Source organism: Perna viridis, chromosome 9, assembly GCF_037379345.1.
Source record: "Perna viridis isolate PV_CMFRI_1.1 ecotype Kerala chromosome 9, ASM3737934v1, whole genome shotgun sequence".
Lineage (NCBI taxonomy): Eukaryota > Metazoa > Mollusca > Bivalvia > Mytilida > Mytilidae > Perna > Perna viridis.
In genome coordinates, this window is record NC_142453.1 from 19807957 (window position 1) to 19880045 (window position 72089).

The 72089-nt window shown below is 34.7% G+C and overlaps 2 protein-coding genes across 2 annotated transcripts; both read right to left on the bottom strand.

Annotated features, from left to right (window-relative positions):
• Positions 1–4832: 4832 nt before the first annotated feature.
• Positions 4833–10837, bottom strand: LOC148607238 (uncharacterized). The gene is made up of 7 exons (XM_088546722.1): positions 10740–10837; positions 8382–8445; positions 7337–7447; positions 6485–6598; positions 5941–6054; positions 5434–5547; positions 4833–4989 (listed from the first exon to the last, which is right to left on the bottom strand). The coding sequence occupies exons 1-7, from the start codon at positions 10743–10745 to the stop codon at positions 4871–4873; spliced, it is 642 nt and encodes a 213-aa protein (XP_088402848.1). The 5' UTR covers positions 10746–10837; the 3' UTR covers positions 4833–4870.
• Positions 10838–25289: 14452 nt separating this feature from the next.
• Positions 25290–36309, bottom strand: LOC148607239 (uncharacterized). Its single transcript, XM_088546721.1, has 12 exons — positions 36241–36309; positions 35670–35733; positions 33572–33682; positions 32589–32702; positions 32216–32329; positions 31293–31406; positions 29724–29837; positions 28829–28942; positions 28319–28432; positions 27775–27888; positions 27171–27284; positions 25290–25627 (listed from the first exon to the last, which is right to left on the bottom strand). Exons 1-12 carry the CDS (start codon positions 36244–36246, stop codon positions 25548–25550), a joined length of 1173 nt encoding a protein of 390 aa, XP_088402847.1. The 5' UTR covers positions 36247–36309; the 3' UTR covers positions 25290–25547.
• Positions 36310–72089: the final 35780 nt, after the last annotated feature.

Sequence of the window (72089 nt, forward strand, 5' to 3'; positions counted from 1 at the left end):
AATCCAAAAGGTCCAAAAAAATGTAAGCAGGCATTTTAAGGATCCGATTGATTAACTGGTTGATAAGATTAACGAATTCGTTATATCTAATATGTCTTAACATCTATTGTTTACAGTTCCATTAACATTGCGTTGAATATCGTTCATAACGAAACCGATGAAATATAGCAGCTGATATCTATTAGTTAAATCAGTTTAATATCGGTCAAGAATATGACGAGAATGGGAATTACGACTACTTCAGAGACAACAATCCAAACAGGATGAAAAATGTCAGCTCAAGGCTACCCATGGGTCTTCAGTGACTAGGAAACAAACTTTACACCACAGGACAGACCGCAGCTGGGCCCAAAACAAAATTATACACAGGTGCAGCGACAAAGTTGTCCCTATATCTCCCCGAAGTCTGCCAATTTTAGGCTATTAAAGTCAAAGAAAGATAAGGACGTTTAAGAGATTTTTTTATTATCTTCCAATAGCCTATAAGTAATTACGTTAGCAATGGTTTCTGTGGACTACATCTGTAATGAGTTTTTGACCTGCATGTTTCTAAATTTTTCCCCATTTTGCCTCATTATATTCTTGGAAATACTTACACTTAATTAAGAAATTGAAGGACTTGGATGATCAAATTCATATCGATACAATCAATTGTAAAATTATATTAAATTGAATACAAGAATTTATCAAAGACTCAAAGACTCTCGATGCTTTATGAAAGAGATTATTTTCTTTGTAACAGTTGGACAAGGGACAGTAACCTAAATATTACATTATTATTGTTAATATGACATTATTATTATTATTTGATTCATTTAATTATTTCAGAAGAGTGAGTATTGTTTTTTTTTCTGGTTTAAATCATTTTCTATTTTTATTATTTCATTGTTTTATTTTTATACCACTACATGTTCAACTCAGAGTTGACTATTAATACTAAGATCTAAAAAAAACCACTTAAATAACATTAATCGACAATTTAAATACTTGATTTATTCGAATATTTATTTATTTTATTATTATCATTATTTTAAGCTGCTACAGGCACTCCATATAATATTTCTTATAACAAGAGAAAAACATGTCTTGACTGCAAAGTACAAACGACAAATATTACCCCTCGTTGTATATCCTTCGTAGCGTATGGGAATAATTGAATGATGTGTGGACAGACGTGATCAACGGGTTGACATCGGTATATTGTAAATAATACATGAGACGGAAGTAAAAAATTTAAACGAAGACTGAATATGAATCCCTTTTCATCAGTCCTAATGCAATTTACATGTTTGTAATTACGTTAAATGTTTTTTAAAAAAAATAATTAATTCAAAATACTCATAAATTAGTAATTTTTTTATATATAAAAAGTTTATTGTACACACACAAAAAAAAACAATTAATTTCTATGTTGTACTTTAACTCATAATTTGATTAACTTTATGGAGTTGAATGAGATCTGGACAATCAGCTCCACCCTGAGAGTAGGTCTTGTAAACACGGTATATGGTTCCTATAGCATTTGGTATTGTCCATTGACTCCACTGGACCACTATACAAGACAGTGGAATTGAGAAGAAAACAAATAAAACTAAACAATTTCGATGGAACTAGCTCACGAAGTTATTCCGATTTGTTTATCATAATGCTACTTTTGTTTACATTTTTTTTTTTAATCGATCAACTGAAGTATAATGAAGAATCTAGACTTGATACATGTACAAAAATTTAATTGTATGAGCAGTACATGGTGCTTTTTACTATATTTGTTTTTATCTACTATCAATTCCAGGAATCTAGAATTTTATACAAATAGACATTTCAACCCAAATAAAAGAAGTAAATTCTCAAGTGATACCCCGCTCCTCTACCCTTAATCCATATGAATTTCCAGAAGTGATATCAGTCATTTAAACATTAAACAAACAAAAAAAGAGCAGTTGCAATGGCACCCTGTAATAACAAATAAGTGAAAGTTTCATAAAATCCATTTCAGAATTGTTGAGGATCAGAAGATGCCACCCTCTGTTGTCCAATGACTAAGTCCATGATTTACATCAGGAACCTAACAAATCAATCAGGTAAAAAACAAAATAGAATGTACACAAAGGCATTATGTCTTAAAATATTATCTGAACATTTCATCAGTTTTCAATCAGGGGGTTCAGAATGGACGGATGATTGGGTAGACGAACACCATGGTCAATTTTACCCCTCCCCGGTTTTCTCTTTTCTGATTCCTGTTTGAGATACAAAATTTTAGTTCATGAATATACACACAATCGATGTTACATAATGCATCATCTACGAGCATAACATGTTTGTCAAATTATTTAAAATAGTGATTAAACAATGTATTTAAAAAAGTCGTTGAACAAGGCATGTAATTGTGATACACATACCAACTATAAACAATGTCAGTTTTCTAAAAGTCTTGTATTGTTTATTTTTTAGAAATTTTTTCAGAGTTTGTTTTAATAAGAAATCGTGACAAAAGCAATCAAATGTTTTTTTTTTTTTCTAAATGAGTTCCTGCATAACGGCCTTGTTATTCCCCTGTGCAGATCCGGGTGTCAAAAGAATAGCCCTGCAGCAGCGCTAAGCTTGTCGTAAAAGGCGACTAAATAGTGCACAGAACTGGGGCACACATTCCAGTTGCTCTGAGGGCAGAGCGCCCTAGACCCCGGCTAGGGTTCTGAGCACTATTTAGTCGCCTTTTACGACAAGCTTAGCGCTGCTGCACGTCTATTCTTTTGACACCCGGACCTGCACGGGGCTAATGACTTAAGAAATGATAAGATATGTTGTTTGTACGAAAATGCATATATAACATTAGGAAATATGGACCCAAGACTTTTGTTTTTTTCAATTTTCAAAATTGAATTTTAATGGCCGAATAATGAACGCAAAATGTAGGCCAAAAATCAAAAACACAATGGGCGATTTTAAAATTCAGTTCAACAGGATATTTTTAGTGTTCACTAAAACACAGCCATACCACAAGTCCTGAAGTCAAAGATTAACACATTTACTGTCGTTTGGGGTATATTTTATCAAAATTGGTTATAACTTTCATGTTTCCAGTGTAAATGTTCAACGCGCTGCCTCATTTCAGGAACAAAACGCTTAAGTTTGTACTGTATAAATTGGAATCTCTACTATTGTTCACCGAGAGCGGTCCCCAATACGGTTATTAATGTTTCGTCCGATAAAGCCCCACAAATGTGGAATCGGATTCATGTCCCGTGACATGGTTGGCCATGGTAGTGTTTCAATGGTTTCTGACACAATAAATTTCATCACAACACGGAGTCGATGGGGATGTGCATTGACGTCTTGGAAAATTGGTCAGTCCGCAAGAGCATGATTATCAAAATATGGCCTTACAAAGTCATCCAAAATGTCGTTGCGGTATTTTGAACCATTCAATATACTCTCAATGATCTGTAAAGGAAGCTTACAGTCATTTGAAAAGTATTCCAATACGGTTACGCCACCAGTACCGAAAGCAGTTGTTTCTACATGATTTTCCTTTCCCGCCAAACACGTATACGACCGTCAGTAGTCTTCATCAGACCAATGAATACGCCTCCCTAAAGCGCCTTAAATGCCAATGACGATGATGTCTGCCAACTGCAGACTCTACATGGTAGTGCCTCCTCGTCATTTCTGATACAATATTTTTTTTTATACCCCAACAATCAATCAATCATGAATGACTGCATTCAATGCTGTATTTTAATGCGTCTGTCAATCATGTTTATGTTCGTTTTTGTATTTAAAAATTCACTTTGACTTATAAGTGTAATATATTTTTTTGTGCAGATTAAGCATGTAGCTATAGTTAAATGTACGCAGTCAGTCCAGACATAAATTGTACCCGAATTAGCAGAAACCTTTGTATTACATATAATGTAAGAAATATTGTGCGTTTTGCATGTGTATTTATTTTAAATTTATTGCTTTTGCTTTGTGTATTGTCTATTTTAAAAGTTTAGATCATTTTGTCGTGTATTGCTAGTATTATGTAGTATTATTTGTGTCACTTCCTTAAGTACAGTTCTTGAATGGTATAAACTTCCCACTTGCACCTTTTATCTTCCCAACTGTCCCAATCCCCATTTATTTTATTCCCCACAGAAAAATCCCTTTCACTGTAAATCCTTTTTGTATATTTTCTATCAAATATTTACATTATCAAATTAAATTGTATTATTTACTTCAACACTTAAACTGCTTTTTATATTTAATTTAATACATTTTTATCAATAAATATTTGATAAACTATTCCCCATCTCTCCATTCAGTTGCATATGGGGTGGTCAGGCCATAATGCAGAAAACCTGACCGCAAATCATAGTAGTGCAACGCGTTGGGAAAGATGCCACGTTCCTCGCACGTTAGAGAACCCTTCTGTGGTATTCTCTGTTGTCAAAGGGGTGACTATATAGTGCTCAGAACCTTTGCCTGGGGCTAGGGGGCCCTGCTCACAGAGCAACTGGGTTGTGTGCCGCAGGTGGTTGTATGGGGTACTCCATGCTCGGGTTGTCAGACCATAATACGAAAAACCTGACTGCAGACCGAGTTGGGAAAGATGCCGCGTTCACTTCGAGTAGGAACCTTTTAGCTCAGGAGTTTAAATTGCCCGACACTACACAACTTCTCACTATTTCCAGTGGATATTAAACATTGTCGACCCTATTATCCTAGTGTCCCATTCCATTTTTTATTTCATCACCATTTCATATTCATCGCCTGAATGTAGCTGAAATATTGCTGCTCTGGTGGTAAACAGTAATAAAAACCTCACTAGAAAGAATATTTTTACGGTTTTTTTATGGAGATATTTTAATATTTTAATAGAAGATATCTATTGAATGTTTCCTTTAATTGGATCTGTTCTGTAATAGCTTCTTGGCCACCACTTTTTTTTTCTTAGATAGTAGTTAACTTTCCGGTGAATGACTGGATTTCGGCAATTTCGGACTTCTTTAAAACAAAATACGTAAGGCATTATATTACAATGTGTAATAATGTGAAATATGCAATACCGTTCGTATTATTCATTGTACATAGAAAAGGAATAACATTAGGTAATAAGTATTTTACAAGCGCGTGGACATTTAAATGCATTAAAGGAAAATCGTATCATTGAAAATTGAGAAAAATAACAAGCAGAAGAAAAAAGAAACGCGTAAGGAAAAAAATAAAGTAGTTAAAATGTTACAAAACAAAATACATTTTTTATGACTCCGCCTGCATTCTGGTTAACCATATGTCATACGCAAGTGGGTTACTCAATATGCATTTGCCCTTTAAACAGCAGACGGAGCGATCTCATTATGAGTTACGTCGACTGTTCTAAATTTAACTGACTAATATTTGGGTATAGTTGCTCCGTAGACCGATTCTAGCTTTAAAAATTCTAATTACCAGTTTCACAGTTTTTTCCTGTAAAACCGCTCGTACATTCACAGGTATACCCATTTACCATGTCATGACATGTTCCATAATTCATACAGGGGTTGTCAACACAGTCATTGATATCTGGAGAGAGAGAAAAAATAGCTGAAATATTGCTGCTCGGGGGTTAAATCCCAATAATCAATCGATCAATCAATCATGTGAAGCCTGCTCTACAATTACTAATGAAATTATTCATTTGATCAGTTCATGTTCCGCTATTTAGGAATGACCTTTCATTGCAATTACAAATATTTTCACAATCTCACATACATTTTCGGCGATAAAAAGCCTTCAATGTTACAATGAGCAGGCACTTTGTCTACAGTCATTGAAATTTAAAGCAATTACTACCAATTCTGGAAAACATGCTGGTTTACGGATTACTAACTTTCATTCAATTAATTAAGGTTGATACGGTTACTTTTGATACAGGGTATGTAAAACAGCTTTAAACAAGTATTTTATCATATTTACCCGTCGCACATGTATCATCTGTAAAGCCAACAGCACAATTGCAGCTGAAACCATTCACCTTGTCTACACAAGATCCATCATTGAGGCATGGATTATCAGCGCAGTCATCAATATCTTAAATATGACAAATCACGTTTAACTAACAATTTGTTAACACTTTTTAATTACATTTACGCCAGCCGAAATAACCCATTAATATGTAGGTACTTTAAATGCTACTTTTATTCTGACATCATTTGTTGAATTTATTCCGTAAGTGCAAAAGAAATTATATAACATGACTAGAAATAAGAATATTATTAATAATTATTAATAATTATTAAAATTATTAAGAATATTATTGTCTGGAACTTGATCTGAATCAATAGGAGATAAATAATTATACTATTTAGTAACACAATTAGCATACAGACATACTCCCGAAAATGACCATTTTAGGTTGAATTATTCAGGAATCCGGCTTCGAGATTGCCAAGAAGTCTAATTTAAACCAAAAACATAAATTATATTGAATGCATGTTTGCAATATATGTATTATATTTACCAGTCGCACATGTACCACCTGTGAAACCAGCCGTACAATAGCAACTGAAACCATTCACCTTGTCTATACAAGATCCACCATTCAGGCATCTATTACTAGCGCAGTCATCAATATCTTAATATAACGAATTTCAGTAATCATTTTTGTTAGTAAAATACGTAGATATTGTTCATTTCACTGCTAAATGAAAAAAAACCATCTAATTTTAACTTAGTAGATACGATTTTTCGAGTTGATAGCATTACTTTCAATATATTTCTTTCGGTCTTTAATATTATCTTTACCTTTTTAAAAACAAACACTATCTAAACGGTGCCTGTTATGCTGCAATATATTCATAGATAATTAATCACAAGTAAGCGTACATATTTCCTTCGTTTTCTATCATAATCATCACTGTTGTACTTCATACTACATGTATCATACGTGTAAAATAGAAAATCTAATGGATGGGTTAAGGACGTAAATGCATATTATCAATTATTGACTAACATTCGAATATTAATCTAAATATGATCAGAACTGCCGATACAATACAAAATACAACAGTGCGCCAATACGGAATTTAGCCCTCCAATACGGCTTTTACTGACCAATGTGTCATATTGGCCTGTTTAAATTCCATATTGGCCGAGGCAAATATGACGTATTGGACTAGTTGGTCAATAAAATTAATTGTGTAGCTTTCCATATTAGCTTAGTTATTGGTCCGGGACTAGCCATATTGGACTTCCTCTACGCCTCAGTCCAGAAAACCTTACACAATTACACTATAGTATTAGACACATTAAAGGGAATATTAGGCTTATCTTATAGCATCAAAATATTTCATGGATGGTGTTAAGTATGTACCTGTTTCACAATTTAGTCCCGTGTATCCGTCAAAACAAGTACATTCGTAACCCCCCACTATGTTTGTACACGTTCCATTAGCGCATGGCTCCATTGTGAGACATATGTTAACTAAAAATAATAGTATATAGTTAATTTGCTACATGTAATGATTAGATAATTGAAGCAGTGTCATATATAGTTTCAAAACAGAATTTCTCAGTAAATGAATTGCATAGTTAAAGGTGGGTTAACATTCCCATGTATTGGAATACACAACGTTTATAAAACTTGATTGATGTTCATGTGCATGCAAATGGGGAAATATGATATTGAAATGGAGAATAGGAATTTAATTAACGAACACCTTTACATATATGTACATATCCTATTGAATAAATACACAACGTGTACATGTATAATGATTTATAATGGCAACCTACATGTATATCCCATGGCATATGAATATGTCGTTAAAGTAGTAAGGAAGTTACATTATGGAATAAAAAGAGGTAATTCATTAAGTACATGCAACTACATGTTTAATCATGTCAGGGTTTTGAGTTTAGTTGAATTTTGAACATAATTATCCGAGTAAAGTAATATGAATCGAAGAAACATTATGATCAAAATGATAATGTCTTGTATTTTTGTCTGACCGATTTACTTGTACAATTAATTTGAACTGAATTCATTCCGTTTCAAAGGAAAGCTTGAAAGGCTTTTGTGAAATTGAATAAGATACAGACACATCATTGATTTCAAGAGTTATGTCCCTTACCAAAGGTCTAGCTCTTTAATTGTTTTTAAATTAAACTTATTCTTCAGGACAACACATTAAACACTTAATGCATATAAATGTTGTATCCAAAGAGTTTTGTACCAAGTTTTGCCTTATGTTGAGCTTGTCAATGCATATTAATGCATTATATATAAGGAATTCTCCCTATTACTATAAGCGAACTATAAAAAGTCGTCCAACTCGATGTTCAGTATCCAAAATACACTAATCAGGGTTGCAAGTTGGACTTAAGGAGATATTACTGATTGTAAAAAAAATAATTACCAGTTTTGCCGTACGTAGGTAATGGCGAAACAAGTAAGATGATAGCAAAAATCATTCGGGCAACCTGAAATAGATGTACAACGATATACTATTCAGCAGTAAGAGCAATATCAATCGCATTCACAGATACTAAGGCATTATTTGTAAAAAAAAATTTAAACAGATGCCATCTATAAAGAACGACATTTAAGTCTCAAACTCACTGCTTTGCGTTAGTATATGAATACAAATAGTGTCCAATGTTTGCATGTACAAAACTGTGTATATATGATTCTAAGCAAAATAATTATACCTTTAGGTCCGAGTGAGATATGTCTTTATACTATGAGTCAAATACGAGTCTTCCTTTTTATTCACTATTTACAAGAAATGTAACTTTTAGTTATAAAACTGACTTTTGTTGACATGAAGGGGAACAGGTATAATATGTTTAATGTTATTCCTGGCGCGCCATACATATACACTGTAAATGTGGAATATGAATGTGTGAATTAGAAGTTGTACACGAATCTAACCTTTCACATGTTACATATATAAATGAATGCACTGTTGATTTTGTGTAACATTTGAAAGCTATCAATAGATAACAGTGATTTTATTTCATTTCATATTTGTTTACAGGAATTTTACACGCTCAATTATTTAAGATATGTTTCAGATAAAAAGTAAGATGTTTAACGTCGTAATCGTTTAAATTCATTAGTACTCAACGAAAATATTATTTGCGTGTAAAGTACATATACAGAATTGTACCCTAGGGGAATATAAGAGTTTTTTGGTATTTTTTTAGCATTATTCAACCAGAAAGTGTTGTCATGGATGGTGTAGAAACTGCGTTCTATATGTTTATTCAACAAAAAGCTGTGGAAAAAATACCGTTAACGGTATGATCCGGTGAATGTCGCATTCACGTTTTCCCGTCAAGAATCTAAAACTGGTGAAATCAGTAGGTGAAATTCTTTACAGTTTATTTTCAATATTCGCATGCATATTCATGTATTATCTTTATGCAAATTATAAAGAAGCACTTTGTGTTGACTATACTTTCCAACAAAATTGTTCACTGCAGCAAAATAAAGTTAATTGCCAAAATCAAAGTGGAATATAGACGATTTTTTGAGTGTTTCAATAAATGACTAGGATTAGCCACGTACAGGTCCTGGTGTAAAAAAAAATAGGCCTATAGCAGCGCGTACCTTGTCGTTAAAGGCGACTAAATAGTGCTCAGAAATTTGGCTAGGGGCTAGGCGTTCTGCCCACGGAGCAACTGGGATGGAGTACCCCTGGCGTGTTACATACTGGGTTTGTCAGTCTATAATACGGAAAACCTGACCGCAAACTATAGTGGTGCACAGTGTTGGGTGCCACGTTCCTCGCACGTTAAAGACCCTGCTGTGGTATTCGATACGAGTATGAACCTTTGTGCTCCGCCACAGGAGGCTAAATTGCCCGACACTAAATCTTTATTGGAATCTCCAGCAAATGAAAAGTATAATACTTCTAAATAGAACTTGTCTTGATATCAGAAATTAATACAGTTATACTACAGCTAAAACAGTTCTAGATCATCTAATGTGCTGTAATATGGTATGTAAGTCTCGCAATGTGACCCCGTGATTTCACGAGAATGGGTCCTAGTCTACCATTCAAAAGCCGGGAGATTTGTCATGTAGAGAGCATCGAGTTCAGTGTTAAGGGCAAAGATCTTTTTTGTGTAAAAATACCAATATCTATTTCTACATGAAAGTATTAAGAAAAACATGAAAGAAGATTTTGCATTATTATACAGCGTTTCGAGTACCCGGAAATAAACAATAAAATGCAGATCGGTCTTCAGTTTTCAATACGTTCTACATCAGAATTCCCGATAAAGAAAATGAAACTAGAACAAGATTTACATACCTTATTCATGTTTGTGTCAAAACTAACACTACCTCTGAGGTTATGTGAACTATTGAATCTTCTGGATCGCGCTTTACTGATTATAAAAAGTGGATGCAGCATTGTGATTTTATTTGACATTTTAGAATGAGGCCTTAAATTAATAGAAAATTATGCCTACTTAATACAGGCTGTAGTCTTTATATATTTTTAAGATGACCATTGATAGTGATATCTACGTAAAGAGAAATACTAATACCAGGCCAATTTGAGAACAATCAATATTTCCCTACTAGGTTTCCAACCTAAAATTTACAGACACTATTTATCTTTTGTGAAGTAAAGGAGAAGCAAGTAAACGATGATACAAATGATAAAAAAAACAGGCAAAACGATACATATTCATAAATGCATCATATGTTTGATTAACACGAACCCTGTAAATAATATATCAACAATTAAAATGTAAGTATTTACCTTCATAGTTCGACGCAACTTTCGATATTCAAAAATAAAACAACGAGGTGTAGTTACAGTTGGAAAATGAGACGATATATATGCAATGAGTTGCTGTATCCAGATTGTCCTATGATTATTTTTTACTTATCTTTTTGTTTTTCATTGGCTGTGACATATTGAATGAATTGATTTCTTTGTTCTTAGATGTGGTTTATTGTTCAGAACGATCAGATGTTGTTTTGTTCAAATGCGTCTGACTACGAAGCAACATCTAACTACATTTACAACTTTTTTTTAAAGGACGGGGTTTTAATGAGCGTAGGTGAAATCTTGTTTACCAACTCGTCCAATTCAATAACTAAGAGATTGGTAAAATTTCGGTCGTTTACTGACACATGGTTAAAGAATCATAATTCAATTTCAAATTACACTTCAGAAATAACAGTTTAGTAGATACATTTAATACTTTTTAACCCCGTGCAGGTCTAGGTGTTAAAAGAATAGGCCTACAGCAGCGCTTAGCTTGTCGTAAAAGGCGACTAAATAGTGCTCAGAACCCTAGCCGGGGGATAGGGCGCTCTGCCCTCAGAGCAACTGGGATGTGTGCCCCAGGCGGTGGAATGGGGTACCCCTGGCGTGTTACATGCTGGGGTTGTCAGGATATAATACGAAAAACCTGACCGCAAACCATAGTGGTGCACCGTGTTGGGAAAGATGCCACGTTCCTTGCACGTTAAAGACCCCTACTGTGGTATTCTCCCGGAGTACGAACCATAGGGCTCCGCCACAGGAGGCTAAATTGCCCGACCCTACCCACCTCTCCCTATTTCCAGTGGCAATCAAAATTTGTCGACCCCCATTGTCCTTGTGTCCCATCCCTATTTCATTTCATCATCATTTCATGTTCATTTTATCATCAATTTCATGTTCATCGTCTGAATATAGCTGTAATATTGCTGCTCGGACGTTAAACCCCAACAAACAACAAACAAATATTTTTTTTTTATTTCCGCTAGAGTCTTTATCCCCTTGATTACTCTAGAAATTGTAGGATAAAACTTTAATCAAAAATAAAAAAAAATTGATGGCCAAAATGAAAAAAAAAGAAAAACATATGGTGGCATGTATAAGTCCATGCATTATAAATTTTGTTAACTTAAAACTATTATAATATTGATCCTGATGGTGAATTTCGTGTAAATTTAGCGAGAAAAAATGTTCATAATTGAAATTTCGTGCAATGAAAAGGGTAATACTTTTAAATCGAATAAAAACTAAAATTCAGAAGTTTTACGCATTTAACTACAGCTGCAAAAGTTCTAGAGTATCTCATGATTGATTTTTTGTTTTAAAACTTGTACTATCTCTCAGGTATGTGAATATATATACAACGAGTTGATGTTTTCAGATTTTTCTATGATTTTTTTTCTGTTATCTTTTTGTTTGTCATGGGCTGAATTAAATTAAAATAGTACATGTAATAAGAATGAGGATGTTTGTATCAGTTTAACAAAAAAAAAAAAAAAAAAGAATTGTGACATATTGTATGAATTGATTTCTTTGTACTTATGCCTGGTTTATTGTTTTATTCAAATACATCTGATTGCTAAACTAAAAGGTCATATTTAAACAAAAAGGACAGAGTTTTAACGAAAGTATGTGAAATCCTGTTTACCAACTCGCACAATGCAATAACTAAGAGGTCGGTAAAATTTCAGTCATTTATTGACACAAGGTTATAGACTCATTAATTTAATTTCAAATTACAGTACAGTAATAATAGTTTAGTAGATACATTTCAAAATTTTATTGACAAGTTTCTTAGTGAAGAAATGCGGTAAAAATATATTTAGATGAAGTATTGCCGTATTATTGATAAGTTCCCAACCTTTCACATAATCGACCACAATTTACAAGGTTAATGCATTCAAGCAATAAATTTCGGTAAATTCCTTCGTTTTCCTTTCTTGTATTCACATTATGTAAATCCCCGTGCAGGTCCGGCTGTTAAAAGAATAGGCCTGCAGCAGCGCTAAGTCGTAAAAGGCGACTAAATAGTGCTCAGAACCCTAGCCGGGGGCTAGGGCGCTCTGCTCACAGAGCAACTGGGATGTGTGCCCCAGGTGGTGGAATGGGGTACCCCTGGCGTGTTATATGCTGGGGTTGTCAGGCTATAATACGGAAAACCTGACCGCAAACATAGTGGTGCACCGTGTTGGGAAAGATGCCACGTTCCTCGCACGTTAAAGAACCCTACTGTGGTATTCTTCCGGAGTAGGAACCATAGGGCTCCGCCACAGAAGGCTAAATTGCCGACCCTACGCACCTCTCCCTATTTCCGGTGGCAATGAAATTTTTCCAATCCATTGTCCCTGTGTCCCATCCCTTTTTCATTTCATCATCATTTCATGTTCATTTTATCATCAATTTCATGTTCATAGTCTGAATATAGCTGAAATATTGCTGCTCGGACGTTAAACCCCAACAAACAAACAAACAAAACATATTATGTAAAACTTAATTTATAGAAAAAAATAATAATCAAATGACAATAACAAAGTCCATATGTTATGCTCATCATTAAAATAATACTGGAAAGGGAGGATATGGGCTATATATACTATTTCACCATGTCCACAGTATCATTTTCCATCGGATTGCCCTTTCTCAATCAAACATGTCTTCTAGATTATGTAAATTTTGCCAGCATAAGGCAAAAGTATTTTAATTGTGACAATTATTTAATTTGTTTTATTTTTTACATTTCTTTTTACATGTAAATAGCTTTTTTTTTTAATGAATTGTTTTATGGTGAGACTTTGATTTTATTCTCTTTATAAATGCTTCATGATTGAAAAATTCTCTTGCCATGATATGGCACTAGTTGCCAAAACGTCATTTAACGACAATCAATCAATCAATCAATCAATTACTTTTACAAATTGATTTTGATCTTTGTCATGCTGTGTTTGACGTAAAGAAAACTGGTTTTACATTTAACAAAAGCGACTACATGTATTTACTCTTTTAATATATCGTTTAAAGTTAAAAGAAGATTGTCCATATAATAAGTTCTATCTAAACAAAGTATATAATCGTCTAATGAAATTTACAATATATAAAACTGGTTTTTTTTTCGTGTATTTAAATGCCGTTCCACGATTAAAAATTATACACATTATATAAATATCTTAAATACCCCGGCTGTAAATCACAACATGAATTGCTTTATTGCTTTTAATGTGGCATTTCTGGACAAAGAACTACATTACTGTAGCTTCAAACTGAAAAATATAGCTCATGTGGCACCTATCAGATTATGTAAAAAAGAAGGTATTTTTGCTTCAATCTAGAAGTTAATCACTTAATCAATGTGGTTATGTGTTTATTTTCAAATAAGATAAAGGCACATTTTTTGTCTACTTCTCATACATATCTTTGATGTTGTAGTAATGATAAAAGTAGGTCAATTTTCATTTGTTATAAATTCAGATTCACGAACTCAGCTGTGTTATATGCATTTCGAACTAATTTGCTTTCAAACTAAAGTATTTCTGACCATGGACAAATATTAAATTATTAAAGATATTGTAACATTTATAAAATATATTGAATCATTTGAAATCAAATCAGTGCAAATCACAAGGGAGACTGTCCCATTGTTTGTTATAAGGCAGTAGTTCATTACGAGAGTTACATCATTACTCTTTAAGGTTTGTTTGAGCTGTTTCCGGGTATCAAAAGAATAGGCCTACAGCAGCGCTATGATTGTTGTAAAAAGCGACTAAATAGTGCTCAGAACGCTAGCCGGGGCTAGGGCGCTCTGCCCACAGAGCAACTGGGTTGTGTGCCCCAGGTGGTGGAATGGGGTACCCCTGACCTGTTATATGCTGGGGTTATAAGACTATAATACGGAAAACCTGACCGCAAATCACAGAGGTGCACCGTGTTGGGAAAGATGCTACATTCCTCGCACGTTAAAAATCCCTACTGTGGTATTCTTCCGGAGTAGGAACCATAGGGCTCCGCCAAAGTAGGGTAAATTACCCGACCCTACCCACCTCTCCCTATTTAAATGGTAATCAAAATTTGTCGACCCCATTTTCCTTGTGTCCCATCCTTTTTTGCATTTCATCATCATTTCATGTTCATTTTATCATCCACTTCATGTTCATCGCCTGCTGCTCGGGCGTTAAACCCCAATAATCAATCATTGAGCTGTTTTGAAATTGTATCGAGTATGATTGAACCTTACAGTATTAATGATGTCATTTTGGTAAAAAAAAAGGAATCTTCACAGCGCAATATACCGCGAAATAAAATTCTTGTTAATCAAATGGTGATCACATGTGAATCGTTCGTTAAGCTCCTCCAAACATTATTCCTGCCAAGTTTTAGTAAAATCTTTTTAGAACTTTTTCATGTTATTGGGCTAAAAGTATTGTTTGTTTGTTTGTTGTTTGTTGGGGTTTAACGTCCGAGCAGCAATATTTCAGCTATATTCAGACGATGAACATGTAATGGATGACAAAATGAACATGAAATGAAAAAAAAAGGATGGGACACAAGGATAATAGGGTCGACAAACTTCGATTGCCACTGGAACAAAGTGGGGGTGGGTGGGTAAGGTCGGGCAATTTAGCCTCCTGTGGCGGAGCGCAAAGGTTCCTACTCCTATCGAATACCACAGCAGGGTTCTTTAACATGCGAGGAACGTGGCATCTTTCCCAATACGGTGTACCACTATGGTTTGCGGTCAGGTTTTCCGTATTATAGCCTGACAACCCCAGCATGTAACATGCCAGGGGTACCCCATTCCACCACCTGGGGCACACATCCCAGTTGATCTGTGGGCAGAGCGCCTAGCCCCCGGCTATGTTTCTGAGCATTATTTAGTCGCCTTATACGACAAGCTTAGCGCTGCTGCAGGCCTATTCTTTTAAACACCCGGACCTGCACGGGGAGGCTAAAAGTAAAAAGTAAAAAAAGCGGATGACGGACGCACAGTGAAAGCAAAACCGTGGTAAAAAACAATTCAATTAGCACATTCAAGTAAAAAAGTTAGCGGATGACGGACGCACAGTGAAAGCAAAACCGTGGTAAAAAAAATTCAATTAGCACATTCAAGTACAATAAGTTGACTAACAATTAGATTTTATCATGCAGTAGTTGCCTGACGTATGTGGACATTTTTTTGTAATAAACAGATGCTGCTACAAATGTAATTTTTCTAGAAGCACTGAAATGTGAAAAATTATATATGCAGGTAAGTCATGCATAAAAAAGAACAATGCATATACTGTAATTGTATTTATTTTTGCGTGATATCTTGATTTCACGAATTTTGCAAACATGTACTATCCGCGAAAAAAACGTACAAGCCAGAGCAAATTTCTACCTTATTCTTTACGCAAAAACTATGACTTTCTAAGAAAATAATTTCCCGCGAATATATTTAAAAATAAAACGTAAAAATAAAACTTATTGATGTCTTATAACAAATGTAGTACAATGGGTTTTTTATATTATGTGTACATGATTATTGTTTCTATTATTTTTTTTATTGACTTGTTTTACTGATTTGTTTTTATTCTTCAGATGATCATAGAACAGTACTTAGTATTTCAGTATTTTAATTAAAATGTAGAAATACGTGTAAGTTTTGATTTTACAGTACATGTGTTTTACTAATTTATAGTATGCTAATTAGAGTGAACCAAGGTCAATCATGACACTGACCTTATGTAGTTGAGTTTTGGAGGGAAATCTCCATTGTGTTGGTTAGTGAGCTCTGTTTAGTCGGTAGCCATATTTCTTATCTCAAAATTTGTGGAAGGTTGTAATGACGAAGTTTTCAGAGGTCATTTTTCTTATGTTAACATTTATTTACTAACATTCTATACCTTAATTTTAGACGACTGAGACTTTTTGTGTGAATGTGTAAAATTATAGTAAACTTTATAATGTAGATAAAATCATATAAAACTATTTCCATATTTAAATAGAAGGTAAAACTGATATTAATAAATTGAACTAGATGAATGTGATATTTTATAAACTCATATTATAATTAAAGTGTAAAATTAGATATTTGACAGTTTTACCTATTTATATTACATTGTTTAATTGATATAAACATTTGAGGTAAATATGTTGCAGTCATGGGAGAAAAATGACTTATGATTGTTGTTTTATTGTACAGGTGGACGTACATTTGTCAGAGATGTGAAGTAGTTTCATGTACTTTTGTTATTTGATGATTCCTTTGCACCTCATGCGAGGTATGGTATTTAGTTTAAATATTGATGTTATGATATTATGAATTTTAATATTATTGATCAATTACTTGTTTCATGCCTTGGTATTCTTCTCAATCTATTATACTTTTTTGTAGAGATACAGAAGTGTTACATATCACAGATATGTGCATACAATCTAATATTTCACACTTCAGCCTTGTTTTCTTAGGCATTTATTTTTATACCATAAATTGATGAGTATAAATAGGATAATGACGAAGTTAGATATTTGGTGCAATAAATTGTCGTTTAAAGATTATGGAGTTATCTTTCTTTGTACTTGAGTTATAATGTTATTTTTGTTTTAGGTAATTTCATCTGGATATAGATCTTGAATAGATAGTATTAGAACAAACACATACTCAATACTTTCAACGCCCTGTAAGAGCTAGTCAGGCGTTTCAGTGGCGACCAACGTTGATTTCGAGATGTAAATACCTTTATGGGACGAAACAGTTAGTGACGAGTCGACTGTGTGTTTACCTTTGAACTTTATAAGTGCACTTCCGTTTTCTTGAAAGCACTTATTTTGGATTTGACAGTTAGATTTCGGAGAATGCTGAACCAGATCTGGCTTTGATGTATGTATATGACATTTAAGATTTGTATGTTTGTATATGTTTCCATACATATTTGGAAATTGTTATCTGAATTTTTCCTTTACACTTTTAACTTTAACAATACTAGACGTATTTCGTTAATATGCACTATTCATGCATATTTCAATTCATTATACTAATTGAGTGTAAATAAATGGTTTATTGTTAAATGAAATTATATTTTTGTTGATATTTATTTTTACTTGTGACAGTTTTTTTTCTCGGAGGAATACATGACACTGATAATCAACCCCACCCCATCCCCATTGTGTCATGGTCAACTTAACCGGAAGTGAAGCCACAGCCTTTAGAAAATGAACATTGATATTTTCAGCTTCATTCTCGAGTTTTATTTGAATTAGACATTGCATTTACTTTACTTAAGGATCTTCAGATTGTTTCCGTCTATTTATTTTCTTTGTTTTTTTTGTTTTTTTTTTTTTTTTTGGAAAGTGGACTTTGTATAATTATTGTTTTTCCTTTTTCGAAATTTGCATTCACCTTTTAAAGATTTAAGTATACATTAAAAATTACATCATACTTGGTCTATTTTTAGTATCGTGTCATGTATGAGTTGATGGTTTGTATTTGTATTTATTTATTTATACGTTTGTGCGTTATTGAATTTGAGTCAGTTTATACATATGATTGATTTATCTTGTGTTTACATGTACCTGTAGTTTGTATATTTTTTCTCTCTCTTAATTTAATATAGATAGGCATATAAAGAAATTAAAATTTTTTACTAAAGTTAAGCTTAAATATTCCTTCTTGCTTGTATGTGTCAGTATGCATTTTCTGCGCATGTTTAGTCATCACTAACATCACTTAGTAGTACATCGCAGCCTTGAATTCATATTTATTTTACTTCTGTGAGTTGTTCCAGTAGTAGGGCAGTTTGTATCTTTAGTCTGACTGATTAATGTGTTCCGTTTTCTAGTTGGGTCGTTGGTTTATGGTAAGGTGTAGTAGTTGATTGTGTACTAAGGGACATTGGATTGTAAGGGGTTGTCAGGCCATAATACGGAAAACCTGACCGCAAACCATAGTGGTGCACCGTGTTGGGAAAGATGCCACGTTCCTCGCACGTTAGAAAAACCCTACTGTGCTATTCTCCCGAAGTAGGAACCATAGGGCTTTGCCATAGGAGGCTAAATTGCCCGACCCTACCCAACTCTCCCTATTTCCAGTGGCATTCAAAATTTGTAGACCGCATTGGCCTTGTGTCCCGTCCCTTTTTTCATTTCATCATCATTTCATGTTCATTGTCTGAGCATAGGTGAAATATTGCTGTTCGGACGTTAAACCCCAACTAACAAAACAAACATTACCTCTTTCAGTGTCTTTGTTACCAGGTCGGATCAGCTTATACCAGCTTCATTTTTGGTGATTAGTTTAATAGTATGAAGGGTTGTAAGTTTGTTTGTTTTTTAACGTCCGAGCAGCAATATTTCAGCTATATTCAGACAATAAACATGAAATGAATGATAAAATGAACATGAAATGATGATGAAATGAAAAAAGGGATGGGACACAAGGCCAATGCGGTCTACAAATTTTGAATGCCACTGGAAATAGGGAGAGTTGGGTAGGGTCGGGCAATTTAGCCTCCTATGGTAGAGCCCTATGGATCCATCACTCGCTTTTTCCAGTGGCAATCAATATTTGTGGATCCTACTACCCTTGTGCCCCGTTCCATTTCATTTCATTTCCGGCTAGGTTTCTGAGCACTATTTATTCGTCTTTTACGACAAGCTTAGCACTGCTGCAGGCCTATTCTTTTGACACCCGCACCTGCACGGGTCGCCAGTGCGCTTGTTTAAATGTCGCGGCTATATGAAAAAAAAATATATGGTTTAGAAAATGCAACAGTGCCGTGACATGTGCTATGTCAATTTACTTGATTTATACTATATTAAATAGTTTGTTTTTGTTTGTTGGGGTTTAACGTCCGAGCAGCAATATTTCAGCTATATTCAGACAATGAACATGAAATGATAAAAAAAAGGATGGGTCACAAGGACAGCAATTTGTAAATCTATGCTGTTGCTTTTTGACCTGCCTGAATCTAACCATGGTTTCGTAGTTCTAAGAACATATACTATAGTTCCACTTTTCCTATTGCATTAAAAATGTTTTGTATAATCTGTATGTTGCCAATGGAAGTATTAACACACTATCAAACTTAATTTAATCAGTCACGTCGTCATATCTGACAAGCTGTTTTTGTCTATAGTTGGGCTTGAAATTTAAATTAAATAACATAACGACGTTCTTTTAAATCCCAATAACGAAAGGTCGGTTGATTGAATATGGAAGGAAATCAAAGTTCAGCATTGTATGACGCACGGAAAGACAGAAGGGTAAAACACACAACTCACAACTTGTTGCATTTGGAGAAATAACACTTTTCAAAAAGTAGATGATGAAAGAATGATTAGTAATAGGATAATTAATTGGAAAGAGTGAATGACCAAAATATTATCACAAGTGCCGAAGAACGAACGCCTAGATTTAATGAGTGTGCGGAAATGGTTCCGCGCACGAGTTAAAAGCGTTCTTGGCAGCATGAGTGATCATGTTTTGATTATTCACGATTAACACTTGATTATTATTATATGTTTTATATAGATTTTATAAAGTTGTGATGTTTTGGTGGGAGAATGTCCGAGACTGAAATTACCGAATTTATTTCACGGTGTGCATTATCGAAGTTTTACACTGGGAACATTCGATAAAACACTGCTATCTATACAATAAAAGAGTATTTGTAGTACTTTTCGTGGAATGGCAAAACAAAGAAATTTGGTTCCAAATGAAAATGGAATTTTCTCTTATGTGTATACTGAAAACCTCAAAACCATGATTTCAAGATCAACGAACTTGTGTTTTTCCCTATTCCAAGAAAATTTGCATCCACGAAGTACTTTCATAATATAAGACTGATGATGAACCGATTCGAGCAGTACCCAGATTTATATATTCCTGTGTTAAAGACAAGACAGGGAGAAAGAGACATAAATTTTAAAGGAAAAACATAATTTAAAAAAGGAAATAATGAACATGCTAAATAAATGAACACGTACAAAAGGAACAGAAGTAAATTAACAACCAAGACATTATTATAAACTTGAAACATGGGTAAGGTATATCTGCAGAAAGAACGTCCTCTGCTATTCTTTAATAATTGACTGGTTGTTAGGGTTTAAGGGTTTAACGCCCGAGCGGCATTATTTTAGCTATATCCAGGCGATGAACATGAAATGTGTGGTAAAATAGACATAAATGATGATGTAATGAAAAAAAGAGATGGGACCCAAGGATAATAGGGTAAATAAATCTTGATTGCCAATGGAAATAAGGAGAGGTGGGTAGGGTCAGGCAATTTAGCGTCCAGTGACAGTGTCCAATGGTTTCTTCTCCGATAGAATACCACAGAATGGTTCGTTAACGTGAGATGAACGCGGCATCTTTCGTAACACGTTTGCGGTCAGATTTGCGGTATTATGGCCTGATGACCCAAGCATATAAGATGCCAGGGGTATCCGATTCCACCACCTGGGCCCACAACCAAGTTTCTCTGTGGGCAAAGCACCCAAGGCAAGGGTTCTGATCACTCTTTAGTTTCCTCTTACTACAAACTTAGTGCTGCTGCGTGCCTATTCACTCGGACCCGCAGGTAACCAAGAGAACCAAGATTCAAAAACATGTAGCCCAGGACAAAGACGAGACACGAAAAACAGACACATATCGGTTGTAAATCACAAGCGGGACTATCGTGGGAGGAACGTGCCATCTTTCCCACGTGCCAACTATTAAACGGCTAGGGTTCTGAGCACTATTTAGTCACCTTTTACGACAAGCTTAGCGCTGCTGCAGGCCTATTCTTTTAACACCCGGACCTGCACGGGGCTAAAACCAGACGATGAACATGAAACGATGATGCAATGAAAAATGGGATGAGACACAAGCACAATGGTTCCTACTCCGGTAGAATAACACAGAAGGATTATTTAACGTGAGAGGAACGTGGCATCTTTCCAAACACGTATCATAACCTGAGCATATAAGATGCAAGGGGTACCCCATCCCACCACCTGGGGCACACAACTCAGTTGCTCTGTGGGTAAAGCGCCGAACGAGGTTGCGTTAAGGGGAAATGTCATAAATTGTCATTTTTTCATCAACGAAAACGATCTATATTTCAAGTCATCTTAATACGTGCAATTTCGTCGATGTTCATATTTCAAGTATAAAACTTCCAAAACACAAAAAGGTCAACAATAAGTCAAAATGTGCCATAAAATTGAGTCTCGTGATCGGTTAATTAAGCCTTGGTGGACCAAATAAATGTCAAAACTAAGTGGGAAGATGACAAAATGGTACATCCAAATTTTAATGGTATGTCAATGAATATTTATATTTTTCAAAAAACAAAACTGTGGGAAGTTAAAAAATGGCTCGTAACTTGCTTATGAGGATATATTTTTGCGTTTTTTTCTATTTCAGTAAATATTAAAACAAAATGCTACCGATAGATAACTTCCCGCAGCATTTTTCGGGTAAAAAATATATTTAATCTATTTAATGAATCCCCGTGCAGGTACGGATGTTTAAAAGAATAGGCCTGCAGCAGCGCTAAGCTTGTCGTAAAAGGCGACTAAATAGTGCTCAGAAACCTAGCCGGGGGCTAGGCGCTCTGCCCACAGAGCAACTGGGATGTGTGTCCCAGGTGGTGGAATGGGGTACCCCTGGCATGTTACATGCTGGGGTTGTCAGGCTATAATACGGAAAACCTGACCGCAAACCATAGTGGTGCACCGTGTTGGGAAAGATGCCACGATCCTCGCACGTTAAAGAACCCTACTATGGTATTCTCCCGAAGTGAAGTAGGAACCATAGGGCTCCGCCACAGGAGGTTAAATTGTCCGACCCGACCCACCTCTCCCTATTTCCAGTGGCAATCAAAATTTGTTGACCCCATTGTCCTTGTGTGCCATCCCTTTTTCATTTCATCATCATTTCATGTTCATTTTATCATCAATTTCATGTTCATCGTCTGAATATAGCTGAAATATTGCTGCTCGGACGTTAAACCCCAACAAACAAACAAACAATCTATCCAAAAATCAATGTTATTTTTAACTGTAATATCTGACTGGCCAAATTCATATTCAAAATAGTTGTTTGTCAATTTAATGTCATTAACATAATCATTACTACTAAGATACCCATTTTTTAAAAGATTACTGTGACTTGTTCTGTGCGACGGCTGGTTTACTACTGTCGATGTATGGACAACTCGTTCTGTAGTGGGTGTACGAATCACAGGAGTAGCACTGTCCCCTTTGGATCTTACCAGCGTTAAATCCTTGAACGGGGGCATTGTAGAACCAAGGTTGCTGGGGCCAACGAAAGGACGGCTGAATAAAGCTATGTGCATTTCCTAGGGGTGACTGATTACTAGCACTAAGTTTTGAAGTAGAACTTTTTTCTTTAGCTTTAGCCTTCTTACGAACTGCCCTGTTATCTGCGCGGATGATTTTGGCTTCATCATCGGAATCACTAGCTATGGGGTTTGTATCATACTATTTTGCTGTGTCCCACCCGCCTTTCGAAGTGTCAACAATCTTTATGAGCTTGTTGCAGTGTTTTATTTTATCAATGGTTGCGGAAATTAGATCACGAGCATAATCAGTTTTCCCATTGTCAATAGCCCACAGAGTCTGAACTAATTCTTCAAGGTTCTCAGTATTAAATTTAAATTGGACCTTGTTACCTTCATACTTCCATTTGTAAGTAGCGTCAGTTTTCAACTTTTTGACCTGTGACTTAACTAGTTGGTTTGCACCTTGTAGTTCTTCCCTAATTCCTGCGATTTTCTCAGTGACTTTTGCATTAAGTATCGCTTCGACATCTTTGGCCTGTTGATTAACGGCATTTAACACAGTTCTTAATGAAATACTATCATCACCTTCAGTGTCCATGTTGAAAGCAAGACGAAAAACACGGAACAAAAATTTACTAGACTAATCGTAAGGACCCTGTTGCGCTGAATGAATTAACCGCCAAAACCTCCCAATCATGCGCAGAACATATAACGCCCCATATGGACTGACAATTCAGAAGAAATTAATTTCAGTCTAATTCACATATTCAAACGACTGAAATTATATGAATGTTTAGAATTTAATACTACCATAACCAATGTTCAAATGTACATTTACTACAAGAGAACTATATGAATATCTTTTGATATCCTGTATAACAATTTTTACCACCATATTGTAAAAAGAGCAGCTAGCTAAATTGTTTTTTCTCTCTGTCCTTATGTAAGGAAAATAAGAAAAAAACTGTCGAATCTTGTAGATAGAATCTCAATACTTGTATATTGTTCACAGTTGTTTTTGTTTACACTGGGGAAGTAAACATTCCACGTAGTAATTACTCATTTGTTTGTCGGACGTATTGTTTGATTAATATTGGTGATTTCATTTTTAATGTTTTATGTACAAAATTGACATCAATTGCGCTAACCGGATTATACAGTTTCATGTATAAATGGATGATAAAAAAATGTTTTTAGTAGCTATGTTTGTTTTTAATTTATGAATACAGCTTCGTAAAGTCAATGTAATATTTTTTGTAAAGGTGTGGTAACATAAAGAATGATACAGGTTACAGGTTTTTTTTATACTTATAACGCCGTCTCAAGCTCCGTTGCTAGCTTCCGGGTGTCAAAAGAATAGGCCTGCAGCAGCGCTAAGCTTGTCGTAAAAAGCCACTAAATAGTGCTCCGAACCCTAGCCGGGGGCTAAGGCGCTATGCCCACAGAGCAACTGGGATGTGTGCCCCAGGTGGTGGAATGGGGTACCCCTGGTGTGTTACATGCTGGGGTTGACAGGCTATAATACGGAAAACCTGACCGCAAACCATAGTGGTGCACCGTGTTGGGAATGATGCCTCGTTCCTCGCACGTTAAAGAACCCTACTGTGGTATTCTCCCGGAGTAGGAACCATAGGGCTCCGCCACAGGAGGCTAAATTGCCCGACCCTACCCACCTCTCCCTATTTCCAGTGGCAATCAAAATTTGTCGACCCCTTTGTCCTTGTGTCCATCCCATTTTTCATTTCATCATCATTTCATGTTCATTTTATCATCCACCTTATGTTCATTGCCTGAATATAGTTGAAATATTGCTGCTCGTGCGTTAAACCCCAACAAACAAACAATACAAATGTACTAGGTTGATACTTTTAAATCAAAGTAAGGAGAAAGATGAAATGTGGTGTAATAAACTGAACATTATCATTCATTAGATATTCATACATCTCCAACATGCGCTTCTTACACAGGATGTGGCCCTTACCATTGTAGTATTAAAGTAAATGTATCCAATTTATAATGACATTCAGAATCAATTGGTAGTTTTTGTTGACACAGTTTGTTGTTTCTGATAAGTTCTTGTAATTCTTAAACAAAACTACCATAAAGTACCATTGGCTTTCTAAATGAATTATGAAACATAACCATGTATTTAACTGTTTATTCAATCTCTTCTCAAGAGTTGTTTAATCTTTATTTATTTATTTATTTTAATTTATTTACTTTCAGCATTAGCTGTTATCAATGATTATCTGTTTAATTGAAAATTGTTTGAAGATTGCTGAAAGAGTAATCAAGGGAACCAAGGTTATAGCTTGAAAAGAGTGGTGTTTTTACGCCTTGCAAAAATTTCATAGTCGAGATACAGATTAAACTAGACAATAGTGAATAAGTTCGTTAAACATGTTAAAAATATTGCTATGTAATCAAGTGGCATGTACATTTGTAAACAATTTATTAAAAATGAAATATTTGTATTGTCACATGGAATTGTATTTCTTCCGAAACGCTCTCACAGTCCATCTTTTAAAACCTACTCCGTTTATGCATTTTTTTTATCGTGCCCCTTTCCTGGGTTTGTTTTCGACCCACACCTCACTGGATTCCGGACATACGGTACAGCTGAACAAAAACAACAAAAATAAATGTTAATTATCATGTACAAAGCCAGACATATGACTCACGAGCAAAGAAAAATAAATTTGCATAACTCCGTTAAGTTAAATTCACTCACCTATCATATGTCTAAATTTATATCAAACATTTTTTTCAAGATCTCTCTCTCTCTCTGTTCACTAAACAAAGAACGCAAAGTAACCAAAATCATACATACAAAGCAACATAAGCAAAAGAGTAATCAATGGAACCAAGGTTATAGCGGTAATCAAAAGAATGTAATCCAGGGACAAAGACCAGCCATGGAAAACAGACATACACAAAGAAAATAAAGTAACTAAAATCATATATACAAAGTAACAAAAGCAAATGAGCAACTCGGACTCAATTAAAAACTGGGAGCATGGACCAGGTGCATTGGTAGGGTACGCGTCCTCTGCTTTTCTAGAAACACCCGCCGAGTTGCTCATAAAAAGTCAAGTCCGGGATAGACAAACGAGGACAGGAAAAAACTAATACCCGTTGAATAAATCAGTTTTCATGGTGGAGATGGATACACTATAACGATCCACGAGTTCATGATGACGACCATAAAAATTATGTAGTGATGACTTGTAGCAACATAATCCTGTTCCAGAAGCCTACTTGTAAGAAGCCTAGAGCTATACAAAAAGTCTGCATGGTTTAGGCAAGTTACTCTTGCCTAACGTATGAGTTGTGATATGAACACTTCATACGCAGGTATTGAAGGGATGTTGCCACAGATGAAACGAAAATTGACAATTATGAATGAAAAGCCACGTTTGTCGAAAAGTTTGGTAAAACATTAACATTATATATGTTTATGTAGAAATTGTTTTAAAATCAGTTAAATACGGATATTATGTGGATTTTATTACACCACTGTTCTATTAAACTATGGGAAATTCTTTTGGAAATTTTCTACTTGCTAGCAAGGGAAAGTTAGTTATGAATACCTCCAGTAAACTATTGAATAAGTATTTGGATTCTTTTTTCTATCTTGTATTCTAATCATGTATTTATTTTTGTTTCAGGGCATTTGCTCAAACTGACTGTATGAATCGTGTCTTGACTCACAAAAATTGCTTTGTAGTGCATGTACATAAAATTAATACTGTAATCTGTAACCAGTAGCAGTAAATATAGTTTAAAATGTATTATTTGTTACCGAAATTCGAGAAGAATCAAAATAATATATTTCAAAAATACAGACCAAACAGGGAAAACAGACGCTCACAAGAAGAACATGTAAATTAAAAAAATTAAAAAAAGAACAATTTTGCATATGTGACTATCTCAAAACTTGGAGCACGGACCAGGTGCGCCGATAAGGTAAGTGTCCCCTGTTCATTTGATATGAAACGATGATGTAAAATTGGCAAACACGTGGCATAACATATCTTTATTGTTGGGACTGCTTCATGGATATCTATTATTTATATAAACTGATATTTCGATGACCCAAATACATCTCACCATTGCATAAATTCTAAATATATGTTCCAACTTTAAGAGTAAGCATATTTACCCTTTTTGCATCTTTCACCGTAATAGCATTGAGGGCATTTACACGTGAAGCCGTTTACCATGTCTTGGCACGTTCCACCATTTAGACAAGGGTTCCCTGCACACTCATCAATATCTAAATAAATTCACTAAATTATCAAAAAATTTGGAAATCTCCTATTATTGTTAGCCGTGGACAAATATTTATAAAAATATTGTAATATGAGAATTCAAACGTTCATTTTACAATACTGTTTACTGCTAAATTGTCAGCAATGACACCTCTGGAGTCATATATTTTAGAAAATTAATCGTTTTGATACAATAATCAATAATAAATTGTATATTGAAATTGCCTAGTTCGTTGGTCCAAATTTCGACGAAATGTTCCCGACTCTCGATAGATTTTAAATTCGGTGGTTACATATATTTAAAATTGGGAAACAGTTGTAATCTGGAAATGATTTATAATTTGTAATATGATTAAAGTAAAATATAAAATTCAACCAATTATTCTGCAAAAATAGGACCAGAGACAACATAACTGCAGTTGACAAAGATGGTTGACCTCGGTTAAAAGAGGGAATGTTCGATACAAAATAAAAAAAATGGCTGCCATATTTTACCTGTCTCACACATATTCCCAGTGTACCCAGGAATACAATCACATGTGAATCCATTTAATTTGTCGTTACATGTTGCACCATTTTCACATGGACCGGAAGCACATTCATCAATTTCTGAAAACATTGAACCAAATACAATGTCTATCAACTAAATCTTGCAATAGGAACTAATTTATTCGTTCTGGAAGGATTAAAATATAATTTTAAAATTGATGAACACTCTACTGATTTAACAACTATCCCTACAAAAAAATTGTATTTCCTTTCAAAAAGCTTTTACATTTTTATTGCCGGAATCCTTATCGTTACTCGCAAAAAAATAACCTGAATTAAGTATGTCATAGAAATGTTATCATACCTATATGCCGAGAAAATGTATTTTTGAAACATTAAGCAGGAAAAATGTTTATCTGTATAACATTAACGATTTCCAAATGTCTCAAATGAGGATATGATGCAAGAAATGAACAACCATTGACTGTAGTTGTCAAATGTAAAAAAAATATATGGGTTTCATATCAGATGTTAGCTGTGAAATGTTTACCTGCATCACAAATATTGCCAGTGTACCCAGGAATACAATAACAGGTGAATCCATTTACTTTGTCGTTACACGTTGCACCATTTTTACATGGACCCGAAGCACATTCATCGATTTCTGAACACATTGAAACAATAACAATTCCTTTAACTAAACACATTAATACCATGAGCTCTGCTAAAACATATTAAAGGCACCGAACTCATTTACAGTCGTACTATTATAAGAAACTTTGCCATGACTCACATAAATGTACAAAAAAAATGAACCTGGCGTAAGAACGTCACAATCATTAAAATAATTGGTTTTAATTGCTATCATATCGAATGGTGTATATTTGCAATTTCTAGCACGAAAAATATATATTTTTTCTTATGCTGACCCTGCCGATTTCTTAAGGACTTAAAAAAAAATGTCATCCAATAATAAAACAAACATGATTGCAGTTATCAGAGATTCTTTAAAAAGTGTGTGTGTTTGATGCAAAAAAATTGATTTGCTGCTATATATTACCTGTCTCACAGATATTGCCAGTGTAACCGGGAATACAATCACAGGTGAATCCATTTACTATGTCGTTACATGCAGCACCATTTTTACATGGGCCAGAAGCACATTCATCGATTTCTGAAAATATTTAAACAAGTACAATGTCTTTAAAATAAAGTTTGTGATAGGAACCAATTTCTTCGTTCTCGCAGGGTCAAAAGATCATTTAAAAATTGATGAATACCCTGCTTATATTATATCCATTGCTACAAAAAATGTATTATCATTAAAAAAAAGCTTTTACTATTGTAGCCTAGCTTGGCCGAGTGGTCTAGGGCGCTGGACTTTGTGCAGGCGGTGTTGCCATAGATGTCACAGCAGTACGAGTTCGAGTCCCGCGGAGGGAACGACCAAAGATTTGCATCGCAAATTTGACAGTTCTAACATCGTTGGGGATTTTTCGGACATTTCTATATATATATATATATATATATATATATATATTCTTCACTGTAGTTGTCAATGATGTTTGACCTCTCTTCACAGAGCTTGTTTTGAATACAAACAAATGACCGTAATGATTTTACAGTTTGGTCCACTTTAACGTTAACCAGGAAGACAATCACATGTGAACCCATTCACTATGTCGTTGCATGTTTCACCATTTTCACATGGACCCGAATCACATTCATTGATTTCAAGAAAAAAAAACGATGCATAATTTCTAACACAACTTCATTTGCATGAGACCACGTTTTCGATATTGCAGAATCATAACATAGCCATGAAAATTGATGAACGCTGCATCTCCACCATATTTCATAAAGATATCATTCATATAATTTGTTTTGAAACGATGTTTTTTTTTGTTTTCTTTGGTAGATTTTTTTTTTGTTGATAAAAATTTTGTTTATTGTACCTGTCTCACAGTTTGTGCCGCTATACCCAGGAAGACAATCACATGTGAATCCATTTAATTTGTCGTTACATGTTGCACCATTTTCACATGGACCAGAAGCACATTCATCAATTTCTGAAAACATTGAACCAAATACAATGTCTATCAACTAAATCTTGCAATAGGAACTAATTTATTCGTTCTGGCAGAATTAAAATATAATTTTAAAATTGATGAACACTCTACTGATTTAACAACTATCCCTACAAAAAAATTGTATTTCCTTTCAAAAAGCTTTTACATTTTTATTGCCGGAATCCTTATCGTTACTCGCAAAAAAATAACCTTAATTTGGTATGTCATAGAAATGTTATCATACCTATATACCGAGAAAATGTATTTTTGAAACATTAAGCAGGAAAAATGTTTATCTGTATAACATTAACAATTTCCAAATGTCTCAAATGAGGATATGATGCAAGAAATGAACAACCATTGACTGTAGTTTTCAAATGTAAAAAAAAATATACGGGTTTCATATCAGGTGTTAGCTGTGAAATGTTTACCTGCATCACAAATATTGCCAGTGTACCCAGGAATACAATAACAGGTGAATCCATTTACTATGTCGTTACGCCACGTGCAGGTCCGGGTGTTGAAAGAATAGGCCTGCAGCGGCGCTAAGCTTGTCGTAAAAGGCGACTAAATAGTGCTCAGAAACCTAGCCAGGGCTAGGCGCTCTGCCCACAAAGCAACTGGGATGTGTGCCCCAGGTGGTGGAATGGGGTACCCCTGGCGTGTTACATACTGGGGTTGTCAGGCTATAATACGAAAAACCTGACCGTAAACCATAGTGGTGCACCGTGTTGGGAAAGATGCCACGTTCCTCGCACGTTAAAGAACCCTGCTGGGGTGTTTGATAGGAGTAGGAACCTTTGCGCTCCGCCACAGGAGGCTAAATTGCCCGACCTTACCCACCCCCTTTTTCCAGCGGCAATCAAAATTTGTCGACCCTATTATCCTTGTGACCCATCCTTTTTTTTTCATTTCATGTTCATTTTATCATCCATTTCATGTTCATTGTCTGAATATAGCTGGAATATTGCTGCTCGGACGTTAAACCCCAACAAACAAAAACAAACTATGTCGTTTCACGTTGCACCATTTTTACATGGACCCGAAGCACATTCATCGATTTCTGAACACATTGAAACAATAACAATTCCTTTTAACTAAACACATTAATACCATGAGCTCTCCTAAAACATATTAAAGGCACCGAACTCATTTACATTTGTACCATTATAAGAAACTTTGCCATGACTCACATAAATGTAAAAAAAAATGAACCTGGCGTAAGAACGTCACAATCATTAAAATAATTGGTTTTAATTGCTATCATATCGAATGGTGTATATTTGCAATTTCTAGCACGAAATTTTTTTTTTCTTATGCTGACCCTGCCGATTTCTTAAGGACTTAAAAAAAAATGTCATCCAATAATAAAACAAACCTGTCTGCAGTTATCAGAGATTCTTTAAAAAATGTGTGTGTTTGATGCAAAAAAAATGATTTGCTGCTATATATTACCTGTCTCACAGATATTGCCAGTGTAACCGGGAATACAATCACAGGTGAATCCATTTACTATGTCGTTACATGCAGCACCATTTTTACATGGGCCAGAAGCACATTCATCGATTTCTGAAAATATTTAAACAAGTACAATGTCTTTAAAATAAATTTTGTGATAGGAACCAATTTCTTCGTTCTCGCAGGGTCAAAAGATCATTTAAAAATTGATGAATACCCTGCTAATATTATATCCATCGCTACAAAAATTGTATTATCATAAAAAAAAAGCTTTTACTATTGTAGCCTAGCTGGCCGAGTGGTCTAGGCCGCTGGACTTTGTGCAGACGGTGTTGCCATAGATGTCACAGCAGTACGTGTTCGAGTCCCGCGGAGGGAACGACCAAAGATTTGCATCGCAAATTTGACAGTTCTAACATCGTTGGGGATTTTTCGGACATTTCTTTATATATATATATATATATACATATATATATATATATATATATATATATATATAATACATTCTTCACTGTAGTTGTCAATGATGTTTGACCTCTCTTCACAGAGCTTGTTTTGAATACAAACAAATGACCGTAATGATTTTACAGTTTGGTCCACTTTAACGTTAACCAGGAAGACAATCACATGTGAACCCATTCACTATGTCGTTGCATGTTTCACCATTTTCACATGGACCCGAATCACATTCATCGATTTCCAGAAAAAAAAACGATGCATAATTTCTAACACAACTTCATTTGCATGAGACCACGTTTTCGATATTGCAGAATCATAACATAGCCATGAAAATTGATGAACGCTGCATCTCCACCATATTTCATAAAGATATCATTCACATAATTTGTTTTGAAACGATGTTTTGTTTTTGTTTTCTTTGGTAGATTTTTTTCTGTTGATAAAAATTTTGTTTATTTTACCTGTCTCACAGTTTGTGCCGCTATACCCAGGAAGACAATCACATGTGAACCCATTAACTACATCATTACATGTTGCACCATTTTCACATGGACCCGAATCACATTCGTCGATTTCTAGAGAAAAATTGAAGAAAAAAAAAACGCAGACTTTCTGCAGAAACCATCTTATTTGATCTCGCAAAATCATAACACAGACATGAAAATTTATGAACGCTTCCAACATCCACCATATTCCATAATCATTTTATTAACAAAAATTTGTTTGAAACGATGTTTTATTTTATTTTATTTTATTTTTAGTTTTGACTGTAGATGTTTGACCTCTCTTAACAGAGCCAGTTTTGAATACACAAAATGACCGCAATGATTTTACCTGTCTCACAGTTTGGTCCACTATAACCAGGAAGACAATTACATGTGAACCCATTCACTATGTCGTTACATGTTGCACCATTTTCACATGGACCCGAATCACATTCATCGATTTCTTTAAAAAAATATTTGTAAAGCTCACGTATCATAGCATAGCCCTGAAAACTGATGAACGGTTCACCAAATTCCACAACAAATTATTCACAAAAACTCTTAAACGATTTGTTTTTGTTTTTATGTTGATCTTTTCTCTGTTTCTAATTTGTACTTATAATAGTTTAATAATATTTTTACCTCCTGTCATGTGAAATTTTTTGACATTTATTTTCGGGTCAACTGGATGAAAAACATTGAAAGTTGTAGCAATAATAAAGGGTAATCTAAAAAGTAGATATTATAATGTACTATTGTCATGAAAGCAGTTCCACAGGCTCTAGGGCCCCAAATACTATTCCATCTACTTTTAGCCCTTCTCAAATTGACTGGTTTATGATAATAGCAATTTGGATGTATTGCTCCTTATCAGGTAATATTTTTAAACAATGTTTTTTCAACTTAGTGGAAGTGAAAACACTTCCACTTTCTCGTGGCTGTTGCTCACTTTTCATAGTACATTAACATTTACATGTTTCACACGTTTTGTCGCTTTTTTTCTGGTCTTCAGAATAGAAATGCTTAACAATCAGTTGATATAGAGATGACAAAATGAGCTGCATTCTTATTTACATTATACAAACAATTCCAAGATAATATGCGTGTATCCTTGAATAAAAAAAACCCCTCATTTTTCTTATTATCAAGAAAAATACGTTTTTATTATCAATAATATTAATGTAACCATTCATAAGTAACATTTATCAAGACAATTTTGTTTTGTAGAAGGAACTTATCGATCATTTTATAAAATAAATGAAATTATATATAAAAAAAACACTGTCACATTAGAGTTAAATTTTATTTTGAAAAAATAGGTTTATATATTACCATTTTCACATAATTGGCCTGTGTATCCCGGTGTACAACTACAATAATAGCCTGACGTCAGTGGTACGCAGACTCCATTTATACATGGGTCAACAGCAGGACATCCTGAAACTATCGAAAAATGAAAAGAATGGTAATTTATTTTTCGAATTTTAAACTTTTGAAAGAAAAATGAGGACTGAATCAATCATTCGGAGGCAAATGACAACTAATTTTAATAGCATTATGTTCACATGGACAAACTGTATTAGATAATTCAAAATCACAAACCGTTGTGAATATGTCAGTTTTAAGTGTTTTGTAATTACTACTAAGACTTTCGTAGTCTTTTCCGGTCATAACCTTAATTGGAAAGCAAGAACAGATATTCGCTGTTTAGGAATTTTGATTAGGTACATGCAACTCGTTGTTTTTGTATATTTTTGTTTTTCCTCTTGTTTGTCTTATCTGTTTGTGTAATCTCGAAGGGGTCTTGAACCATGGATAGTCCGAGTTGCTCATTTGCTTTTGTTACTTTGTATGTATGATTTTAGTTAATTTATGTTCTTTGTTGTGTATGTTTGTTTCCCATGTATGGTCTTTGCCCCTGGATTACATTCTTTTGATTACCGCTATAACCTTGGTCCCCTTGATTACTCTTTCTGAACTTGTTCCGCGCACGCATGCATTTTTGGCACGAGTGGTCCTATTTTGGTTAAATTGGTTATTCACAATAACTAATTGATTATCCTATTTGTTATGTAGATTTTCTCCATTATTCAGTGCTATTTTCAATATGAATTATATATTTTGTGAACGGCTGATTGATATTCGTTTTTTGAGGTTGGTGCATTAGAAAGTACGACATTGAAATTATCGAATTTTTTTTTGCAGTGTGAACTGTCAATTTGTTACACTGGGAATAATCGGTAAATCAATGCTATTTATAAAATAAAATGGACTCATTATCATTCGTTAGCTACATCTAACTTTTAATATTTCAGGCATAATCAGGACGAAAACAAGTTCTAACAAGAACCAATTAGGAGTTTTAGGTGAAATTACGAAGGGATATGAAACCAAAAAAAAGGACAATTCTGACTGCTACCATAAACTGTTATAAAAAGCTACGTAAACGGACGTCATAGTTTACCACCGGTGCTAGCCCTCGGTAGCCGATTCTGATCGAAAACTACAGATGAGGTCTTTAACGTGCATGAAGTGTGTCATTCAACACAAGTAGACTCACGATGGACTGCGATCAAGATCCCTCTTATGGCATGACAACCACCAAAATGAGTGGCCCCGTGCTGGTCCGGGGATAAAAGAAGTTTTTCCTAAAAGGCGACTAAATAGTGCTCAGAAACCTAGCCGGGGGCTAGGCGTTCTGCCCACAGAGCAACTGGGATGTGTGCCCCAGGTGGCGGAATGGGGTACCCCATGGCGTGTTACATTCTGGGGTTGTCAGGCTATAATACGGAAAACCATACTGGTGCATCGTGTTGGGAAAGATGCCACGTTCCTCGCACGTAAAAGAACCCTGCTGTAGTATTCGATAGGAGTAGGAACCTTTGCCCTCTGTCACAGGAGGCTACATTGCCCAACCCTACCTATCCCTCGCTTTTTTTGTGGCAATCAAAATTAGTCGACTCTACTGTCCTTGTGTCTCATTCCTTTTTTTTATTTCATCATCATCATTTCATTTAATCATCCCTTTCATGTTCATCGCCTGAATATAGCTGAAATATTGCTGCTCTGGCGTTAAACCCCAACAATCAATAAACCGAAACGAGTTTACCCCATTCTACCACCTGAATTTCGGGCCTGTTATTTCAAACACTCGAGTCCAAAATGGGCAGAACATGAATTAGTATATGTCTCCATAGGTAGTAGATGGTAATGATTCAAACTGTATAGATTCAACATTGTAAAAAAGGTAGTTGCAAATTTTACTGCATACTAGATTAAATCTGTGGACAAAACAAAAAGGAAAAATTGTGAGATATTTGTTATTTCGAAACTCATTAAGATCGCATTCAAGCATAATGAATTGACTGCGTTTTATGTTACCTAATTGAATTCCTACCTTCACCGGTTCCAAAACATTAAAAATAATTACCAGTTTTTCCTTGAGATAGTACAGGCATATCAAGTATTGTAAGAGAAAAAATCAGCTGAAAAAACTGAAATGCAAGAAATTTAGGTGAAACAGTCTGAAAGACACAATTGTAGAAAAAAACCTTTGTAATTGTGCTAGCTAATATCAGCATGTAAAAATAGGAGATGTAGAGAGTCTATTTGTACATGTTATCATTATAAACTACCTCTAACTGTATTCGAAGGTTTCAAATACTTCTACAAACAATATTTTTCATCTGACCATAATGTTCAAGTATCCCAATTTTAAAATGAGTTCCCATAGTGTTTTGTATTTTAGCTTTATCATATTATCAACTGCAACATTCAATTTTTTTACATTTAAATAATGATTTTTCATTAAATTAAATACATCGAATACATAATCCCAATTCCTAGCAAATACTCATATACAGCTTTGACATGATATCAACCATTTTCAACATCATTAATTTTAATTTTTAAATATTTATTTTAATGTGTTTAATTAATAAAATATATTTTTATACAAAAAAAAATTACTGACAATGAATGCTACGATGAACATTACCTACCTCCATAGTTAAAGAGCACGTACAGCTATGTGTAGATAATGATGTTGATTTATTTAACAGCCCTATCTGATTTACCCCTTTTATATACAAACGTCTACTGAAAATCGAAGTTATCTTTACGTTAACTTTTATTGGGGTAAGGAAATCGAACATATAAAAGGAAGGTAGTTCTAGAATTCTCTTCATAGGTAAAAGGAAGAAAATTAGTTGTAAATAATTAACACCATGCTGTTCTGGATTTGTACCTGACTGGAGATGGATAGTGTACGTACACTTTTAGAATTTAAGACCAGTTAATAAAAAAACAGATGGTGTTTTCTCTTAGTATCATTTTTAGCCACATTTAACTCCATTTACCAGATGGATTGATGCTAATATAAACTAATTAAAACCGATTTCATGAAAAAATGGTTTCCGTCATGTTCCAGATTTGACTACCATCTCAACATGTTGAATATAAAATTTGTATGGTTAACAACAGCAATGTACTTTTGACGTACGTCTTTCTGTTATACCCAATATTGTTATTGAATCTGAATAAATCTATAAACGCTCAACCTCTTAAACGATAAAACTTTCACTTAACATGCACACCAAAAACCATCTATTCATTTCGTATTGAAAATTTCACAAAAGGACCTCATTTCTTTAAAATATTACAACATCTGATCAAATTCTACTCTTTTGTGATTTCTTTACAGCTCTTGAATTGTATAAAATTCCCATTTACACAATATATCATCCCAATAGAATCACCAAAGCACTTTCTCTTTATAAAATGTTTAAATTATCAAACTAGATTTAAAATTTGTTAAGTCTTCATCATGTTAACTGTTATTTTTAATATTTAATATTTTTTTCTTGAAACCCGAATCTTTTTTTTATTTTTTATTTGTTTTTTTGGTTTTATTTAACAGAAAGACATCAATCGTTGAAATATATTTTTTCCAAGAAGGTTAAGTTTTGATTGAAGACCTTTTCCCGAAGTGGAAAGTAATAAACATCGGCATGCAATGATTGATTGTTTGGGTTTAACGCCTGACCAGCAATATTTCAGCTATATTCAGGGAGGGATGGGTCGGCTCGGGAAATTTAGCCTCCTGTGGCGGAGCGCACAGGTTCCTTCTCCTATCGAATACCACAGCAGGGTTCTTTAAAGTGCAAGGAACGTGGCATCTTTCCCAACACGGTGCACCACTATGGTTTGCGGTCAGGTTTTTCGTATCATAGCCTGACAACCTCAACATGTACCACGCCAGGGATACCCCATTCCACCACCTGGAGCAAACACCCCTGTTGCTCTGTAGGCAGAGCACTATTAAGTCGCCTTTTACGACAACTTTAGCACTGCTGTGGGCCTATACTTTTGACACCCGGACCTGCACAGGGCTATATCGACATACAATAAACAGCTGCATGGTTTGTCGTTAACAATTATAGGATCAGTAAAATGTTCAACATAGTTGGGCCTTAAAATATGGTACACTAATTACAATTTGTTTACCCCCGAGTTTTATCGAAAAAAAATCTGTTGAATGTGTACTCGTATGCAGAATTTGCTTACTTTATACGTGTCTTTGATCATATTGTCTATGTCACTTTATTTTATTTTTGCATGTATTACAGTGTCAAAAGCTTTCTGAAAATATTTAAAGAGCAGGCACACACTCTTCCACCTTTTGAGGAGCAGTAATTGCCAACAATACAAATAAATCAATTCGTGAATCCCCCTTGACAGAAAGCTTCACTGTTAACTTGCACCATTATTTTATACTTCATGTACTAAAATTCACACGAATTTGAGCTAATAGATGATATGGATTGATTGATTTCTTTGTGTTTAACGCCCCCCGAGCAGTAATATTTCAGTTATATCCAGACTATGGATATGAAATTGATGATAAAATGAACATGAAATGATGATTAAATGAAAAAGGGTTGGAACACAGGGATAATGAGATCGACACATTTGGAATGCCACTGGCAAAAAAGGGAGTTGTGTGTAGGGTCGTACAATTAACCCACATGTGGCCCAATGGCTCCTACTCCGATGGAAACCATAGAACTATTCTTTTCCAAAGTCGTTGCACCACAATTGTTTAAATTGTCCGTATTATGACCTGACGGCCCACGCATGTAACATACATGTACCACGATACCCCATTATACCACATGTGGCACACAACCTAGTTGCTCTGTTGGCAGAGCGCACTAACCCCCGGCCAGTTTTCTGAGAACTATTGAGTCGCCTATTACGACAAGCTTAACGCAGTTGAGGTCCTATTCTTTTGACAACCGGACCCACACGTGGCAGTTATAGATGAGAGGCTTAAAAAAATAAGATTACAAAACCTGTTTTAATCTTTAAAGTTTTCCATTTTGTTTGTGATACTTTCATTCTGAAACTATTAGTAAGTCATTTGATGAGATATCAACTACCAAAAAAGTTAAAAATTCGGTATGAAGTAATATTGTATTTTCTACAAAAATAGAGGAATTCAGAAAAACATGTTACTGAATATCACTCTCTCTCTCTCTCTCTCTCTCTCTCTCTCTCTCTCTATATATATATATATATATATATATATGTGTGTGTGTGTATATATATATATATAGAGTATATAAATTGACCATATAAATGTGTTTTGGTTTTGGCCAATAAACCCCAACACAACTTACATTTCCTAAGAATAAAAGGACAATTGATTGGAAAGAGTGAATAACCAAAATATGATCATGAGTGCCATTTAAGAAAAATATATCTATTCTGTTCTACTGTAAAAGAGTCAAAGATTGATTGATTAATTGTTGGGGTTTAACGGCCGAGGAGCAATATTTCAGCTATATTCAGGCGATGAAAATCAAATTGATAACATTTTTTTAAATGATGATGATGACAAAACAAAAAATGGGATGGGACACACAGAAGATAGGTTCGGCAAACGTAGAGTACCAACAGACTAAGGGAGGGATGGGTAGGGTCGGGCAATTTACCCTTCTGTGCACTATTTAGTCGCCTTTCACAACAAGCTTAGCGCTGCTGCGGGCCTATTCTTTTAACACACGGACCGGCACGGGACAAAAAATATATAAAGTAAACAATATAGTGAAACAAGTTTCTTATTAACGCAAATTGCTGAATGAAAATGGTCAAAACCTCAAAAACTAGTTTAAACTTGTTAAAATTCTGATGTTGAAAAGACGAACAGATTCGACCTTTGATATTAAAATGAAATTAAATATATTTTACAAGCATCACAAATAGAGAAAGCTGTTGGTTATAAATAGATCAGTCATCATATGCTGAAACATACTGCGAATACCGTTTCCAAGCCTTTATCCATAATCTTCAATCATTCATTCAGAAATCAGAGCTATCCGTCTCAATGGAAAACTGCTAATGTTGCCGCCTTTTCAAAAAGGTGATAATCAAACCCATCAAACTATAGACATATTTCTCTGTTGAGATGCGTAATTAAGATTATGGAAAGAGTACTCTTTAAATATTAACATAATTATCTCCTTGAAAAAAAATGCTTGATTTATAAGTATCAATCTGTTTTATTTTTGCCAAGGCCATTCAACAATTAACCAACTTCTTGAAATCTACCATAGAATATGTCACGCACTCGAAAATCGTTAATGGTTTGTGGGCTGCCCTTCAGGAATCAGTTGTGCGACCCTTGCCACTTCTAATAGATATAAATGATCTTGTTGATAATACAGAATATTTCAATGCTTTTTGTCAACTATATCTCCATACTTTGTTCTTTACACGATGCTAATGACATAGAACATAAATTAAATAATGATCTTTATCATTTGTCAAATTGGATGGAAAAAAATGAAAAAGTTGACTGTAATACATCTAATGCTGAATCCATGTTCTTCACATCACGACGTAATATTGTTTAACCAGATATATAATTAAGAGATGAAGAAGTAAATTTTTCAACGGCAATAAGCACCTTGGTGTGTATTTGTAACACGACTATAAATGGATTGAACATATCGACTATGTATTAAAAATGTCTGCCAAAAAATATATCCTTGTCAAGGAAATTTAAATTTTCATTTAGTAGACTCAATTAAGAGAAGATATACTTAACATATATATATTGCCGATTCCTTCAATTGAATTGCATGTGAAGTGTGTGATGGATGCGGTCAATTAAATATACTTTTGCACGAACAGGTCAAAACAAGGTAGCATGTTTTTGTTACTGGCCTTCCTACATTTGCAAGAACCGATTTGCTCTATTTCAAAACTGGAAAGGGAAACCCTTCAGAACAGAATGAAAAGAATTTCATGGTCCTGGATATCAATATTATAATGTTATACATACTAGGCTTAGACATCAATATAAATGATGACCCATTTCGAGATGTTCTAAATGTGAATGCAGCTGGGTGATAGAAGATGCAATTCGTTATTTCCCGGAGTGTCTTCTGTATAATCAATGAATTTTATAATACATTTATCTTTGACGGCAAAATAAATATTGATCATATTATTTTTGGCAATGATTGACTTACTCCTGTTCAAAACACTGCTATCTTTGTTACGGTATAAAGACACTAAACGTTGTATGATTAAACAAGGTATTTTTAAAACAATGCTGTTTTCATTTATTTGCATGTGATATTAGTATAAAATACTGTTATGTTAGGTCTGTTTTAAATGATGTGTATATATTCAATTTAAGTAGCGGTCTTTGTACGAATCATGCAAATCTGAAAAAATGTGATACACCTTAAAAAAGGCTACATATTTTTATTTTTGTAACTAAGTTGTTTTATGGGTCTATCCTATGAAATGTGTAATTATTCATTCAAATCTGCCTGCTCTTAGAAGATAATCTACAATGAAAATCCAGTAGATTCTATTGTATTTGAGCGTCATTTACAGAGTTATCTCCCTTAATTTTGAAATCTACAGTGCATTCTACACAATTTTTATCTTCTAAGAGCACGGGTTATATGAAAAAACACATGTTAATTTCTGTTAACTATAACATTTCAAACAAAATATCAAAAATGAAAATATGTAGGCTTTTTACCCGTGAATCACATTTTGCATGATCCTTAGCTGGAGTGCTACTAAATATCTGTATATTTTTGTTGATGCATGTTTATTGTACATATATATGTTATATTTGTCATGTTCATGATGGAGAAGATAACGTAAATTGGTATAACTTCTGTCTGATCTATTTGCTAATATTGCAATAAAATATGTTAAACTACGAGTGCCGAAGAATATCTAGACTTAATGAGTGCGCGGAACTACTTTTAATAAGTCCAAATAAACTTAAATGAAAGATCTCATCCAACCTTCACAAAATTAGTCAAAACCTATGGGTCGGGTGTGAGTACTTCATCTTTTATGTTTTATTCCTTACCAGATATTTGCGTGTGATAAGATTCTATTTATTAATTTATTTTGACCTAAAATGGTCAAATAAAACTTTGTGCTTTCCAAAATTCATTAGTATTGATGTAAATGTCTTAAAACACAGTAAAATAATTTACATTAGTATTCAGAGCACTGGTCCCTTCCATTTAAAAAAAGACGTGCTTTGTACATGTGTGTTTAAAGCCGATAAATTGTATAATCTGGTTCCCTTTTCAATATCATAAGCGACACTAGGATCTCTGAAATATATACTCAGGTCACCAGCGATGGACATGCACAATATTGGAGTAAATTGCCGCTTATGACATAAAAAAAACAAAGATTAAATTATCTAAATTATCTTGATTATTGTGCGTCTGTATCGGAAGATGATATACATGTAAGTAATTAGATAAAAATATTTAAACGTATAATTTTTTTTATTTTAATATAAGAACGTTTATTGTTAATGAAAAAACGTCATATTCGCGCAGCCAATCAAAAGACAGAAGACGTCACTCGTCACCCGGGGTTATATTTGAGAGAAACGTGTGGAACGAAAATGTTACCCGGTCTTCCAGATTACTCCTTGTATAAATGTATTTCACCAAGATCAATGAACACGTCTACCTGATTGAAAGGCTCAACTGTCTGAAAATTATAAAACAAAATATCGTTATAAATAATGTAAATACCTGGAAAAAACTGCGAGCAAAGCTCATTTATTGATTACTCCTGATTTCGTTCCTGGTAACCATAAAGGAATTTTAAATCCCAAAGGTTCTTTTATACTTGTTGAAGACCTTGGTGATCTCTGAAAGTTTAATATTTTGAAGTAAGGTTATACGCTGTTGACTTTGTTACTTCCACCACATTCGTTTTAGTTATATTTATGGATTTTCCTTTTATATGGCCCCGCAACTAAAAGTATCACTTGATTTGCGGATCCTTTTTTTTAAAAGATTGATTGATTGATTATTGGGGTTTAACGCCCGAGCAACAATATGTCAATTTTGATTAGGCGATGAACATAAAATGAATGATAAAATGAACATGAAATGTTATGATTATGAAATAGGACAATAGACTCGACAAATTTACCACTGGAAATAGGGAGAGGATGGTAAGCTCTGGGATATAACCACAAAAGGGTTCTTCAACGTGCGAGGAACGTGACATCTTTCCCACCACGGTGCACCACTACGGTTTGTTGTCAGGTTATCCGTATTATGGCCTGACGATCCCAGCATGTAACAAGCCAGGGGTACCCCATTCCACCACCTGGCGCACACAACCCAGTTGCTTTGTGTATCCGTAAATGAAAATTCATGCAAGAATTTATTATAAGAGAGTTGGGAAAAATAATTTGAGATTTTCTGCTTATACTTTCATGAGCATTGTTTTTAATATAAATGATTACTTGATTCCAAGCGTACTCGTCTTTCAGACTATACTTCATAAAGAATGCTCCTATTACCGATAACTAACTTTTAGTCCTGGTATCGAAATTTTTGACATTTTATTTTGTTTATGTGTAGCGTGAATTTTGAGCAACATATGTGACCTCATTATCACTGCTATGAACTTCTTTTTTCTTACTTGACTGGAGCTACTAAACTTATCTGCTTGTTAGAGAGTAAGACATTTTAATGAACAGAACATATGGTCTCCAGTTTTAAGTGTGTTTTTCAGCTACATTTAACTCCGTTAGCCAGACGAAATGATATTCAAAATAATAGATTTAGGCATTAATATACTTTTTGTCAAGCACCGATGACTCTGTAATGTCAATAAATAAGACAAAATCTTATCTTAATCGCAAGAAAGAATCACAACGTAGACGATGAAATTGCTAGATTATATGAAATCCAAAAGAACATTGATTTATTTGTGTATAACGCCCAAGCAGCAATATTTCCGGGCGATGAATATGAAATGATGAAATGAAAATGGGGATGGGACAGGGTTCTGAGCGCTATTTAGTCACCTTTTACGACAACCTTTGCCTGTTGCAGGCCTTTTATTTTGACAACCGGACCTGCACGGGGCTTAAGGTTATATGACACTTAAAGGAACTTGTTTGTTTGTTGGGGTTTAACGTCCGAGCAGCAATATTTCAGCTATATTCAGACAATGAACATGAAATGAATGATAAAATGAACATGAAATGAAGCAAAAAAAAAGGATGGGTCACAAGGATAATTATGATTGCCACTGGAAAGAAGGGGGGTGGGTAAGGTAGGACAATTTAGCCTCCTGTGGCGGAGCGCAAAGGTTCCTACTCCTATCGAATACCACAACAGGGTTCTTTAACGTGCGAGGAACGTTGCATCTTTCCCAACACGGTGCACCACTATGGTTTGCGGTCAGGTTTTCCGTATTATAGCCTGACAACCCCAGCGTGTAACACACCAGGGGTACCCCATTCCACCACCTGGGGCACCAATCCCAGTTGCTGTGTGGGCAGAGCGCATAGCTCCGGCTAGGGTTCTGAGCACTATTTAGTCGTCTTTTAAGACAAGCTTAGCGCTGCTGCAGGCTTATTCTTTTGACACCCGGACCTGCACGGGACACCACTGGAAATAGGGAAAAGTGGGTAGGGTCGGGAAATTAAGCCTCCTGTGGCGGAGCTCTATGGTTCCTTTACCGGGAGAATACCACAGTAAGGTTATTTAACGTGCAAGGAACGTGGCGTCTTTCCTAACATGGTGCACCACTATGGTTTGCGGTCAAGTTTTCCGTATAAAAGCCTGACAACCCCAGCGGGTAACACACCAGGGTTATCTCATTCCACCACCTGGGGCACCCATCCCAGTTGCTCTGTGGGCAGAGCGCCCTAGCCCCGGCTAGGGTTCTGAGCACTATTAAGTCGTCTTTTAAGACAAGCTTAGCGCTGCTCCAGGGCTATTCTTTTGACACCCAGACCTGTACGGGTGTACTTACGTCTAAACTTTAATATTGATCTATTGTGTATGGTTCAGCCTAAAAATTCTACCTTAAAATTTTAGACGCTGTTCGCAATTAGGTCTTCAATATGTAAGTGAACTTATGGCCTATCCTGACTGTATCATTAACCCTATTTATGTGGACATTTTTCAAAAAAAAAAACATGGACGCAAAACCCCCTTTTGGAATTCGTATAAAAGCTCACATGGAAGCAGGTCATCTTAAAAAAACATAGAGTGACATCTGCTGTGGCTTTGAAATGCAGTCTATGGGAGCTTCCATACCCTTGTTTCATTTTTGATCTGTGTGAGTATAAAAATACAACAATGTTTTTTTCTGGCAAATTATCCCGGTTTTTTTCAACGGTGTATACTGATGGCCCAAAATGATGACGATTGGGTTGTTTGTGCTGTTGTCCATGGTGACGAACTACAACTTAAGGGTTGCTATCAAACGCTTCTATCTTCACAGCTCAAGCTCGAGCCATCTTGTTAGCACATAAATTGATTACTCATTCTAACTTCTCACAGTTTATTATTTGTTCTGACTCTTTAAGCTATCATGTGGCAATTAAGAGTCATAAACTGAAAAAAAAAAACACTTTTATCTAAACCGCAAACCATAGTGGGGCACCGTGTTGGGAAAGATGCCACGTTCCACGCACGTTAAAGAACCCTAATGTGGTATTCTCCCGGAGTAGGAACCACAGGGCTCCGCCACAGGAGGCTAAATTGCCCGACCCTATCCACCTCTCCCTATTTCTAGTGGCAATCAAAATTTGTCGACCTCATATTCCTTGTGTCCCATCCCTTTTTCATTTCATCATTATTTCATGTTCATTTTATCATCCATATCATGTTCATCGTCTGAATATAGCTTCTCGGACATTTATCCCCAACAAACAAACACGTAAGTAAGGTCTATACAAGTTTAACTAACTTGAGGTATGAGCACCCCAATGGGTACTGGATACCATTTTAAAGTATCTAGTGCCTTAAGACATCTAGATTAAAGTAATTTGATATGGGGAAGAAAAGAAAGTATACTGTCAAATAGTAAACCAAGAAATTTTGTTTCTTCTTTCATTTACATACTCCCAAATTCTACTTTGTGCATCCGGACCCAGATCTCTAAGTTTATGGTAATAAAATCAAAATGGAACAAACAGTTATGGTTTTATCAAGTGTTAAAAGAGCAGTCACTGCCTGTAGATCGGTGGTTAGAGGAACAGAACTATGTCTAACTCTGTCCCTAACAAAAATGATGGATCAAACTCTAGCTCGTTCATAAGCCTCAGTAAATGTACTGTACATTGTATATCCCTTTAAGGAAACTTGATCAGTTTCTATATAATGAGTCTCCTGGAGACATAAAGCAACCGGAAAAATAGATTGACCTAAAAGAGTTAATTCTTGAATATTAGCCTTTAAACCTCGACAATTCCATTGAGTAGCTTTGGCCATTTTTCAGGTTGACGAATGGAGAATATTTTCCCTGTCTTTGATCCGCGACCTCGACCCAATGACCTGAAGTCCATTCGGATGTACTGAACACGCTGCTCCCTGTATGCTTTCATGGCAACAGGATCTGTTTTGTCATTTGATAATTGAGGCACGCAAGCCCCCCTCCCACAATAAGGATAGCGATCAAAAGGGGGCCTTAATTTTGAATTCTATACTACATTACATACTATTTTTATCTCCCATAAATAAGGGTTATATGTTAAACCACATATTAATTATCATTTTCAACTAACTATCAAAAATTTTAAAAAATGTAGGCTTTCCAACCATGCATGAGTCACATTTTGCATGATTTTAACTGGAGTACTACTTAGACAGCTATTTATGCTGACACAGACAACAACATTATAATCTCGTTCTCTCGGCAATGTGAAAAGTATTTTAGACAAGTGCGGATTTTCGAATGTATGGACTTTCCAAAACACATCACATAGTTTCAAATCAGAGGTAAAGCAAATAATAGACTATCATTTTAGACACAAATTGCTAATTCTCCCCCTTCTAGAGTTTTGAAGGTTAACGTCTATGATCAAATCCTTATTTCCTTATTACCGAGTCGTATATAAGTCAAAATTACTAATATTTTAGTTCTATAAGTAATTTACATTTCAAAATAAAAGGCCTTTAATGTCCTTGCCTCCAGAAAGTCCATCGGGGTATGCATAATATAAGTTTAGGTTTGCCTATTAGGGACGAAGCTATATTTGTACTCAAATGTTGGTATTGCTCTGGTTTCTTGTAATACCACTAATGATCATCAAATCAGAATGCTCAATGGGATATGTTCTGTGCATCTACATAAACAAAAAAATCGAACAATCATTTTCTGTATATGCTATTTCTGGCAGATGGTGGTGGAATCGGGAACCCCTGGCGTGTTACATGCTGGGGTTGTCAGGTTATAATACGGAAAACCTGACCGCAAACCATTAACCATACGGCTCTGCCACAGGAGACTAAATTGCCCGACCCTACCCATCTCTCCCTATTTCCAGTGGCAATCAAAATTTGTCGACCCCATTGTCCTTGTGTCCCATCCCTTTTTCATTTCATTATCATTTCATGTTCATTTTATCATCAATTTCATGTTCATCGTCTGAATATAGCTGAAATATTGCTGCTCGGACGTTAAACCCCAATAAACAAACAAACTGGCAGATCGATTATGGGCCATTTATGTTTCAGAGCATATATAACTATTCGATACACTGATCCATCGGATCAAATTGATACATGGAAGACAACATAAACTTATATAAGGGTCTGACAAATTCCCAACGATGTTAGAACTGTCTAATTTGCGATGCAAATTTTTAGTCGTTCCCTCTGCGGGACTCGAACTCGTACCGCTGTGACATCTATGGCAACGCCGCCTGCACAAAGTCCTGCGCCCTTGACCACTCGGCCAGCTAGGTCATATAAACATATAGCTTTCGCTGGCCGGGTCATTCCTCCTCGTAGGATTAATGTAGGGCTCTGACTTAGTACACTATGTATGGTAGTACGGGACAGTTCATATAGGTATTATTATGTAGGATAGAGGATCAAGTTATTGATCCATGTCACAACAAATCAATATTATACATACGTCTCAGATTGTGACGACTCTATTGCTACACTGCTACATCGGATCAAATTAATACAGGGACGATAACGTAAACTTACAGATAGGTCTGAAAATTTCCCAACGATGTTAGGACTGTCAAATTTACAATGCAAATTTTTGGTCGTTACCTCCGCGGGACTCGAACTCGTACCACTGTGACATCTATATATACTGACATTTTTGTTCTATTTTCAGTAACAACTGTCATGCAAAATATGGTTCCAATTGGTCTGGTAGTGTCTACGGAGAACATTTGTCAAGAAATTACATTAAAAAAAGGGCAATAACTCAAACATGCCTTAACAAATTAAAATGAAAATTTGACCACTGATAGACCTCATCATTTTGAACACTTTTCCCCATGGACTAATTTGGCTAAATCTTATAGTATTGAAGATACATATGAAAAACTACTCTCTGACACCTATGTTCTATTTGTTTGTAATAACAGCCATGTTTTTTGATGGGTCAAAAATCCTCGCATCATTTCTATGCAAGATATCCCAAGAAGCATTCATTCCATGTATGGTGCACCACTATGGTTTGCGGTCAGGTTTTCCGTATTTTAGCCTTACAACTCCAGCATGTAACACGCCAGGGGTACCCCATTCCACCACCCGGGACACACATCCCAGTTGCTTTGTGGGCAGAGCACCCTAGCCCCCGGCTAGGGTTCTGAGCACTATTTAGTCGCCTTTTACGACAAGCTTAGCGCTGCTGCAGGCATATTCTTTTAACACCCGGACATGCTTGGGGCTATATGTTTTGTTGTTACCATTGCAAACATCGTATAATTGAATAATATGAGACCAAGGAGCAAACATGTAGCAAAATTTAAGCGATTGATTGATTGTTTGTTAGGGTTTAACGCCCGTGTAGCAATATATCAGATATATTCAGGCAATGCACATGGAAGGGATGATAAAATGGACATGAATTCAAGCGAGGTACATGAAATAATCTTGAAATGAAAAATGGGATAAGACACAACAAATAACAAAACACGATTGCCACAGGAAATTCAGAGAAGTGGATAGGATCGGGCAATTTAGCCTCCTGTGGCTAGCCGATGCTCCTTTTTTGTCGAATACCACAACAAGGTTCTTTAACGTGCGAGGAACGTGGCAATATTCCCAACACGATGCACCACTTTGGTTTGCGGTCAGGTTTTCTGTATTATGGCCTGCAGTATGTAGCATACCAGGGTTACCCCATGCCACAACCTGGGGCAGACAACCTAGTTGCTCGGAAGGCAGGGCGTTGAGTTTGTAAAAGGCGAATTAATAGCGCTCTAAACCCAGGCCAGAGGCTAGGTTGCTGATGCAGGCTTATTTTGATAACCGGACCTGCATTTAGGTATTTAAATATTTTTATAGACTTTTATATTTTCTGTAGTCTGTCAATATGTATGTAAATTATATTTACTTGAAAGAAGGTTAAATATGAAAAAAAGGATGAAATATTCTGTGATAAACTCCTAACATTTTTATTGTCAAAACCTTCAGAGTTCACCATCGTCACAATAGAGATAATCGGATAATTAACATACGTACCTAACGTTCTTACTCAACGAAAGAATCTCAGAAGAGTCAGTATTTTAAATTATGGTTATCTCCCTTATCTCAATTTTTATGATACACTTTAAAAGTAAAGATCAAATTAGAAATACATTAAGTTTGATATAAAGAAATTAAACAATTTGTTGTTTTGCCTTGTAAAAGTGAATTCTATGCGTATTTTCGGCCCTTGGAAAGTATATTCTTTTGTGTAAATCTCCGGACCCGCCACCTGTTTGGATTATAATTCTTATAAGCATGATCTATTGCTGGCCATGAAAATAATGGATTTACACTGTATATTCAAATGTTTGAATCTTAGCTGATTTGACGAAATGTAAAATTGACTATATAGGTCATAAACATCTATATATGCTTAAAATCTATATGCTATTATTTAAGTTAAATGTAGCACAGGTTAAGACAATTCTTTGACACATATGTATGTAGTTTTTTTTTTTGCAAATTTTGATATCATACACATGTTTTCTACGTCTGAGTACGGGTAGTTTACATTAAAAAAATAATATGAAATTGTAATATTACTCAGTCTCCGATTCAGAAACACGGACTCAACGTTTTGTTGCATACTCATAGATGTCATCTTACTTGAGTCTCCTTTTCTCTCGTTTTTCCGACTTGTTACTTAATTTTTGCTTAGCCGATGTGTACAGAAGGTTGTTGTGACGTAAATGTAGTTGCACTGTTATGGGTAAAGAAAAGCGTACATGTACATGTATACCAATTGATATTTTAATTTCAAATTTTAATCCCTACTATACATTCGCTCTAGTTGCTCATTCGCTTTTGTTACTTTACAGGTATGAATTAGTTATTTCATGTTCTTTGTTGTGTGTGTCTGTTTTTTATGTCTGGTCTTTGTCCCTGAATTGCATTCTTTTTATTGCCGCTATAACCTTGATTCCCTTTATTACTCATTCTCTTGTCCTTTTCTGGTAGATTGTATAACTTACTTTTTTTTTTAATATGTCGGTAATGATTGTAAACATATATGCATAATATACCAATTTGAAGATGATTTGGTTTATAATTTTTTCAAAATTGTTAATATATCATAACTTATATGTGCTTTTGGAATGTTTTAAAATTCGGGCTTTAACATGTCCAATATTGTTGTAAGCATACGTTGCGAATTAGATAACAGAAAAAAACAGACATAAAAAATACCGAAATAAAAGCATTCCCCTTATCTGTCACGATATCATTTGCAGAAATTTATGAACTCAACAATAAAATGCATTTCCATTTTCAACTGGCATGTTTTCCTGCCAGAGTGATGAATGCAGAGTAAGTTTTTTTTTAATTATGTTGATCTCAAATTTAATCATATTCGGAAGATACGATTAGGACGGGAAAAAGATTAAGTATATCTACGTTATTAACTTGATATGGAGGTTTACCACCTAAAATAGCACTGATCTACATAGGGCGGTAATGGTTATATCCTCTGCTTATACAGTTATATAGGTTTTAAATGTTTTTGTTTTAATTTCTTTTTGTATTGGGTTTGGGAAAAAATAACTTCAAGGTCATTGTAACTGTTTTTACCGGGTAGAGAATGGTACAAATTTTATTAGTTTTATTATATTCTACATAATTTATTTTTTTTTACTTTTGTATATTGGTGGCTCAAGTCGCATTATATCTTGAGTACTTACCACAAGATACAAAGTGCCGTCCCCTCAAACCAATGCATGCTATAATTTCGGCATTACTTTTTATGAAAAAAGTTTTTATTGCTTTTAAATATTCAGCATGGTTTGAATGGAATTCATTAGAAAAGACAGGCATCAACCAGGTGACAATCCTAAATATTTTTTTTTAAAATAAACCCTCCTCCACTTCCCCTATTAAGTTATATTTACAACTAACCAATGTCTTTATGAATCAGTCCCAACCCTTACCTTTGCAAACCATTCGTAAGGATTGTAAGAAAACAATTAGAATTGGAGGCACTATTGAAGCCTAAATAGATGATGTTTCTTTGTAGTTACCCCTCCCTCACAAAAAAACTGTTCCCCGTAAACAGAATTCTGTGAAAAATCAAGCAGATTCAAGGTTTAATCACCAAAGTTTGAAACCCACCACTGCATGCAAAATAGAGGGGACAACAAGTTGGGACGGACAGAACCAAATACATTAGATAAACCCCGCAACTGTGTACTATCTGGAGAAGTACTAGAGTTTGGGTGGTTTAATCTAGCCATACCATATTTCTTCATCAACTAAGGAAATAAAACAAATATAAAAAAGCTCTGTATTTGAATTGCATTGACAAGAATTTTTCAATACATTTTTCTATTTGTTCTTCTATTCCTTCTTTGACTGCTTCATACGCTTCTCTTGTCAGCTCATTTATAGACTTTCGTTTTGATGGTGTTGGTTGGTCGTCATCATCCAGAGAAACATCCCCTCCTAGTTCTTTTATATTCACTGGAATTGCTTCCTGTCTTAATTCCCCCTCTGGCTCATTTTTGTTCAGGATTTAGACCTCCTTGTTATCTCTACGACTTCTTCTTCTATTTTCCTGTGGTCGAATGACCTCCTTCTAGCCAACCAAATGATTTAAACTTTTAATGGTATTTTTCTCATGCATAAAACAGTTATCTGCACAAAACATGATCATGCACACTGTAAAAATCTTGTGTATGTATGTTAAACATTTATTTTCGTTACTTATTGATGTTAGAAACGGAGTTCATGTTAAGTTGATAATAATGTAAATTTGAATAAAATGAAGTAAATAAACTTGTGTAAATGTTAAGTGGACAAAATTTATATCCACAATTGTGTGAGTTAATTCAAAGACGCGTAACTGTCATTTTCAATAAAATATACTATTCGAGCAATCCGCAAATAATTATGCTTTGCTGTCACATGTATTAGATTTGTACCAGTCGAGTACACGAATGGAATTAAAGTTTTTTTCGATTCGGTTTTCATTAATGATTGTACTGATACAATTAAGTATTTATTTGAAAATATGATTTTTTTCTACAGTAAATTCCGTATGTAATGAAATACATACTTTACTGGCAATGGTTTTTCTCTGAAGAGGATGTACTCTTTTCCCTCCAAAACAACGCTCCTCTAAATCTATGATTCTGCTTACAATTTCTTTCATTCTCTGATTAATGATAACAGCTCCTTCTTTTGTAAACGTATTTATTTGGTCCGCCATTCTGCGCTACAGACGTGGAAAGTCTCCTGTCTTATAAATTTGTTGTGCAGAAACTGGTCAATCGTCCACATTATTTTCACCTCTTCTAGAATGAGCGGCCAGTTGCGTCGATTCTTCTCGTATGCGTTACAATGAGCATTTTTTCGATGAATGAAACCTCTATGTGTGATTTGAAAGCCATGGTTACAGTACCTCATTTTATCATCCATTTCATGTTCATTGTCTGAATATAGCTGAAATATTGCTGCTCGGACGTTAAACCCCAACAAACAAACAAACAAACGGTTCGTGCAACACAAATTGGGAGCATGGACCAGGTGCACCGGTAGGGTCAGCGTCCTCTGCTTTTCCAGAAACACCCGCCTAGTTGCTCATAAAAATCAAGTCCGGGGTAGACAAACGAGGAAGCTGATTAAATAACAAGAACAAGATAAACGAGAACATCGAGGATGGACCTATCAACAAATGGAAGGTTTGGAACGCTTTTCAAAATCTGACATTGAAACATGAACTTCAACAAAAACTTGATAGTGATATTTAAGATTCAATGAACATGGAAAATGTTGAGCAGGAGATTTTGGCTGCTGACGAATTCCATCATCGCATAGATATTTCAATAAGTTGAATTTGAGTTGAAAAACAAGCTTGCACAAAGAATCGGTGAGTGAATTTGCTTCTTTTAGTTCAATACAAACTGCTACGGCATCAACCTCACAAAAATTGAATCACAATACTAACCAGCGCAGCAATGAACCGTCAAATATACCTAATTTACAGACATAACATGAAGGCGTGAGTCAACCAGAAATTGAAACAATTCCTTCAAACCGCTTCTATTACAAGCTTCCCGAATTCGACTTGCCTACGTTTTCCGGCGATGTACTACTTTTGCAAACCTTTTGGGAAACATATGAGTCCACTGTTTATGCCAATCCGTCATTTATAAATGTTTAACGCTTTACATATTTGAAAGCCCAGCTACACGGAGAGGCAGGTAGTTGCATTTTGGGTCTATAACTTACATGTGCAAGTTAGGAACAAGGAATTACACTACTTAAGGAAAGATTTGGTCAACAGTGTCTGATTATTAATGCACATAAGCAGAAATTTATAGATTCACCGAATCCCAATATGTCTGTCAACATTTGTCGTTCATTCCATGATAATATTCTGTCCAATATCAGAGATCTCGAGTCTCTCGCGCAGAGCCAAGGACTGTTCTGATCCGTTCGTTTGCCTATTATATTCCGAAAATTACTACCAGAGATGAAACTAGAATGCAAAGCGATTACGACACAAACCCCTAGACCATTGACATGCTTTACCATGCTATTGGAAAAGAAGTACGCACACTACAAACACAACAGTCAACTCAAACAGATGATTGTCATAAACTGCATCCTTTATTACAAGAGCAACACCGAGGAACACAGAAATAGAAACAGAGCACAATTAAGTCACAATAGGGGTGATGATCCTACAACCGCCGTTAAATGTGCGTTTACTGTTGTAAAAACTACACACTTGTAAATTGCACGTTATCTGTATCGACAACCGTTATGCAATTGCCGAAAAGAAACAACTTTGTTTGAACTGCTTAGGTTCACACAAAGCATCAGAGTGGCTTTCAAAATACAAGTGAAGAGTATGTGACAGGAAATATAACACTTTGCAACCAAGCCAATATACCAGATGACCAGCCTACACGCGTTCAACAAAATATACCAACCACTGTGAATGCAGTCAATACTGAATCCTTGTCTGCGTTAAATATATCAGCCTGTAACACGACAACATAAGTTTTGTTGTTGACAGCAATCGCCTCAGTCTGGTACTATCAAAACAGTGCCACAGTTAACATTCGATTAGAAAAGGGTCTCAAAAATCATATATTTCCGAGGAACTAGCCTTACACCTCCAAATCAAACCAAACGATACTACAACAATCAACCTATCTACGTTCGGCGAAAATAACCTAAACATAAGACATATGGATAAGGCTATCATTGAACTAGAAACTGAGAATGGTAATACATTGCCGATAGAAGTGCTTATCGTCCCAAAGATAGCAGCCCCGCTTAGTAACGTTGCTCACGTTGAAGCCTCAAAATTACCATACTAACGTAATCTGAAACTCGCCCATTCCGTGACAGCAAACCAGAAATTCGAATTTATTGGAGCCGACTACTACTAAGAAATAGTACAAAATCGAATTGTACGAGTGAAAAATCCAACAGCAGTCAAATCAAAATTATGCTACTTACTCTAAGGACCGTTAACAAGTAAAACAGAATACCCAACAAGCACCACAACCACAATGATGAACATTCTAATCAATCATATAGTAGCGAAAAATGATTAAGAGAGTTTTTTTTCTTAATTTGGGGTCAAAAGCCGTGTCAAAACAAAGATATTAAATCAAACCAGAATTACCTTCTTTTGTTACTTTCAATGGAACCAGCCACGTGCAGGTCCGGGTGTTAAAAGATTTTGTTTGTTTGTTTGTTTGTTGGGGTATAACGTCCGAGCAGCAATATTTCAGCTATATTCAGACGATGAACATGAAATTGATGATAAAATGAACATGAAATGATGATGAAATGAAGAAGGGATGGGACACCAGGACAATAAGGTCGATAAATTTTGAATGCCACTGGAAATAGGGAGATATGGGTAGGGTCGGGCAATTTAGCCTCCGATGGTTCCTACTCCGGGAGAATACCACAGTAGGGTTCTTTAACGTGCGAGGAACGTGGGATCTTTCCCAACACGGTGCACCACTATGGTTTGCGGTCAGGTTTTCCGTATTATAGCCTGACAACCTCAGCATGTAACACACCAGGGATACCCAATTCCACCACCTGGGGTACACAAGCCAGTTGCTCTATGGGCAGAGCGCCCTAGCCCCCGGCTAAGGTTCTGAGCACTATTTGGTCGCCTTTTACGACAAGCTTAGCGCTGCTTCAGGCCTATTCTTTTGACATCCCGACCTGCATGGGGCGGTGTTAAAAGATAGGCCTGCAGCAGCGCTAAGCTCCCGGAGTAGGAACCATAGGGCTCCGCCACAGGAGGCTAAATTGCCCGACCCTACCCACCTCTCCCTATTTCCAGTGGCAATCAAAATTTGTCAACCCCATTGTCCTTGTGCCCATCCCTTTTTCATTTCATCTTCATTTCATGTTCATTTTATCATTAATTTCATGTTGATCGTCTAATATAGCTGAAATATTGCTGCTCGGACGTTAAACCCGAACAAACATGAAATGGATGATAAAACGAACATGAAATGAAAAAAAAAGATGGGTCACAAGGATAATAGGGTCGACAAACCCTGATTGCCACTGGAAAAAGGGGGGATGGGTAACGTCGGGCAATTTAGCCTCCTGTGGCGGAGCGCAAAGGTTCCTACTCCTATCGAATACCACAGCAGGGTTCTTTAACGTGCGAGGAACGTGGCATCTTTCCCAACACGGTGCACCACTATGGTTTGCGGTCAGGTTTTCCGTATTATAGCCTGACAACCCCAGCATGTAACACGCCAGGGGTACCCCATTCCACCACCTGGGGCACACATCCCAGTTGCTCTGTTGGCAGAGCGCCTAGCCCCCGGCTAGGATTCTGAGCACTATTTAGTCGCCTTATACGACAAGCTTAGCGCTGCTGCAGGCCTCTTCTTTTCACAACCGGACCTGCACGGGGTGGATTTTTTCTGAAATATATGTATCATAGCCATCAACAATTGACAATTTTAACATTTTATTCAATAGTTTTAGATTGAAAGGTATATTAGAAAGTGTATACTTTGTAAAAAATATGTCATTTTGAAGATTTTGGACTGAAATATGAGTGTCGCAACCACCAACCGATCATTCATATTTCCATTTTAGATATTTTGAGCCGTAAGTTTGGACAATTTTTAAAATTAAAAATACAATTTGCAGAAATGTGTCATAGACACACATATATGTATAATGCGTTTTTGACATTGCTTACATTTTAAACAGTTAAGGGGGTAGACCTAGGGTAAGGGACTTAACTCATGAAGTCAGTGATATGTTTGTATTATATTCAATTTCATCAAAGGCTATCAAGCTTTCATTTGACATAGAATGAAATTAATGTAAGTTACTTTCATGCTTACATGCTTACTCCTTAAATTAGTTCATTATTAAAATTGACTTTGTTTGCACACAAATGATTAACAGAATAAATTGCTTTGTGGAATTATATACATTGAATATATACACTTGGAAACTTTTGTTTACCAACTATAAATTTTAAATAAAGCAAACATATTCATAAATACACTATTCAAACTTGGATTCGTTCACAATTTATACATTATCTATAGTTTTAAATATATTTTGCATGTTTATTTAAGATGCAGCTCGGATTGGCAATAAAACAAAATGCAAATATTGCGTGATTTCGGTAATCTAGAACCCGGCTACGATATTGATTGAACAAAACTTTGTGCATCTTAATGCATTAAATGTGTTTGTTGAAACATTTATTTTCATTTTTCCTTTCGGAACGCGGGAATAGGGATCGGACAAGAAGAAATAATGCGATGCAATTGGGGATGGGGCTATTGGAAATGGTAGATGGGGCAATGGGGGATCGGGCTATTTGGAATGGGGCAATTGGGAAGTTTATCCTATACAGGGACTGTATGTCTTTTTACTTAGGCGTCAACAAGAGCCACACTTGATTAGAGACAGCTTTATTCTTGCATTAATAAAAATTTCATGCCGCCGATCTTTACCATTTCCTATGATGTTAAATAATGCAACAATTTATGATGCCGCTTCGAAAGAAATCTTTGACTTGACACGTTCCGAAACTGTTCCGGCTGAGAATTTTGGAACCACATGAAAATTCATTCCAAAACGCACTCCATGGTACGGAGGCTTTTGGAAGCAAATAGTTGGTTTAACAAAATCATGTTTGAAAAAAGTGCTCGGAATATCATTCGGGACTATTGTTTTCACCGAGATAGAAGCCTTTCTTAATGACAGGCCGACCACGTATGTTTCGTCGGAAAAAAGCAATGCTGAATCGTTAACCCCATCCCATCTTCTATGCGGCCGGAGAATTACATGTTTACCTCATTAAGACAGAGACCCTAATGTGAACTTAGAACATTCACCTATAAATTTCAACTCTTTAGCCGTTAGTACAAAAACTACTATTGAACATTTGTGGAAGCAAGAGTACTTGACATCACTCGGTGAATTTCACCGAGCAACCGCCAGAAAAAAATGATCAAACATAAAAGTTGGCGACTTATTGCAACTATAAGACGATACACCGATGTTATATTGTAAACTTGCTAACATTGACGAGCTATTAACCGGAAACATAGAATGATTCACGCAGTGAAGCTTCGTACAAGTAATTGTTTCACAAATCGATCAATTTCTCGACAGTATACGTTAGAGGTCAGCTTTTCAGAGGATCAACAGAAGTTACCTACCTAAAGAGATGCTGAGATTAATACCATACAGTAAATCATTGAATGGACATCGTACTAATTTGATCGTGCTTCCAGGCAGAGCTCTAATTAAGTGAAAGGGTGACTTTAATTGGTCAGGTAAAGTTTATATTGTTAAGAGACAATATTTTAACATTTTTCTCAATTTTCATTTCTTATTCGATTTCTTTTCATTCCGATGTCCCTAGTGTCAACGATCATAGAATCACGTAAGTAACGATCTGTAGTTTCTTATTATAATTTACCTGTATTGTATACGTCAATTTTGTAACTTTATATCAACCACTTGAATACAGTGAACGAACACGATGGCATGTTATTATTTATTTGCCGGCGAAGTTAACTCTGTTACTTTTCGTCCTACTTCCTTTCATAACTTTTCATTTTGGCATTTGCACGAAAGTCTCATTTTACTTACTCATTTTATCATACGTTTTTCATAAATCTTATTGGTTAACATACAGATAACTGTATGATTATTTGAATCAATAAGTTCCTCACTAAGGTACTAAATTTGCTATACTGTTTCACCAATGGAATGTATCAACGATTCCAATCGATACAAAAGCTGTCATGTTGTAGCTTTTACCGACAACTACTACATGGTATATATTGTTGTGCAAAAAATTGATTGAAAATAAGTTCTAAAATATTAATTGACTAGGCAGATAATTGAGACAAAGGTATCTTAGAAAAGAATGAACGTATAAAAAAGATATTGTTAAACCTTAATCCGATGAAAATATTTTAGGTCTATGTATAGTGTTGATGTTTTAATTTATAAAAGGACACAGTTTGAAGCGATATTCAATTTCTATTATATTAGATTAGTACATAAAAACAATGTTGTTCAGTATTGTTTTCGTTTTTTTTTTTTTTTTTCTGATTTTATGTTTTTGTATGATACACATTTAAATTGTGTTCATTATCATTGATATCAAGTTGCATATGTAGCATATATCTGTCTTTTTGGGGGAATCGAAACTTGGCATAAAGAAATTCAGTATCGTTTCACTATACGGAAAAAAATATTTTCAAAACAAGAATTCTACAATGATGTTCATATGTTACAAATGTAATTCCAATCCAAGATTTTTTTAATTGTTTTTTAGCATCTTCATCATGAAAAAGCAAAACATAATCGCTAAAACTAGAGCAAATAAAATAAAACGATTCAAAATAAAAACAAATCAAATCATAAACGAAGCAAAATACAGAAACAAAATTAAACGATACAACTTATCTTAATTGTACGTAACTCCATTTAAACGATGTTTTAGCGCAGAGCCTTCAAATATCAAAAGTTGGGTAAATTAAAGAGATTTTGAAGAAGAAAGGTTTACCCGCTGTTTAACTTATTAGTTTATTTATATTCCCATCAACCTAAGCTAAAGTACTATTGACGCTATCAATTTCAATTAGCTCACGCGTCCATAGGCAATGTGAGCTATAATCATTACTTGGCGACCATCATGGTCGTTTCCATCGACGACGTTAACATTTTCGTCAAACATCCTCTGAAACTATCTTCGGTTGATAATTATGTAAGGTGTAAAGCCGTTGCAAATAGAATAAAGGTTTTAGCAAATGAAAGTTGATTTTTCAATTAATATGAAAAAAAAGCCATACTGCTAATGATAGCGTGAAGTTTTCTCTGTTATCTTCATCTGTAACACAAATAAGTTTATGCTAGGATGTTACAGTGTCCTTAGTATTCGTACTACATGCAGGATCAAAGATACATCTGATAATCTTCTGGGGGAAAGTTCAGGAAATGATTATTTATGAAATCCCCAGTAGGTTCTTCCTGCACGATGACGTAAATCATTTCATCAATTCTTTCGTTTATGATTTCATCCGCCTCTTTCTGAAATAAAGTCGAAATAACATAAAAATTCAGATATCTGTTACAAATACAACTGATTATTATAAATACAAATGGGGCTCTAGTGGTAGCGAAAAGAAATGCATAAAAAATAATGAAAACATAAATTCGTACACAGTTGATTTATATCTGCAATTAGTTGATAAAGCAACTAGTTGTACTTGTAGAAAGTACATTTTGTAACAGAAATATTGCTTGCCCTTTTGCATGAAACCGATAGATTTTTTGCCAAATTTTAAAATTCGCCTCTGACAAGAGAGTACGACCGGTTGCAGTATAACGTGTTATGCATTGTTTTATGTTATGAAAAGATGGGCATCACAGGACTACAATTACAAATTGAAACTGTATACATTCACTCCCTGATAAGTAATAGTCTTACCTTTGGTATTGACCCGAGGGTGCTTATTGATTCATAAATTTTATGTATCATCGCCAGGGCGGCCACAGAACTAATTACCACACCACTTACAGCAGCAATGACAGTTGTAACAATACCAGATAACGTTGAGTTAGTTGAGAACGTTATTGAGAAAGTTGTTTTTCGTGAGATATTCTCTTGTTCGCTTAAGATTATCATTAATTCCGTTGATATTACCATTGTTTTCGTTGATATTATCATTGATTCCGTTGATGTCAAGATTGATTCCGTTGATATTACCATTGATTCCGTTGATGTCAAGATTGATTCCATTGAGAAAATTGCTAGTTCTGAAGAGGATATTGATACACGTTTTTATAGTATCCGTTTATTTTTTTCTAAACTGATGGTTATTTATTAACCTTGGTATTTTAAATTTTATTTCATATAGCATTTCTTTTACCTTTTCCGACAACAAAATGGTTTACAGTTTCATTGACATCCACCAATTTTTAAAATGTGTTAAAACAAAACTTGCACTTTCATATCACAAAATTGGTTCTCTGTAAGATGTGAATTGTTCAAATTCAATGACATTGTAAATCCTGATAACAATGTTTACATTGTCAAATCGGCCGTAAAGTTGTTTCCAAGACGATTTTTGGATGTTAGTAGTTTGGCGAAAACAAAAATTCACCTTATTTTGTTTAAAAAAATACTTCTGAAGTATCATTCCTACTAAATAATTGTTTATTTTGGAAATTCGTGAGAACTTACATTTTATACAATATTGAAATTGAGAAACTGACGTATAATTCCCGTTGATATTAATGATATAAAGGTGTTGATTCTCATGGCTTATTATCATCGATAATATTTAGACTGAATCAATTCAAATGAACCAAAAGCAATTTGTCTATAATATCATTCATAATTATTCAAAAAGGAAAATCTCGGAAAGTTTCTTTACACAATATTTACTTAATCATTTGAATTGTTGTATTACTATTTTAATAAGAAAGACAGAAAGAAAAATAAGAAAAAATTTAATCTACTTAAAGACAAAAAGTAGAGATTCTATTCATAGTAGTTTTGATTTTAAGCTACCTCCAGAATTAGAAAAAAAAGTTGGTTTACTTTTGACAAAGTAATAGGCCCTGAACTGCTCATTGCCTTTTACCATACAGTACTACACTACTATGAATTGAAATGATAGTCGTTTTTCATATGTTCTGAACGCAAGCCATTTTAGCAAGTTTTTCAAAGGGACGTAACCCACGAACACACGACAACCTGGTTGCCATTCTTATGGAGGAAAGGAAGAACAGTAAACATTTTTTTCCACATTTAAACTTCGGTTAGTAGGTAAATGGTTTGAAATAGATTATTGAAAATTATCCAGATACTTACCGCAGCTACAATAAGTCAAATATTTGAATTTTAATTCTTATGCTGTCCATAGCTCAAATCGGACAGTAAACTCTCTGTCGGGTTGGAGAGTTACTTCCCTTTGCTCAAATCTAATAAAAATGAAGTTAAAGAAAGGAATATGTCATGTTTTTGGTATACATCCCATTCTTCTAATATTTAATGTACAGAATTTATGATAAAAGTTATACAAACAATTTAAACCCTGACGTCCTGTTTAGTTATGAAAGTGAAACTCATATTTGATGTTAGTGCTTCGTTCTCTATAGAAATAAACTAAAATTGAATTAAGACAGATCTCACCTAGAGAGGTTTCTTTGGAACATAGACACCTAGGGCTGTCTTCGTCTTTACGATGTAAAGTAATAAATTGGTCGTCTGTTAGTAAGAAAAAAGTCTTCTCTAAATTATATGCATTTCTTTTTCGAACTAAGTCAAATAACCTTAAATTAAGAATTCAATTGAAAATATATCAATCTGATTTTTAAACAAGTACAAATGCTAAAATTAATGTAGCATAAACCAAACTAGAGGCTCAAGAGAGCGTGAATCGCTCACCCGGTGTACAATTTAAAAAAAGGAATGTGAAAGGCTAAGTTAAATTCAACTGAATTGATAAATGCCAAGATTTCTTGTAACATCATTTGTTATGAATTATTTAAAAAAAACTGTGTTCCGACCCCTACGTTCCCTTTTAGTATAGGCAGCCACATCTATTAACGGATTTAAATTCACAAGCTTTTTCGAGCACAATACATTAAAAAACCAGTATGCTGATCTTAAATAGTTTTAGAAAAGAAGTTTTTCAAAGTTGTACACGTCATAAAGAATTTCGGTCTGGTGATGCTGAACAATATAACCCCTGCAAACATTTTGCTAAAAGCAAAGGTTTTTAGTTATTTTTAAAACTGCCTTCTGACTCCTATGTTTTATTTTTAGCAACGGCGGCCTTATTTTTGCATGGATTAAAAATCCCAACATTCATTGATTGCGCGATACCTTAAAGGACAAATATGCTACCTTTCATTGAATTCTCTACAATGGGTTTAGAGAAGAAGATTTTCAAAGTTGCACATGCACAAAATGGGACAGATGTATTTCAAGGGCTTTAACGCCTACAAGAGATTATTTCTTTTTGCATATTTCGGCATTCGTCCGTCAATGATGCTGATAAATATCACCCTGCTAGAATTTTCCTAAAGGCAACAATTTTGAGCTATTTGCAAAAAAAAACACGCCTTCTGACCCCTATGTTCTATTTTTAGTTAAGGTGGCCGTGTTTTTTTCATGGATCAAAAATCCCAACAGTAATTTTGTGTGGGATTCCCTAGAACACAATTATGCCGACTTTCAGATAATTCTGTACAACGTTTTTTTGAGAAGATTTTCCAAAATTGTACATGCAAAAAACTAGCCACAAAAATGTTTCAAGGGCCATTACTCCTACATTAAATGATAAATAGATTTAAAAAATCGATTTAGGTCCGCACAATACTCTAAGGAACAATCATGCTAAGTTTACATCCTGTCAGTCTTATAGTTTCAGAGTCGATTTTCGAAAATGTGTCCACGGCGACGACGGACGACATGTGATAAACTTACTTGGCCATTGTACGGGTGAGCTAAAAGGAATATACAGATATGTTAGCGGGTAACATAAAAAAATAAAAATTGACACACGAAATATCCTTTAAGGAATTTACAAAATAAAAAAGAATTATTGCAAATAAAGTTATTCTAATCGGAAGTGAATATATTAGTCTCTGCAGTTTGATAAAAGAATAATCAAGGGAACCGAGATTCTAGCTGAAATCAAAAGAATGTAATCCTGGCACAAAGACAAACCAGAGAAAACAAACACAACAAAGAACATGAATTAACTGAAATAATGCATACAACGTAACAAAAGTAAATGAGCAAAGTGTAAGAATCAAGCAAATGGGAACAATTAGAAATATGCATGTCAAAAACCAATTGATCTGAAAATTTCACTCATTAATGATTTCTAGCCATCATTAAAATAAAATTTAAAACGTGATATATCAATATTGAATATTGAATATTCTTAAAATATACAGGTCTGTTTTTATTGATTTGAATGATAAAACTGGCATAAAAATTGAGTACGTTATGGTATTTTTTGTAGAAAATCTAGTGAAGTATAAAGCAGTAGTTCTAGTGGAGCCCAGTGCAGGTCCGGGTATCAAAAGAATAGGCCTGCAGCAGCGCTAAGCTTGTCGTAAAAGGCGACTAAATAGTGCTCAGAAACCTAGCCGGGGGATAGGCGCTCTGCCCACAGAGAAACAAGAATGTGTGCCCCAGGTGGTGGAATGGGGTACCCCTGGCATGTTACATGCTGGGGTTGTCAGGCTATAATACGGAAAACCTGGCCGCAAACCATAGTGGTGCACCGTGTTGGGAAAGATGCCACGTTCCTCGCATGTTAAAGAACCCTGCTGTTGTATTCGATAGGAGTAGGAACCTTTGCGCTCCGCCACAGGAGGCTAAATTGCCCGACGTTACCCATCCCCCCTTTTTCTAGTGGCAATCAAAATTTGTCGAACCTATTATCCTTGTGACCCGTCCTTTTTTTATCATTTCATGTTCATTTTATCATCCATTTCATGTTCATTGTCTGAATATAGCTGAAATATTGCTGCTCGGACGTTAAACCCCAACAAACAAACAAGTTCTAGTGGAAACATCAGACAGACACTAAAAATAGTGATAGGAAAAGTAATCTACTTTGCGTTTACCAAATCTATATTTTTATTCTCGATTGATTGATTGTTTGGGTTTAACGCCCGGGTAGCAATATTTCAGCTATATTCAGGCGATGAACATGAAAAGGTGGATAAAATGAACATGAATGATGATGATATGAAAACAAGGGATGGGACACAAGGAAAATAGGGTCGACAAATTTTGATTGCCACTAGAAAAAGGGGGATGGGTAGGGTCGCGCAATTTGGCTTCCTGTGGCGGAACGCAAAGGTTCCTACTCCTATCGAATACCACAGCAGGGTTCTTGAACGTGGGAGGAACGTGGCATTTTCCCAACACGGTGCATCACTATGGTTTGCGGTTAGGTTTTCCGTATTATAGCCTGACCACACCAGGGGTACCCCATTCCACCACCTGGGGCACACATCCCAGTTGCTCTGTGGGCAGAGCGCCTAGCCCCCGGCAAGGTTCCTGATCACTATTTAGTCGCCTTTTACGACAAGCTGAGCGCTTCTGCAGGCCTATTCTTTTGACACCTGGACCTGCACGAGGCTTTTTATTCTCGAAAAATATAACAGAAGTCTTTCAACTCTCAAAATTGTAATACATAACAGTCAATTCTTTTTTAAGTAAATCCTCATTATTTAAACATGTTTCGTGTAAACTAAATCAAGGAAAGTTTACCTGAACAGTTCAGTCTCATAACGCGACCACCTTCTAAGTTGTCAACACAAAGTACTAACGATGATGTCATGCGATCAAACAAGGAGGCTATTTCCACATGAAGACAATCACAGCTTATACACGGATTACACTCACTTTATTTTAAAAAAATACATTAGATTTAATGATAAAAGCTCCTTTCTTTAGAAATACTTTTTTTTTTGCATAGGATGATTTTTCTTCAGTAATTTAATTTGTATGAGTTTACTTTTTTACTTTTAATTGTGTTTCAAATAAAAACTAATTAAGGGTACATGTGTATGTGTATTTTAATGTCTGTACATTTGATCCGCTTGTGGGTCACATACAAATAAAGCGTATATTTCCCGAATCATGTTTTAATCAAATTTTCAAAGTTCATTAATTTCTCAAGTGAAACTATTATGATACCTACATGTATAAGTCTCCGTATATTTGTTGTTCATGAAAAACGTCCGATGGAAGGAAATGAAGTATATTTCCAGTTAAATAACTATAAAACAAATTGTAAAAGCATATTTATCCAAAAAATTACTACTGTTAGTTTCTCTAATTAAGCGACTTTGAATATCTTTTGATTGGTTGTATAAATACTAATGATTTTAAATGTGATGTTTATGTTCTAGATAGACTATGGGTGGTTTGAATTAAGTTGCAACGTCAACAAATCTGTTATTTGGTTTCATTTTATCATACACGAAGGTATTAATAAGTTTGTTTTTCTTTTTAAAATTGTAAGTTCTTTTTAAGGGAATATTAAATAATTCCAATTTCGACAGTTGAATTGGAATAATTTAACCATTTTGTAAAGCTCGTACTATAAAACAACCATTATAGAAATCTGATATATTTGTTACAGTGTTATAAGCTATATTCACTGATACAATAGATATTTGTTCAGTGATACTAAGCGTTGAGCTGAATATAAGTAAAGAACGTCACAATTTGTTTTATGAACTACTCATTAGTGTACCAATGAGTAGTTGTTATATCGATGATGGATGCATTTGGTAGTATTAAATGAAGTTTGATCACATAACTCAAAATTAATTGCATATTCTGTCTATGATACAACGTTATAAGTTGGAAAGTACTGACGAAACGTTGATACAAAACAAACAATAACTGGAAAGTAACATACAGTTGAGTGAGATCTGCACCAAGATTAGAAGGTAATGTGATGAGACTATTGTTACGTAAATCTCTGAAATGAATACATAGTGTGTATATATATATTTGTTAAAATAAAAAATAAGTTTAACTTTAAAACCCAATTCTAGCAAAGAAAATTTACCTGTGATTTATATACGTGTTTTGAAATACTTATCGCCCATATACTTTTTTTCGAATATGTACATTGATTGATGAAATTTTACATGTTTTATGGATGGACACCCCCGAACCATCCTGCATTCTCGATCCGCCCCCAAGTCTTCCACATTTGGAAGTATTTTTCATGTAAGCAGCTACTTTTAATAAGTTTAAATTTCTTGTCAGACAAAGTACAGCATTAACTTGTGCATATTTGAATCACAATATATATGCACCCTATGCCTGTTTAGAGAGGATACACTAAGAAAAAAAAAATGAAAATTTTGATAATGAGTATGTGTTCTATTAGCTCGGAAAGAGCATGAATACCTTCTACCATGAGACACGTTATACATAAATGCAGTAAATGTAAATATATATATTTTATTCTAATCGAAACCGGCTTGTATATAGTACATTTAAATGGGTAGAAAAAATTATGAACAGTATTATTCATATTGATATCAAATATCAAATAAAATTCTAATCCAAACACCTCTCGCCCCCCCCCCCCCAAAAAAAAAAAGAAAGAAAGAAAGAAGAGAAAAAAAAAACAAAACATGAAAATAATAATTATGGTTACATAGGCGAAATTGCAGACGACATATATGCAAATAGGTTTACCAATGTACAAATTCGTCATGACAACGGGGCTTAAATAGACAATAGCATAAAGTGTAAACAAAATTCAATACAAACAACCAAACGGTAATAAGAAAAACAAATAACAAAAACAAAACAAAAACAAAACAAAACGAATCAAGACAAAACAACAAGACCGGAGGGAAAATAATGAATCTGAAGAAGGTCAGGAAAGAATCTTTATCCTAAATATTTGTCCTTCAAATCATGGTATCTTACAGCGTTAACTATATGACTTTTTTGTGATAACACTGTTTGCTAAATTTACTCACAGATAGGTCAGCGGTGTAAAATCAAACAATCCATTTGGCACAGTTTTGATTTTATTGTTTGCCATTGATCTGATTATGAAAAATAACAATAAAAGGTTGAACACTAACTCTCATGTTTTGTGTAATACGAACTTGTTTTCCGGCAAAGAAAAACGCACCACTCCAGACTTATCTTATGTCCTTTCTAGGAAAGTAACATAAAGTTTTGACTAAACGTTTAATACGCAGAAAATGTTCAAATAGCGAATTGATGTTGTTTTTCAGCATACAAGGTTAATGCTCAAGACCTCTAAATTGCATGAAAAAATGCCACCATTTACTATAGTATACTGGTGTTGCTTTTTATTCCATAATGTTGTTCGTCGTATGAGTTCAAAATGCTAGTGATGTTGTGTTAAGTCTTTTTTTTCCCTTATCGTATTTTTTTGAAATATTTTAATTTATTTTAGACAATGTGTTTTACTGTGAATGTAGACAGTTTTTTTTTGTCTTTTGTTTGTTTTTGTATTCACATTCAGGTCATATACTTTGATTACGACGTATTTGACTTGTTCCATTGTTGACGCGTCTGTTTATGGATATGGGCGATGTTGTTGGTGGTTTATGCGTTTTGCAATTGATATTTTGCTCATTTTATTTTATTGTGTTGTATGAGGCTACATATTCGAAAGCACCTAGTCGGTGTACCTGAATAGATGAACTTTTATTTTGTGCTTACGTGTCCATTATCTGCATCTCATATTGTACTTTAAATACCGTTTTTGTTTGAAAGTGTCTGAAATAATTTAACTTCCGGTAAATAAAAATAATCGGTTATCATACTTACAATTTTCTCAAACGGTTATTCTTTTTGAATAAATCTGGTGGTAACATAACGATACGGTTATTGGAAATATATCTTAATAATAAAAAAAACCGGTTTAATACAAGTTTACCAAAGAAGCATGAAGAGAGTTCATATTTAATTCAAAACCTATAACGTGCATATGTATCAAGAATATTATATTAGGAATTTGAGAACCATTTAAAGAAATAATTAAATTATTACAATAACGAAGGATTAATTAGTGGCGAAATTAAGACATTAAGAAGTGACTATTAATAATAACATGTAGAAAGCATATATATTGCTGGCGAAATGTTTCAATATAATTCTGTTTCGACCAATTCCGTTACTTTTCCTAATCGGCCCATTCGTTGTAGTAATATTTATCATATATAAATAAAACAATTAAATGTTATGTGTAACGGAAGTAACGGAAAACTAAAGAATCTGTTCGATGTTTGCATGATTCATATGTAAAACATAAGTAAGCACTCCTGGTTTTGTCATTTATTAGGGCAACAGTTTGAATACACGTTTAAATCATATTGATAGTGACTCAGCAAATACAGAATGATTAGCCTACTATTAAAACATCAAGTTACTTTTAGTATGAGGGCTAGTAGTCTCGTCACGTCACCCTTTAAGTCCACGAGAATAATTTCCTAGCTCAATTTCAAAAGCAATAGATGCTGTTGTTTATGTAATAGATATTTATATCTTGTTAACGAAAACCCTTTTGTGCACAAATACGTAGATAAAAGGTTCTACTGTTTGTACACTTCAATAAATTTGATAATTATTCTTATAACTTTGTATACTTTTGATATACACGAAAGGAGAAACCTTAATCAGTCATTGGTTTTGAAAATTTTCGAAACATCAATAACTGTACTCGACGTCAGTTCAAGCCTATTTGCGATAAAATATTAATTTTCGTCAGTCGATCTTTTATCCAGAAAGAGCTGTCTTTCTTTCTTATTTATTATCCGTTTCTCAGTTCTTAAAAACAAAACATCAGTACTTACGATTGAAATTGAATAGGGTTTAATAGTTCCTTAGAATCAACGATAAACTTCAGAAGAATTTTTGACAAAAAATAAGGCGTTTAATCTTTGTTTTTATCAAACTACCAACAACCGAAATAAAAAAACCTGTCTTGGTAACAAAACTACGGCCGATTTGACAATGTAAAGATTGCCGTCTGGATCTAAAATCTCATCTGATTTCAACACTTTCACAGAGAAATATGATACGAATAAGCAAGTTATTTAACACCTTTAAATATCGGTAGGTGTGAATAAAACTGTACACCAATTTTTATTTCATATTTGAACGATATGTTATGTATGTGACGCCATGTATAAAAAAACGCGGCTAGCAAACATTATAATGGGCATTGAATACACGACAAACGAAACAGAGAGTGATACAGGAAAACATTTCTGTGGAATATTTAAGACATGAAATACATTAAAATAATCTAGAAAACGCCTTTTATAGACGCTCACGCTTATTCTACCGGCGCACCTGGTCCATGCTCCCAGTTTTGAGTGGAGTCCGAGTTGATCATTTGCTTTTGTTACTTTGTATGTAAGTAAAGCTGTCTTGGCTTTGCAATTATTATAATTATCATTACTTTTGAAAATATTTTTAAATTTCATTTTTTTTAAATGTATCATTAAACAACAGGTATTGTACATCGTGTGAATTAAATCATTTTATGGTGGGTTAAAAGCACTTTACAAATACTATTGACATTCCAGAATACCAGCCATATCAATCATAATCGATAAAAAACAAACTCCAAGCAACAAAAATATAAAAAAAAACAAAACAAAAACAAAAACAAAAAAAAACAAAAAATAATTACAAAAAATGCAAATTCACATAATACTCACAAATCGTTGAGGTTAAAATATTCCGCAAAGGAATCATTTAACAAACCTTCGATACCTTGCCAATTGACATCCCTTTAAAAAAGTTAGTATAAAAGTTGAGTTAACTGATGTTATTGTTTCTCATTGTGTTAACATATTTTAAGGGGAGTATTTATCGATTTGCATTGCAATTTGCAATACATATGATTGCCATTTTTATTGTTTAGATGTCAACATATTTCTCAATTACAAAGTTCAAACGACTATATCATGTGTGTATTCGAAAGAACCTTACACATGTATCAACGAATAAAATAAAATAAAATAGAAATAAACAAACAGGAAAACATGGTGAAGCCAAAACTCTATGTATTCGCGTTTCAGTCACACAAACAAGAATGTCATTGGTGCCTAAAACATATACACTTGTATAAATTTGGCAGATTTAAAAAAGAAATTACAGTGAAAGGAATTAAATGTCTTGTAGAAATCTCGAGAAAGAGTTCAATTACTCTAATCTTAAGCACACGAATAATAGAAATTTTGTTTTTCAATACACTAAGAGATTTGACTTTCCTATTGTTCTGTATATACCTTTTTTTAACATACTAATAAAGATAATTCATAAAATGGAAAATGCAAAATAATCATTTCATTAATAAATAGCAATATGAATAAAAGAAATAACAATAAACATACATTCTGCCATTTTTTAACTTTTGAATATAATTTTTGACATAAACAACCCTATATATCACCTGGGGTACACATCCCAGTTGCTCTGTGCGTAGAGCGCCCTAGCCCCCGGCTAGGGTTCTGAGCACTATTTAGTCGCCTTTTACGACAAGCTTAGCGCTGCTGCAGGCCTATTCTTTTAACACCCGAACCTGCACGGGGCAATATTTATTATAATAAAACATTATTTCTGACATACTTACAAACATTCAATTTCATGCCTTTGACGATCTGAATAAATTTCATTTCCAAAGCAAGTGAACTGTACTAAAATCGGGTCGCATAAACTCAAATTTGGAAGTGGACACTCAGGAATAATTAATTTTCCATGTGCAAGAAGTGTACACACAACAAAATGTTTAAACATACATATTGTATCTAAAAACATTTTACATGTGTCCTAAAATAAAACGAAAACCAGATGGACGTAAGTTGAAAATTAAACAGTCACACGATACTTATAGAAATCAAATATTAAAATTTTGTGCATATTGAAATAATAGGCGAGAACAAAATATGAAGGATTAATATTTCAGCATGTCTGAGATCAAGTATAGAACTTTGTCAAAACTTGATAAACGGAATCTCAAGACAAAATGGTAAAAGTAAGATAAAATGACATACTGAAAAAAAACATAGACGAACAGTGAACTAATTGTCCCGGCTGTAATTTGTTATATGAATTATTATTTGAATTTGTTTTATCCGTCTTATGCGTAGAGTACTTTTAGACTGAGTAAAAACACCAAAAGACAACAAAGTCCCGAATTTTTGCTGTAGTAACCAGTCTCTTTAGAATTTTAAAAATTTATGAAAACTTCTCTTTTAAAATGATGTATTATTTCTGCGATTGAAAAAGTGGATAATGTCATGGCTAACAATTCAATTGAACAATAAGCACCATCAAATTATGTCGTATGAAAGAAAGTACGTGATATATTGCAACATGTTAAGGGACTTTTAGACTTGATGTAAAGGTTCGGTAACCCATGGTTCTACTCAAGCACTTTCTTTTTTTGTTTTCGTTATAGCTTGAGTGGACATTAATGTGAATGCCGTAGACACTCACAATTACCTCATTATGTATATTTGTGCATGCCATTTTTTGTTTGTTATGCATTTTGGGAAAGTTCGGACGTACAAGTTCGTCCTCAGTGTTTTCCCCCGTAGTCATGTCTTCTCTTTAGTTTGTCCTTCCCATTCTAGTCCTGTTTCTCACCCGTTATTTTGTGTGAAAGGGATATATTGTTACCCCAGAATAAGTTCTGTTCAGCCGATTTCCTTTTATTGAATCATGTACCGGTTAAATCACTGGGCGCCGCCATCTTCCGGTATTTCCCCTATTTTCCGTTTTTACGCATGTG

What these genes read in the sequence shown, in the direction of transcription:
- LOC148607238 (XM_088546722.1), bottom strand. An exon ending in GGGACTAAATTGTGAAACAG is followed by an intron (nt 6,599 to 7,336) that starts GTACATACTTAA and finishes CGTTATATTAAG; the next exon opens with ATATTGATGACTGCGCTAGT. An exon ending in AGATGATACATGTGCGACGG is followed by an intron (nt 5,548 to 5,940) that starts GTAAATATGATA and finishes CTCTCTCTCCAG; the next exon opens with ATATCAATGACTGTGTTGAC.
- LOC148607239 (XM_088546721.1), bottom strand. An exon ending in TGGCAATATCTGTGAGACAG is followed by an intron (nt 28,433 to 28,828) that starts GTAATATATAGC and finishes CAATGTGTTCAG; the next exon opens with AAATCGATGAATGTGCTTCG. An exon ending in CGGTGAAAGATGCAAAAAGG is followed by an intron (nt 25,628 to 27,170) that starts GTAAATATGCTT and finishes GTTTTTGTTCAG; the next exon opens with CTGTACCGTATGTCCGGAAT.